This window comes from Lathamus discolor, chromosome 5 (genome assembly GCF_037157495.1).
Source record: "Lathamus discolor isolate bLatDis1 chromosome 5, bLatDis1.hap1, whole genome shotgun sequence".
NCBI classification, from domain to species: Eukaryota; Metazoa; Chordata; class Aves; order Psittaciformes; family Psittacidae; genus Lathamus; species Lathamus discolor.
The window spans coordinates 77,176,228-77,248,316 of record NC_088888.1 but is presented as its reverse complement, the minus strand read 5'-3'; positions in this window follow the sequence as shown (position 1 = coordinate 77,248,316).

The window sequence follows — 72,089 nt, the reverse complement described above, 5'->3', positions numbered from 1 at the left end:
TCTGTACACAGCATGTATAATTCTTGGGGCAGGTCCTACATCTCTAGAGTGCTGTCCATCGATCTTAGAAAATAATTAGCAAATAAGTCAGGGCAACTGAATAATGCAGTTTGGGAGAGCATGTAATTACACTTTGGGTGTTTACTTTATGGCAGAGGAAACCCAACCTAAGGGACAGCAAATCCATCTTTTCCCTTAACATTTTGTTTGAATGGCTTTGTTACTGGTCCTATTTAAAATCTATGATGTCATATACATCTGCTCTACCCTGATGAAAGATGTTCATTCCCCTAAACCCCCATAAATCCATCTTCTTTCACTGCAGAATTATACCTGAGTAAACTCTGATATTTAATGCTACCAGCGTCTTTTTTCCTCTTTCTAAGTGCTTTACATAAACTATTATCTATTGACTGTTTCATAGCACTGTGGTGCTAGGATTTCTCCATGCTAATGACTGTTTCATAGCTGCTATATTCTGCTAAATGCTTACATATCCCTCATTATAATTCCTGCCTGTGTCCCTGATTTACAAATTGACTCAAAGAAGAACATTTAACATGCACATTTTGTAGTACAGATAACTTCAGTGCTTTTTCACCTTCTGGATATAAATATTTTGGATATCATTTTCATAGATGCTTAGCACCCACTGACCCACTACAGTAGGGATTGTAGATAGATGGTACTATGGAAAACTAAACCCAGCACACAAAATTGTGCACAAATGTGAAGCACCCAAAATTAAAGGGAAGTATTAAAATGCGATCCTTAGTACGGTGGAGTAAGATATCTACAATGAAAAAGTTTCTTTGGAAAAGTCAGTCTGGTTTGCCACATGCTCATTGTAGAGCTGATGTAATTTTTACAACCAGGTGAACTCAAGAAAAGTACGAAGAAGAGAATCAAGAAAAATCCCAGTGATGTCTATTTTTTTGTTTGGGATTTCTCTGACAAATTCCCCAAATAATGTATTAATTATTATCTCAAATGTATGATTCAGCTCCGTAAGACATCTAAGATAGCTGCTGGCAAATGGAGTGCCTAAACTCCCATGAAAGTCACAGAATCACAGAATCACAGAATCCCAAGGGTTGGAAGGGACCTAAAAAGATCATCTAGTCCAACCCCCCTGCAAGAGCAGGGTAACCTACAGTACATCACACAGGAACTTGTCCAGGCGGGCCTTGAATATCTCCAGTGTAGGAGACTCCACAACCCCCCTGGGCAACCTGTTCCAGTGCTCTGTCACTCTTACAGTAAAAGTCAATAACTTTGTTCTATCAGTGGCCTCTCAAGAGGCTTGCGGCAGACCAGCTGTCAGAGGCAGGAATTCAGCTACCTCAGCTTACACATCTAGTGCTATTTTAAGTGTCTGATGGTATTTGAGGCATCTGCAAACAGCTTAGAAATGAGACCAAAAGGAAATCCTTTTCTGGAGGCTCAGTGGGATTCCTTACGAGATCATTTTCACATGGCACTCAACACTTACATTTACACAACAAAGCTGACAAACAGATTTTTTCCATCAGATTTATAAAATAGTTCAAATTAATTTGCTCCATTAAGAACTAAAGAGTCCTGTATCTGTTGATGATTGCATTGTTGAGTATAATGCTTGTTATATAGAGGTCCACAGAGATGCTCTATAGAGCATCCTTATACTGATGACAAGCTTAGGATGTCAATTCCAAAATAAACAATTTGGACCATCTGGGTTTTTTTCACTACTTTTTAGCTTTTGTGACAGAAATGCATTCAGACTGTCTTCCATATTCAGATTTAGAAATGCTGTATTGGAAATAATTCTACATTTCTTATGGCTATTATTATGTTTAATATTAATATAAAGAAAATTAACCTTCATGCATCTCAGTGAAGCATTAGGGCATCATAAGTGTCCAGACAGAACCAGTGACAATAAAGCCAAGAGGGAAAATCAATCAATACCATTTAATGCAGCTTCCAGTAGGTTTTTTAGTTGTGTTTGACAGTGTTTCAGTAATAATAATTTTAAAAGTCTTCAAGCATTTTTCTCATGCATTAGAAATCACAGAAGTTGTGATTTCTAATATGCATAAGACTTTCTTATTTCATATCCACAAGTTTCCACAGTTAATTACCGCACTTTTAATTTTAAGAATAACTGAAAAGTCCTCTTTCCAAGATTTAAAAACTTGAAAGCAGCATAGGCAATGCCATGCAGACCTGGCAAGAAGTGACCAGTCCAATAAAAGATCAGTTAGTCAGCTATTCACAGAAGCTCATTTCTGCCCTTTTTCTGTTGTAGCAAATATATCTTCAGCCTTTTCCAACCCTCTCCACCAAACAGATTTATTTTTTTTGTAGCAGCCCTGGAAGGTCCACAAACTCAGTCTATTTTGGACTGAGGGAAGGAGTAAACTCCAAGTCTTGGAGTGTTCACAGAGAAAGCTGTGCCAGACACAACCTCCTTCTTTGTACAGAAAAGGATCGATCTCAAGCACCCTGCTGACCACTTGCTGGGAAATCTGACACAGGGAAAGGATTCCCCCTGGAGAAAGCCAACACTGGAAATTTAAGGCTGTGTGTGTTACAATCAACATCCTTAAAACAACTGGGCTAAATAAAACCATGTTTCTGAGTTCTCACATGAGGTAATCAATAGTGGATTTATTTGCAATAAAATATAACAATGATAACACTATGCTTGCTACAAGTCTAAAATGTGTTGGATACATTTATGGGCCAAATCTATACTTCGTAAAAATCAGCACAGAGCCACTATGAGACACGAGTCAAGCTGATTTCTATGAGATATAATGGTCTCACCCAAAACTTCCTAATTCCTGATTTATTGTAAGTTTGAAGTTTTACATCTTTCACATCTTTCCTGTCTTCTTCTTTTTTTTTTTTTTTTTCTTTTCAATAGGTAGAAGAAAAAAGCCTTTCTTGAGAAAAATGATTACACAAAAACCTATTTTTTTTATTATTTCTCAGGAAAGGTTGAGCATATTTTTCATCTCTTATATTTTATTAGATGGACATAGTAGAGAATGGTCTTGGTAAACACAGTTTTTGCTTCTGAGCCATGGTCTTGAATCATCTTGTCACGGTGAGGGCATACAGCTTTATAAAAAAAGGTTCTCATTTGCTGCATTGCTAAGAATAAATTAAACTTTATTAAGTTTACAGATGCTGAAGTAAATAGTTTCATTTTTTAACGTGGTTGTTGAGACATGACCGTTTAACAAAAGTGGCCTGAAACACTTTAAAGTGTTGCCAACTTTCTTTCCCTTTTATAGATTACCAAGTATTTGCAAAGAATTTAAGGAAGGAGAATAAATAATATTATTTCTACACAGCACTAGGTCAGCCATTCTATTTTACACCAGACTTTGGGAAACTCTTGATTGAATGCCATTAAAGTAATTTAGACCAGAAACTGTAATCTCTGCCAATGGAACAAATATGGTATTTTATTAGAAATGCCGAGATCTGTTTAGTGTATTTCTAATTGATATTTCCAGATCTTTCCATACACACTGTGCCTATGTTGTCAGAGGTTGCCTGTGGAAAAGAATACTTCACATCCAGAAAGGCTAATGAACTGGGCCATTTCAGGTTACCTTATAATCATTTTTGTCAAACTTTCTTGGCAGAATCACTACAGCATTAAAAATCTGCTAATGCAAAAGGGAAAAGTTGACATTTGGGGTTAGATTCTTCCAGTCCAAACACATAATTAGTTAGAACCATGAAAGCTAGTCAAGAACTAGATAGCAAACAATTGGCTTCACAACGTAGAGATGATCCATTTTGTTTATTAATTACATATGATATAAAGAAATTAATTATGATAGGACTTCTCCTTTCCTTCTTTCTCTCCTTCTTTTTGCTTTTTATTCCCGTCCCACGACAATTTATGATATATGTCCAGCGATCCACAGTTCAGGATATAGCTGGGCCATGAGCTCTCCTGACTGGAAAATCTAAAGAGAGTTTAAATGTAAAAAATATTCTGTGTTTCTTTAGACATTGGTTGTTTCTGTTGCGAGGCTCTAAAATCTGCAAAAATACTCAACCATAGTAAAAACTGGCCAGAATAGTTAGTTTATACATGAAAATACAGTAGCATTTTGAATTAGCATGAAGTGAATTGTGCAGGTAAGCTGCCATGTTCCTAAATGCCTATAGATACGTTAATTTCTGTCTGAATGTAATTTTGGCTATTTTTGGAAAGAGTAGTTTCTCAATAGTTTAAGTCCACAGTTACGCTGGGGATTCATTAAAGAAATACTAGGATCAGGAGATCATATACATCTAAAATAGGTCTCTACAGCCCCATATTGTGAACTTGTCGAGAAAACACTGTTGTATAATTTATATTAAAATCAGTATCTGAGTGAAACAGAAATGAAAACACAAATACTTGTGTTGTTTCAATTAGCTTATATAGTGCTTTAAGATAAACCTGAAATTACATCAGAGCAAGGTAAACATATTTATCATCCTGATAAAATCACGCCATCGTATTTGTTGCCTGAATAAATCCGTAAAGTACCTTCTTGCAAAGCCAGAGTGCTCTCTGCTGTAGTATAGTAAATAACATTCTAAAAATCAAAATAATCTGAGATGAAGGTCAGCGCTTGCTGCTAATATAAGCCTGGTGTTTTTTGATGGAATTAGGATTTGTCTATTGCTCATAATGTGAATTTTAAGTTCCGTAAGCCAACAGAAGGAAAAATGAAAATAAGGCAAATCCATTTCTTTCAGTAGATGTACTTCTTGAATCTCAGCCTGAAACATCCCTTCGTTTGTATGCGTTTCAGTGAAGCTCATTTGTGTGCACAAATTCTTTAGATTAGAGAGGAAAAACAAACTCTGCTACAAAGTGGGTTTTTTGCACTTGAAAAAAACCAAGCCAAACAAAACCCAAAAATTTTTTGATAAGTGATTTACTGGGGCAAATAAAAATATTACTTTGTAAGGGATGCCATGATGCTATATGAAGTATCATAGTCATGAGGACCCAGCTCTTTCAAAACTGCAGGCAGATGCTAATTCTGGCAGTCACTTGCTAGTCTTGTGACAGTGAGTCATGCATCACCTGCAGATACCGTGCTAGCACGTGGGGCTGAGTGCCACAAACCCCCGGCTTGGTCCACTTCGAGGGCAAGGCTGGAGACCTACTTTGCTCATCTCTCTTTAAAAGGTGCCTTCCCTTGCTTCCCTGCACTGCTAGGATGAGCTTAATAGGGAAAAGAAGTTGTTGAAATTAAGGCTAGTAGGCATATCTGTATAATAGCCCCAGTATTTCATACAGGAATTACACACCCACTTAAATTTTGTGAGTAGGTTACACTACGTGCTGCAGAATTATGCTTTTAAAGTTATGACTCACTGCAGGGTAGCAGCAGATGTTCATGCAGCTCAGGAAAAAAAAAAAGGAAAAAAAAAAAATTATCCCCTTCTAATTTTCTCCCCACCTCATTACAAACTGAGATGCAAGACACTTTTCTAACACTTCAAGTGAATCACTCCATGCAATATGAATAACTACAGGCAAATACAAGTATCACATAAGACTCAACTGTGCAGGCAGAGTCAAGAGTTTGGAGACTTTCTCCTGGAAACAAAGATTTATATTTTAGATAAATGACCCCATGTGTTGCTGGGTCAAATATAACTGGTCCAATTTGCTGGGTGTATGAAAAAGAGAATAGAAATACCTGTTCAAGCATCGTGTTCTTGCCTGCGAACACATTAGTAAGATGCTGGGAGTCTGGTCCTGATGACTGGTCTTGTTGAAGAATGTGGACTACTTCAGAGTTCAGGAAAGGGCTACAAAGTAATCAAGAATCTGGGAGAAAAACCCCTCTGCTGTAAAGCTGAAGTAGTTTAGGGTGGCTCTTTCCAGTTTAATCAAACAGAATGTTGAGAGGCAGAGCAGTCACTGGCAGGTAGAAAACAAGTCTTACATCTTTTCAGTCTAGTTTGCAAAACCTTCCATGACTTGGTGTCTGAAAGCTGACTTTTGGCAAGTTTACCATAAGGTAAGTTGCCTACTGATAAGGATAGGAAAACCTTGAAACAGCTCCCTGGGGTGACAGTGGAAGGATACTGTTTGGATTCTTTACAACTAAATTTGATCTTTATAAACATGTGCTTTAATACTGACAGTGTCTGAATGGCTGCGGTTGGCTTTCTTCGAGACAAAACCTGTAGCTCTTTCCCTTTCCTTTCTTCAGGCTCAGCTTCACTCTCTCTTCCTGATATCTATAATCCCCCTTCCCCAGGCAGTGCAGGGAAATGGAGAGTGGGGTTTGTGGTCAGTCCAGAACAGCTCCTCTCTGCTGCTCCTTCCTCCTCATGCTTTTCCTTTGCTGCAGTGTGGGTTGCTCACAAAGTCACCTCTGATTCCTGACAGAATGTGGCCCCATGTGTGGGCCCCTAGCCACAGGCTGCAGTTCCTGCCAGTAGCCTGATCCTGAGTGGGGGCTCTACAGGCTGCAACTTCCTTCAGGGCACATCCACCTGCTCCAATGTGGGGTCCTCCATGGGTTCCCGTGTGGCTATCGGCTGCACTGTGCTCCTTCAGAAGGACAAACTGCACCACTGTGGTCTTCTCTAGGGCTTGCAGCACCTGGAACACTTCCTCTCCCTCCTTTTCTGTTGATCATGAAGTCTGCAAGACTATTTCTCTCATGTTTTTCCTCACACTCCTTTGCCAAGCAGCATTTTGCCCTTTCCTAAGAACACTTTCCTCAAGCTGACATTATCTTGACTGGTAGGCTTAGCTGTGCCCTGTGGTGGGTCTGGACCACTGAACTCAATATGAGGATAACTAACTGCAATGAGATCACCTGTGACCAGTGTAGAGGTCAGTGTAGATGTTCTATTGGCCTCTACTGGCCTTAAGCTCTATAAAAAAGAGTAAAGTGGTTTCATGGTCAACCAGGCACAAGTGCTGGCAGAATGATATCAGGCAGCACGATGTTTTCACACCACATCATTAAAACTATGTGACAGCGTACAATTAATTTTATACAATCAAATGAGTGCCAACAGCTAGATACCTATTTTGTTTCCTACTAATTTATGTTGCATTCAGAATGGGGCCTTGGAGACAAAAAGCTTTTTATCATAATGCCAACATGTGCCTGAGAGCAGGCGACTAAAGGTGAAATAGTATCATGGTGGCTTATGTGTGCAAATTTGATAACATTATTGCTTTCAAGTCACCTGCAATATACTGGTCTTGCTCCACAATGTAGTGCCCTACAACCCTCCCAACAGGCACATAATCCAGTGTGCATTGAAGTAAAGATGAATTCTTATATCCAGTATATAAAGCCATTTATGTTACATCATACCTCATTGTGACTCCCAAAGGAATCTTTCCAAACACCCTAAAAGGCACTCGTCATCCTAAACAAGTCCAAAGAGAGAAAGATGTTTAGAATGTTTTCAAACTACGGTAAGACAAAACTGAGGAACACTTTGAAAATATCTTTGATGGGAAAAATATAGAAACATGTGTCTCAAAGCCTTCCCTAACATAAATAGAGCAATACCGATTTACAGCTGCAGATAAACTCATTCCTAAACTTTAAATCACTACCCTAAAAATTTCCTTGAGCTGAAACAATCCTCAGCCCTGCTGATGTTTAGTTATATCGTGTAACTGCAGGAGCACAGGTTCTCTCAGAGGCAATGAGGAAGTGAATTGAAATCAAACCGTTTAAACAGATACACACATCCAAAGAACTTCAGCTTACTAATAACTCCTTGAGATTTCAAAGAATGAAATGCATAATGAAATTGTACAAATCATGGTTAAATATTGTAGAGGAGGCCAAAAATACATAAAATAAGTGGAAAACAAGCAAACAAGCAAAAAAAAAAAAAAAATTTGATTTGTGACTGATGTTGACTCTTTGCCTATGGACACCTGCCTATGGAAATCCCTATCCCCAGGAAGGAAGGAAGGCTGAGGAAGGCTGTGGGGAGAGAGGAGGGGAGATGCCAGCGGACAGCCTCTCCTCTGCACACACTCTTCCTGGTTTCTCTTTCATAGCATTGGCTACCACACTGCTTTCTGCCACACAGTCCTCTGATTTATTTTTATTTGTGAACCTCAGTTTCCATGTCTCTAATGTTAACATAAGATCTGAAATAATTACTCCATTCATACAGTTCACTGCAGAAAACAAACGTGTTTAAGATGATCCTCTTCAAAGGAAGAAAGGACAGAATCCATCCCAGCCTAGGAATGCTTGTTTCTCTCCTTTGAGTGTAAAAGGAGTCTCAAGATATAGCTCTGTCACGAACTCATGCATCCTACAGATATCCAGTGTCAGGTCTGTATCGCCATCCTAGACATAATGGAGAGCCTGGAGTTCTCCAGGGTTCAACATCTCCTAATGTCTCCCATTTGCAACACACAATGAGATTTCATTTAAATGGAAAACTTCAACTCAATTTTACTCAACTGTATAGAGCAAGAAAAAACGGTCAATTGATTCAAAATTTTTATTTTTTATTTTTTATTTTTTTAATCTGTGGGAAATTCAGAATGCTTTATATCATTCATTTTTAGAATGGGATTTCCAGAGAAATAATGAACAGTGATTATAAGACCCAAATCCCTCAGGACTAAACTGTACATCTTCAGCCAGTCTGTGCTTCTTCCATGTTCTTGCACATAGTTTACTTTAAAAGTGATACAGACAAAGCAAACAAAACTCTTGCAGGTGTCCTATATCTGATGGGGAAGGTACCAAAAACTTAGTTATCTGATGCAATAGGGCTGGTTTGGTTATGAGGAGGATAGATAACCTTTAGGTGTGGTGTTTGAGTGTTAACATGTCCAGCGAAAGCAGTATGAACTATCTGTTGCTTCTTTTTCAGTGGCTATGCTGAAAATTAAAGAGAAAAGGAAAAATGACTGAGAAGTTCGGGTACTGCAGGATCACAAGCTTCAACCTTATCAAAGCACTGCAGTGACTAATTTGATATAACAGTTAAAATGAAGTAAGAAGATATTGCCCGATCAGAATACACAAGGTAAAAAGTAAATTGTATTTGCTCTAATTAAGTAAATAGCATTTTATTATGGTGGTGTTTGGGTAGGCATTATAAAGCTGAGCTGTGAAAAATTAATCTTTGGAATTTCCTAGTTCTCTGTTAGCAATTTTACAGGAAAATATACTTTTCCTCCTTTTTTGTCATCTCAAAAGGTATCTCCTTCAATAATAGTATATAACCAAAGGTATAGACAGGTTCTCTTTTAAAAAAACACAGTTTTTAAAATTATTTTTTTCCTGCATTTGTGTACACAAAATTATTTTGCCTTTGACTTAAAAGATTTGGTCTAAAATTTTATTTTATTTCAAACCCTGGTTACAAAAGGCTCACCTTGGAAAGAACTTTAAGAAAAATACTTGTATGTAGTTCACTTTGGGAATACCTTCTGGCACTTTAAGGCAATTGACAATTATTGCTTATTAGAATACTACAACAGTTGCTAATCCCTTATCCACCAACATCGTAACCTCATCAGAGAAAGCCAACAATTTTGCCCTTGGTGAATCTATGCTGTCTGTCACCATTCACCTCCTTTATTTTCATGTACCTTAGTATAGTTTCCAGGAGGATCTGCTCGGTGATCTTGCAGAGCACCAGTGTGAGACTGACTGGCCTGCAGTTCCTGGATCTTTCTTCTTTAGCTTTTTAAAAATGGGGGTTATGTTTCTGCTTTTCCTGTCAGTGGGAGCTTCACTGGACTGCCATGACTTCTAAAATATGATGGACAGTGGCTTAGCCACTTCTGCCGGTTCCCTCGGGACCTGTGGTTGTATCTCATTGGGTCCCACGGACTCGTGCACCTTCAGGTTTCTTAGATGATGCATCAAAATGGTGGGAACGGGATGAACTGAAGTTCCCCTCCCCTGGCAACTTTAAAGCCCTCTTCACCAGCTTGGCAAGCCTATGACCTATATGTGCACAATGCTTACACTGCATCACAGCAGCTTCAGTCTTGTTACTGAAGCTTTGAAGAGTCACTTTGTGCTTGTACAGATCAATGCAGAGTCCATGTGCAGTAAGTCCCACACAGCCTGTGTCTGTCTGAATAGAAGTTTTGGGGATTTTGGAAAATTATAATGTTCATTATTAAAGTGACTAGAATTAAAGAGAATCAGAAGATGAGTCAGTTAAAAGCAGGGAAAGGCCAAGTGGAATCTCTCTATTTAGTAAATGCTCCTTCTTCCTTAGTAGGTTGCAAAAGAGACCAATTTTATGGGGTTTTCTTCTTTTTTTTCTTTATCTTTTTTTTTTCCTCCGTACAGCCCCAATTTCAGACTATTTCACACGTGTGTATGAGCTGAGCAGCAACTGGGGCAGTCAGATTTTGCTTTAGAAAAAGTGAAAGAAGTTTAAAAAATTTAACATTTAGCAAATGTCAAAATACTCTCTGAGCCAGGTTCTCACTTGGTGCTGCTGGGGGTTAGCAGGCTTTGACGTCAATGGAATGGTTCCCATGTCCAGCAGGTGTACTTCCAGCTCACTAGCCCAATGTTTGCACCATGTACACCATAGAGAAGATAAAGGAAGACTGTGAGAGCTTTATCTGTTTACCTAAAGTAAAAAAGCTGGTTTTTATGGGTGAGTGCTATAAACTTGCTGTTTGAGTGCATGTGCTTAAATCAAAGGCTACATTGTTTGCTCTGTTCAGTATAGTCTGTTGGATTATCAGAGCTGCTTGCTATTTATCACAAATACAGCAGGCTTTGTACTTGCTCTGACCTTTGGTTCAGAATTCACCCTTTGAAGTGTTCATTTGTTCTCTAGGTTGGACTGAATAAATATTTTTGTGTATAAACTGACCAAAATTCTTGCTTCAAGTATTGTTTGATGGTCATAATATGGGATGTTTTCCGGCAACAACAGGTGCATTGGCAAAGTTTATACCCTTAAATGAGTGAAGAGAACTTATGTCTACATGGTTACTTCTCAAGGCATCCCCAAGGCCCACATAGTGCTACAGTTGTGGAAGTATGGAGCTCAAAGAGGCTTATGTGCTTTCTTTATTTGTCTTCAGTAGTCCTATATTTAGGAAGATTAAATGCAATAAAATGGCTCAAGTGATTCAGGCGACTGATGACAAATCTATGGAAGTAAACCTCACTCCTCTGTGTATTTCTGTAATGTACAACCTTCTTGACTTCTGTGTCTCTCTTCACCCTCCTCCATCTCATAAAACAGTTAATGAAATATTCCTCTTCTGCTACTGTCAAAGCCTACCCCTCTTTCTCTTCTGAAACTCCTCTCTGATATCCTCTTATCCTTCATGTTTTGCTATTTGTTGTCACTCAGCTTCTGAGTGACCTTGTTTCTTCCTATGACTTTTGCTCAGTGTTAACTTAGTCATTCACATCTTGGTACAGGGTCCTAATGACATAATATAGGATATAGTTTTTTAGCACACTGGTCTTCATCAGGATTACATTCGTAAATAACCCTCTGAGTTTGCTGTTTCATCTTTGTAAATCAGCACCTAGTTATCACAGTCATGCGTGCCACAGCAATGAGGAGTTAAATAATTGACATAGTGGAGCATTGCTTCCAACAGTTTACATCCTTTGAAATACCAGTAGTTAAATGTGAGACATATTTTGGTGCAGGTAGTTTAGGCTGCTTTATTCCAACTGCTTCTTTGGTATCTTCCATGAAGATGGAAAAACATCTTTCACCAAAATCTTTCCAGTGGTAACCTGTTCCTTGCTCTACTGATTTCTATGTGTTTTAACCTGTTTTAGAGCTTAGATAAATAAAACCTTTGTTTTAAAGAGTCTCAAATGTTTGGTTGGTGTTTCTACAGCCAGATGAATGACTAGCAGAAAGAAACAGTTCTTTCCGATCCATGGAAACTTTTAAGGAGACTCAGAACTGCTTAAACCCCTTGGTGTTAAGAGAAGGTAAGAACAAGAACTTCTGTAGGAGGAAAGCTCTTTCAGTGTGTGTGTGTCAAGTGGTTTCATTTGTTTTTCAGACTTTCAAGCCTTTAAAAACATTCTGCTCTGATAATGTTTCTGTATTCACAAAGTCTTCAGTTCGCTACTGCTTACTGCTGAATTTAAAAGCTTGAAGAAATTGTAACAGCCATTCTCTAGAGTATCTTTCGACATCCTTCTCTTTGTCATGGTTTCAGCTGGAATAAATATTTTATTTCCTAGTAGCTGGTACAGTGCTGTGTTCTGGATTTATGATGAGAATAATGCTGATAACACACTGATGTTTCAGTTGTAGCTGAGCAGTGCTTACACTAAGTCAAGGACTTTTCAGCTTCTCCTAGCACCCTGCCAGGGAGGTGGCTGGAGGATCACAAGAAGTTGAGAGGGGACACTGTAGGGACAGCTGACCACCAAAGGGGTATTCCATAACATATGATGTTGTGCTGAACAAAAACACAGGGGGCGGGTAGTTGGCTGGGAAGCGCCAGCCTGCTGCTTGGGGTCTGGCCGTGCATCAGTCACTGGGTGGTGAGCAATTGCATCACTTGTTTTTATATTCTTTTATCATTATATTATTCTTATTGTTGTTGTTACTATTATTATTATTACTATTATTATCTCTTCTTTTTCCATCCTATTAAATTGTCTTAATTTCAGCCCATGGATTTTACTGTTTTTCTGATTCTCTCTCATCCTGCTGTGGGGGTGGTGAGTGGCTGTGTAGTGTTGAGCTGCCTGCTGGGTTAAACCATAACATTCCTTCTAGGTGCCCACTGTAGGGCTCAGAGGGTTGAGAATATGACAGATCTGATGAGAACATGTTAAAACAAATTTGTTAAAAGCATTCATGATGCTAGTTTAATACTTGCTGGTCGCAATGTTGTTCTCAGTATATATTAGCTTAATACTTGCTGGTCACAACGTTGTTCTCAGAGTTGAACCATGTAATCTTTTACTGTAAATGTTCCCTGTTGCTCTGTTTGTCACCTTTGGGGCATGGGTTAAGGTTATAATTTTGCTGTGCTGTGTAACACTGGCTAATGATATGATAAAATTACTGGTTGTGAGACTTATCCAGTGTTTGTACTCAGCACTTCTGTCATCTTTGTACTTCAAGAATCATCTTTTTGAAACTATTAATAATTACACTTTTTACCTTTTCTCCTCAGAGACTCAATCCATGGGGGAGACACCTCTCTTGTTTTCCCCTTCTCTTCCAATCTAACTACAATTACAGAATGCTCTCTTGAGAATTTTGAATATCCATGGGATGTTCAAATCAGCATGTTCCTATTGATTGTTCTCCTGAATGTGTTTCAGGGCTTGTTTAAGGCTAAAGAGCTGTTTAAGAATACCATACAGAGATCTGCCCCAAGACTGGATGCTTATGAGTGGTAGGGTGTGTGGGATAATATGGACAAGTGCCTAGGACAGTGGACACCTCTCAGTGTTTCGGAACTTCACCCCTGAACAATTGCAAAACCAAGAAAACTAGTAAAATATTTGGAAAAAATATGCTGTCACCCTGGCAATACTATAGAGAGTCACAAATCACTGCAACATCCTGGGGCTTGGCCCGTGCCTACTGAGCCCTGCTCAAAACTATTCAGTACCCTCAAAGGGAAAAGAAGGTCTCTGGACCTGATGGCAAAAAAAATACACTGCAGCTACTCCAACTCCTGTGGCAGGCACTGCAGCTGAACCAGAGAACCAGCCCATGCTGGTAACAGTTGCCTTTATGAAAAAGAAGAAATATTGAAAGTAGAAGTCAGCTCATTTAGTAACGGAAGAAAGTCTTACTAAGAATGGGAAGGAGGAAGAAGTGGAAAAGGCAGGCTACTCCAAAGCAGGACCATCATGAGAACAGGAAGAGAAAGAGGCAGAGCTCAAAAATGACATGATAATGACCAAATAGCTGCAAGATATGTGAATAGATTTCATCTTTCATCCAGGTGAGTACACTGTCATCTGATTGCTCTGATGCTGCGACAATGAGGCCGGTAGCTTAGAATTAGAGGGTAGGGAAGCCAAGCAGCTGGGATCGCTTTCTAGGGAAGGGTGCATTGAGAAAGTGAGTGGTAAAGGGGCACAAGCCCTCAGTCTCTGGAGGCAGCTCCTGTCAGGTGTCAAAGAGAGGTATCCTTTCAAGGAAGATTTTATATGTCACCCGTGAAAGTTGTTGTGGTTTAAACCCAGCCACACAGCTCATCCACTCACCACGCCCCCCCCACCCCCCCCCCTTTTTCCCTCTTTCTTTCCTTCCCACCACCCTTCACGCTCCTGGAGGGATGGGGAGGAGAATTGAGAGAATGTAACTCCCATAGGTTGAGATAAGAACAGCCCAGTAACTAAGGTATAACACAAATCAGTGCTGCTGCCACCAATGATAATAATGATAAGAGAAAATAACAAGGGAAGACAATACAATACCACTCGCTGAATGAGTCTGATGCCCCCTGAAGAGAGCCCGTACCGTTCTGGGTAACTCCCAGTTATCTCCCTGGGCATGACATGCTGTGGTGTGGAATACCTCTTTGGGTAGTTTGGGTCAGGTGTCCTGTCTCTGCTTCCTCCCAGCCTCCCCTCGTCCCTGGCAGAGCATGAGACTCACAAAGTCCTTGGTCAGAGTAAACATTACTGAGCAGCAACTAAAAACATCGGTGTTATCAGCTCTGTTCCCAGGCTGAAAGTCAAAACACAGTGCTGCACCAGCTACTAAGAAGGAGAAAAACTGACTGCTACTGCTAAACCCAGGACAAAAATGTACCTCTTTGGAGAATGGTACCCAGTACCTGAGAGAATCAGCCATGCTGGAGGTGACGTATGATGCCCTGGACAACGAGCAGTTATCCAAAGATCCAGATGAAGTCAAGTGTACACCACCCACGTGGTGCAAGTTTGTACGAAGCACACAATCGCTGTAGGACAACTCACTGGCAGTAATGACCATGCGAGGTGGAGAATAAAAAATAGTGGATGAATTGGCTGGCCAACTCCAACAATATGAAGAGAATCTCTCTTCCTCTCTAGGGGCCTGTGTCTCGACTGTGGAGAAACTGTTCCAAGTGTTCCAGCAATTCAAAGAGGATATGTCTTACTCTCCACCTGTACAGTCCAATATTTCAGCTATTAGAAGTAAGCCTTCTGTTCATGATAGAAGATATAGCAGGTACATACTAAAGGCCACCTTGTGATCTTGCATGAGCAACCACAGAGAGGACATGAAGAAGCAGGCTGGAAAATCTACCTTGACCCTAGGGCAGGGTTATGCAAATTTCAAGGTCAAATAATCACCGAAAAGGGGGTTCTTCTGAAAAATCTGTTGCCCCAGTTTCCAGTGGGCAGTTTCCCAAACAGAGTAGAAGGGCTAATCTTACTTCTGATCTTAATAAAAAGACTTCTATTTTGTATTTATAAGAAATGAGTGACAAATTCTATGACCGGGACTTGAGGCTATAGTGGACATGAACGCATAGTGTACCCTAGTGCCATTAAGCTGTACAGGGGCAGAGTCCGTTTGTATTAGTGTACCCTGATGCCATCAAGCTCTACAGGGGCAGAGTCCATTTGTATTTCTGGGGTGACAGGAAGAACATTCCGCTTCACCATTCTGCATTCATTCATGAGGATGTTAAATAATATTGACCCCTGAGGAATGCCACCTGTGACAAATCTCACAGTGCCAATGCTCATCTGTGTGGTGTCAGACACAATGTGCAGTACCATGGGGTTTGACATAGACATCTTTATCTATCAATAAAGTGTTTAATTTGTGGTTGCTTAAGTAAGATCTGAATCATCTTTTAATTTGCAGTTATTCAATAGAACATGTCTGGCCATTCTAAGCTTCACTGAGCTTGGAGATCAAGAACAAGGCTTGGTCAGAATTCATTTTCACCAGTGAGAAAGCAAAGTTTTTAATGTAACTGAATCTGGTATAAGGAAATATTTTTAAAATATCATATTTCCCATCTAAGCACATATTTACATTGTGGTCTTCTGACCACTTGGGCACATTAAGAAGTTTTTCCAGGTTCCAGGGCTGTTCATTCCAGTAAGCTATTTTTCCACTTAAAAATATGAGAAAAAGAACATTTCTATTTTATATAAATCTTAGCACACCAGCAAAATAGCTTTTTCTTTTTATATAAAATACTTCTGGAATCTCTCAGAGATTATATTCACTACATGTGATGCTATATATAGTTTTGAATCTATAATGGCCACATTGCACTTACGTATTGCACTTCTCTTCCTCCCGGCACAGGAGCAGTTTCCGCATCTTTCAGAAGTACCTAATGATTATTATGGGACAAATCTATTTTTCTTGCTGACAAGATCTGTTGACACACAAGTCCTCACTTTTTAAGACTTTTACTTTCTCTTTTTTCACTTTTAAATAAGAAACAGATATTCTGGGAGCTTTTCATAGCACATTTTCTGTTTGTTTTCAACAAACGGAAAATGATTATAAATGATACTGTTTCCTAACAAGCTACAGTGGGTATAGTCAAATGACTGGACTAAACAAATTTATTCCTATACTCTCCTGTTTCCAGCAGCCTAAAGCACTCAGCAATTATCCCTCTTAAGATAAAAGAAGCCATTTTCTGCCTTACTCCAGTCTCTTGCCAGTCCCAGACCACCTCCGTAATTTATTTCAGATGCATTTTTTACTTTCAGGAGTTTTTCTCAGCTTTCCTGGGGATGGGAATGCGATGGGGGAAGGTGGAGAAAAAGGAGTAATAAAGGTTGATTTTATTTTGCTTTGCTTTTCCACAGTACTGATAAAATAACTTTCTTATCCCATCACTTCTGACATGTGGGCAGCTGCTCCTTAAGGTTTATCCAGCCTTTGCACTGGACAGACTGTAGCATTTGTTAATGATATATTGCCTTTTGCTAGGTAGGAGTGAATGTTGCCTGTGGCAAAGAGTTCTTGTGCTGGAGTATGTGAGGGGTTTTTTCCAGTATTAATTTCCAGACAAGAGCTCTGTCCAGCTCTTTTCCTAATGTTGTGATCTTATGCTTTGAGACTGAGGACAAGGTCAAGAAGAAATATTCTTGAATATTTCTAGGTTAATTAATTCTTAATTCTTATTCTTAGGGAACTGTAATTTTATTTTCACATTTCTGGACATGCAAAAATGTGAGTTTTGCTCTGTCACCTTACCCTAACTATGCTGTAACAAGCCATAGGACACATGAGCCATCATATTGCTACTTTTACTGATTTCATACCTCCATTTTTTGGATTTTTATATCTGAGTGGGAGGTTGATGCAATGTCTGATCTATTTCTAAATACAAGTCATAAATGTGTCTGACAAATCACCTCTCATCACCTAAATAACTGGAGTATGTATTAGAGAATGACAGAATAGTTTGGGTTTGAAGGAACCTTAAAACTCATCTAGTTCCAATGCCCCTGCCATGGGCAGGGACACCTTCCACTAGACTGGGTTGCTCAAAGCCCCATCAAACCTGGCCTTGAGCACTGCCAGGGATGGGGCAGCCACAGCTTCTCTAGGCAGCCTCTGCCAGTGCCTCACTGCCCTCACAGGAAAGAACTTCTCCCTCTTTCAGTTTAAAGCTATTTCCCTTTGTCCTGCCACAACATGCCCTGGTAAAGGTCTCCTGTAGGTCCCCTTTAGTCACTGGAAGGCTGCTATAAAATTTCCCCAGAGCCTTCTCAAGGCTGAACCACCCAAATTCTCTCAGCCTATCTTATAGGAACTTCAGCTACTTTAGTTAGGAGCTTTTTGGTGTTGAAGGGCAATGTCAACCCTCTGTAGACAAAGAGATAAAAAGCATAAGGTTATATCTCTAAAAATATTTGAAAAAATTCTCCCCTTATTTTCAATTATTGCTTCTACATTTCCCATCTAAAACTCTCAAGATTTTATGCTGGTTCAAGATATGTGAATGAATAAAATCAAATTATCACTTCATATGGAAGCAAAAAACTGAGGATGAAACCTTTCTAAAGACCATTTTTGCAAATGCCCCCCTGGAAAGCAGAAAAATTGTGGATTTTTTTTTTTTTAATGTCAGAAATGTATATAGGAATTCTCTGTAACCATAAAAGACTGGAAGACTCTGTTGTGAAGGCAAATCCTGTGGTAGAATTAAATTTGTTCCGTGTCTGATCTTTAACTGGAATTTAAAAAGTTGATACCAGCAGTCTGGACTCTCCAAGAGATAATTTTTTATGGTCTGTATACCACTTGGTACATTTTTTAACCTTCTTTCAATTCATTAGCAGTTATTTTCATGAACATGATATTTTACAGAATAATTGTTATGGTGAGAATAGTCTTTTTACGACTGACACTGCATTATTGTCACTGGTGGGTGTTTTGACTTCTAGTAGCAGGACATTAGTAAAATTGGAATTGTCTCTTCCCTGTATTATTCATTAAGTGTGCAGTTAGCTTTCCATGCTTTATATGCATATTTTAAAAGTCCAAGAATCATTGATTAATGTAAGCTAACATTGCTCCATTAAAAAAACATTGGAATTTGTGTTACCTGCTCAAGACTTCTCCAGTAAATGCAATGCACATTTAGCAAACTATTTTAATATTTCAGCTTAGCTTATTTTACATCAAGGAACAGACACACTCATATGGTTTGAACTCCACTGAAGATGGAGCTAGAGTAAAGGCAATTCCAATTGCCTTGCATCTCATGCAAATGATCTCGGAGGATAAGCATTCCTGGGCTTGTCCTGTACTTGGATAAAAGACCATCTGGAAGTCCCAGATACACTAGGCACAAGCCAAGAAGTCATGGCTGAACACTGTACCACAGAAAGTGAATGAATTAGAAGGCTACGTTTTCCCCTTCATCACTGGTGGGTGAGTCAGAGATCTAAAGTTACCAATACTGTTTTCATTCCATCAGTGAGAAATGTCCCAGAAAAATATTGCAAATTAAAAACATTAAAATTAGAAAGTGAAGTTGTATGAAACTTAAGCTTCACAGGAACCTTTAACCAGGGTTAAGAAATCCTACCCTCTATGATGCCTATGTCTCTGGAAAATCTTACAAGCTAACCAAAACTTGAATGAGTTTCTATATTGGGAACCGACATAGGGCAAGGAAATGGGTGTTCTGCTGCTGCTGCTGCTCTTGCCTATCCACCAGGCAAGGCCTGGGTGCTATGACTAGCATGTGAACTTTTCTCTAGCCACCTGTCCTACAGAAGTGAAGAGCTGCTTGTGGCCCCCGTTGTAGCAGAGAAAATGAAAAACCTTCTCTGCTTCTGAAAGAACTCTCCTGCAGCCACTCAACGAATTGCAGGATGGGGAAGGTAGTAGCTCCATGCAGGACAGTAACCAGCATTTTTTCAAAGTAGAAACCTTCTGTGGCAGATTCGGTAGTGTAAGAAAGGCACTTCTTTGTGTGAAGAGAACTGGAGTGTATGCAGCACTGAGAGAATGTAGCAGGGATGGGGGAAAGGGCACAGGGAAAAGGGAATATGAGAAAATAATCACTAAGGGAAAAAAAGAGGTTAAACTATTAATTGTTGATTTTTGATTCCCTCTTTGCAATGAAGCAACACTATAAACATCAATATCTATATCATTTCTGTCAAAGATCATTAGTTCCAAAATAAGATAATAGAATTTAAACACATTTGAAATATATGAAGCTAAAATTTAATATTTGGGCTGATAATAGCAAGGCTTAAAGCTGTTTTTATGGTAACGTAGAAGATATGCAACTTTTAAGATGATTGGTTGAATCATACAAAACCAGAAGAGTGAAGTCCAGATGAAAATCTATGATAAACATTAGTCTCACTACTTCCCACCACCCAAATTCTGAACATGGAAGTTGCTTCAGCTTTGTGTTGCAGAATTTCTCTTCACTGAGTAGCTCTTTTCACTCTTTCATTCTCTCCTCCTTTTCTGGCAACGAAGCACATTTTCTTTCCCTGTAATGTAATTATATACAAACTCACAAACTTAGCCATATTGCCATGATCTAGCATCACCCACAATTTGGCAGATGCCCCTGACTGAAAACACAGCTCTACTTTAAAGTAAGTCGTAGCACTGTTTCTATATTTAAAAACACAGTTTCCATGGCATGACAGCACTGTCTGTACATACTGGGGAAAGACACCAAAGCTTCTTTGTGCGGTGATTCAGTGTCCAGCTCTCAGAAGCAACATTAATTCAGACAATGATTCTTATTTAAAGAGATCCTGAATTTTGAAATAATTTTGAAATTGCAGTATTTGTTACTTTAATATCTTTGCCAGTTAGATTGCCCGATGTAGCAATTGTGTTCATAATTTTAAACAGCTGTGTACTTTACCTTAGTGATTATTTAGTAATTATTTTTTTTTATTTTAGTAAAATAATACCTTACAAAAGGAAACAAAGTAAAATCTTCCACTCATTACATTAATCCTTTGATTCCTACATTTTTATATTGACATAAAAAGTGCAATACATGTATAGATTCTTCTCTCTGATACAGTGGGTTTATTGTATTCCAGTGTGAGCTGTTACAACTCCAGTGAAGTCGATTGGATTATAATGCCTAAAACTAATGTAATGCAGAATGAGCTTGAGACCTTGCTCTTAATATCAAAGCACAACTAACTTTGCCCTAATATGAGTTACAGAGAAGACACAGGAATGACAATTACATTTTATTTATTTGAATTTCCTATCTTTTTTCTTTATTTGCTATTGATGAAATCTGGAACACTGTCCTATAAATCAGTTTAAAGATATGTGCTGTATCCTTACTATTTTCCTGCAATTTAGCAAAGGCATAAAAACAGACGAAACTCTAGCACATCATTGCCTCAAACTTTTCAAAGGTAGAAAGCTGTATCTCAGTGCATGAATCACCTACTTTCACCTAAGCTTTATTTCAGCTAGCTGCTGCAAAGATGTTCCCAGCGTCCCTGTCATTCTCTGAGATATCTAATTTCTTTCTTTGCACCATTTGTAGGTAAGCAGGAGTTATGGAAAATGGAAGGTTACATCAGTGTTCTAAAAAGGGCTGTGAAGTTGTGAAGTCACCTAACTGAAATGGTAAAGTATGAATTAATTTTATAGAAAAAGAAAAAAAAATCATACTGCAGAAGAGTAAATTACAGTATTTTAATATTAAAGAACCAAAGTATGAGGAAAAGGGGGGAGCATTTAGCAGTCTTTTCAATCTCAATTTTTACAGATTTCTCTAGGCAGAGTTTCTTAGCAATAAACTCATGAAGACCCATCTTTGAATGTGTTCTAAAAGCACCGTCAATAATGAGGGTTTACAGGTAAGGAAGTATTTTGATTTAAGTTCTGATGAATCTTGCTTGCTTCGAGTCATAGTTCATCACAGTAATTTATGAATAAGCAAATGTAAAATTATTAACTAGTTCTCCTGGAACTAAACACTGCAATAAGATTTACGTATAAAGTTTTCACTCAAGTGGGTTTTTTAAAAAGCCATGCTAATGAAGATCAAGAATCTTAAATCTGAACTAGATTATCCTTTTTTCCTTCCTGCTTATAAAACTTAGTCTCTCCTCCAGCAATGCCCGGGATAGATGGTTTCAGAAGAAAGCTTGTTACATTACACTCTTATTCCAGTAACTCATTAAAACCTGTCTAAGAACTAAAGTTAACATTCCAACATTGTTTCGATTTTGTTTTGACATCTCACAAATGGCTTGCCAAAACCTTTGGGACACTACAATCTATACTAGAAAGTTACTTCCTCTTGGAAAGACCCTGTATCTTCCTTTGTTTTCTTCTTTCTTTGATGGGCTGGTTGCTGCTTGCTTCCAGGAATTAATAGGATGGGCTGCAGTGAGTGATATAAAGCCAGGGATATGAGCCAAGAGGCAGACAGTGGTGCTTAAGAGCCAGGCAGAGGTACTTACTCAAAGTCATTCATCCAGTGACTTCACTGAAAGTGGGAGATGAATTTTTCATTGAAGGAAAATGTTTGCCTTTTAACTTAACTGCCTTTATACTTTCACACCATAAGGTACATGAGTGCTACTGAGAACACAGAGAAAATGAGATGAAAAACCACAGTATCTATGAAAGTCATTCTAGAAATCCTGTCTGTATTGCTGTAAGTTGTTAAAAGAAAAAAAATTGTGTGTCCTCGGTTCTGTCAAAATATTGGGAAGCCATAAGGACTAAGTTTCAGTTTTACTCCTTGATAACTAGACAGGAGCAGGAGGAAATGCTTTGTATCATCTTGCCACTGATGACAAGCAGCATATGTCTTGTAAAAGAGGCTGTGTGGCTATGGATCATCTAAAAGTTAGTGAATTACGCATCCCCGTGAATGTGCAGCACTCAAGGTTTGCCCACAAAATCAGCTTTGTCAGCATGTTGGCTTGTTGGGCTTTAACCTTCCACTTGCTTCTGGATAAAATTCAAAATACGAGCTCTACCTAACCTCCCAGACCTTCTCTTGTTCTTTCGTTTTGATTTTGGTTTCTTTTCTTCTTTTTTTTTCTTTTAGTCATTGTTTGTTGGGGTTTGGTTTTTTTCAATTTTTTTATTGTTGTTGTTTGGGGTTTTTTTGTCTGTGTTTGTTTGTTTGTTTGTTTTTAGGACTGCATCCTATTTCCGTCAAAATACACTTCACACACAGATGACATCCCAAACTGTGATTACAGTAAATTCCCAAACTCTCTACAATTTTATAATACCTTTCATGTTTCACGCTATTTAGTTTCAAGGTAAGAATTCAAAGGCTTATTACCTATTTGGTGTGCTGCAAACTGTTTAGCTCAATTAGAAACCAAAAAACCAGGAAGTGCTATTTGATCCATGGAATCACAGATCAGCAGAATCAATGCAATACTGAATACATTTGTCAGAGTGTTGCAAAATTTTTCTGTTTATGTTCAATGTTTAAAATGTTTATGTTGTCAAAGTTACATTTAGAAGACAGACTATTACGATAGTAAATGCAGTGCAAATCTTTTAAGGGCAAAGATCCATTTCCTCTGTTGGAGTCACAAAGGGTGGGATTTTGCCTGTGGGCCCCTCTAAAACGTGACTGAGGGTTTTTGCATTGATGTTGTAGAGAAAGGTGAGTGAGCATCATTACTCTTATAGTACTGGTCAAAATCTTAACAGTACTGGAATCTGAAGTTTTTTTGTGTCTTATTTAGTGTATAGGTTTGAACTTGTATTTGTCAATATTTTTGTATGTATGTGATGGCACATTGACACCTACCTATCCATTTATCTGTGGATAAAACCCCTAAAACACAACAATGCAAGTCTTGACAGAGGAGGAACGGGAAAAAAAGGAAAGATGGATTGACTAATCTAGTGACAGAGTTTAAGAACTGATAACAACATCCTGCCATATTAAAAATTACTGTGGGGAAGATTTATGGCATTTACTTTTTAAGACTGGAATATTAATAACTGTAAAAGCTAAGGAAAGGTTATCACTGGCAGTAATAGTTCTTTTATAGTGTCAGAAGATTAATGTTGTATTTCTTCTGCAAAGAAATCCGTTCTTTAGAAAAAAAAGAATCACAAGGAGCTGTGCTGCTGGACATAACCAGTCATGCTTTCTTCAGCCCAGGACAAAGGAAAGTATGGAAGAGGTGAATGAAGCTGGTTTCCAGGAATGCAAAGATGGCACCCATATTATGGTGCTCTCTGGCATAGGAACTTGATATACTCTGCAGGTCCATTGCCTGGAAGTGCTGAGAAGAGCTACGATTCTGGAATTTACTTCCTGTCAGGAGATGGGTAAAGCAAGACCTAGTATCATACTTTGAGTAAGATTGGCTGTCAAGGTTAGTGATGCTGAGTGGAAGCTATATAGGAAGGAAGCAAGATTTAAAGAGACACCTGAATGTGGAAGGAGGCTGTTGATGTGAGATGTGGCATGAGAACAGACATTATTTCAAGATTTTATTAGCAAGTGGTCTGACAGAGAACATAAAGGCAAGACTGTGAGAAAAGTGTGGTAGCATAAAAGGACCTGGACTGATAGCCTTTACAGAAAACAAAGAGAAGGAAGAGATGTGGTGACAACCAAGCCTCTGTAGAGGTTGAGGCCTCTGTATTTGCAGCATAAGGTGTAGAAAATTGATTGCTGCAGATGACAGGAATTTGAAAGTAGGTACTTATCGTCTGCAAACACTCTTTATCGTTTTGGCCTTGCCCCTTCTATTAGGTGATACTGTCATAGTGGCACTTGATTAGATAGGAATATTAAGAGCTGTAAAAACTGAGTGATGGCTGCTCCTGAGTAACTTTTCTTTCCTGATTTGCAGACCAGTATTTCCTAATCAAATGTGCCCTGACTGAAGGTTTTCACCTTGCACATCTATGCAGAAACAACTCTATATTTAGAAAGTGTGAAAACTTGTTCTAGCAATGAACTACAGAGAAAGTGTATTCTGTATTCAACATCTGAAAAACAGCAAATATCATAATCATCGTCATCATAGTCATTGTTGTCCTCATCATCATCGGCCAAGCTTGGGGAATAACCTGAATCTGAAGAATATAAGTGAAAATATAATTCATATTGCATATTTGCTGCCCGTTCCAGCAGTCTGAAGACTTGTTAAGCAGTAAGGCAAGACAATCAATAAGAAGACGTATATTAAAAATGCATGTCCAAACTAACCTCTTTCCTCCACCATTGTAGGTATTGAGAAAAATAAAATTATTGCAATTTTTTGTCTGATGAGATAGGAACAGGGTCTGGTTTAGTTTTGCTGCAAATGTTCCTGATATTTTGTTCCTTGTTTTTAGGAACCACAATTAAAATATCAAAAAATCTAATTGGCCTTTGCCTCAAATTCAGATAAGCTTTTTTTTTTCCCCCACATGAAACTGTTCATCAAAACTATTGCACAGTTGTGATAACAATAATAGCATTAAAACTGTAACCTCAAATTAACACTGTTGAAACTGATGATGTTTAGTATTAGCCAAGTGAAAAATGAGATGCTGATTAACTATAACAGACCATCGGGAAAATCTCTCAGAAAAGACCAACAAAAAAGCTGTCATAGCAGTCAAGAAAAAATACCAGAAACTATGTATGAAGCATCTGGGAAATTAGTATCCATTAGTACCTTATCTTCTTAAAGTGGTCAACTTTGATCATGTTAGTGATCTGGAAAGAGAAGTAGTAAGAGAGAGAAGCTGCTGTGAAAGTACTCAAGAAAATTACTAACGAAAACCTGCAGGACAAACTAGCCACAATAGGTGAGTTAACAAGATCAACAAACAGACCAGTCTCGTTAAGGGCACGATACTGCAGAAGAAAAAATGTTTAATACTTTCTCTCTTCTCAAAGAGTTCTGCATGTTGAGCTGCTGTTACTGATAAAGTTTTTTGGAAAGATAAAGACAGTAAATCTATATGCATATGAAGACAGCTGTTCTGTCTTGCAATGGTATATGTCTGCTTGTATTGAATTTCCTTGTTTTGAAAGCATACAGCACCTCAAAGAAGTTTTGGATTAGCCACTGGTGATTTACACTCAGTACCTAACTCAGGTGGAGTTCATTTGACATCAACTTGTTGTCAACAATTCATTTTAGATGTGTTGTTTATGAGGAAGCTTCACCATGTTCTGACCTTTCTTTAGCTTTATTCTATTTAGCATAGAATTTTGTATCTCTATGTATAAATTCCAACTGATTTTTTTCATCTAAGATAAAATGTAGTCTGTATTGTACATCCGGCCTAGTTCCACCAAATCCTAATTCAATGTGAAGCCAAGCAAAGGTTTAAAAACACTACTAAGAATATTTCGGACATAACAAAAAGGAAGCCTAAAAATGATCTTATGATATAGCAATGTAAGATAAAATGTGAACATGAACACAAACACAAATTTATGTATACGTATGTGTCCCTGTTACAAAAGATTTAGAGAACTGAGCAGCTCTCTACTAAATAAGTCTAACCAAGAAATTTGCAGTCTTTGCTGCTTATCGCTTTTGTCTATTGCAAACTTCTATTTGCTGCATTTATTTGGAATTGATTTACTTCAACAAAAAGTTCATTTTATACAGCCAGTAGGCATCGGGATGCAGAATATACACTGTAATTGATAAGGTACTTAGAGAATGCAGACATTCCAAGCTGAGCTAATATAAGTTTATAGTGTCATATCAACTTCACTAAGGAGTGGAACGTTACAAAACACTGTTGTTGTAGAGAGATTCCTCAATAGATAAATTTTATTGATGTACCAATTAGAGCAAACACACGCATTTTACTCTTTAATCTACTGGCCTCATTTTAATGATTTTAGTTAATTTTTCTTCTCCAGACTTGAGCTGCTTTGATCTGATTTTTTTCTGCAGCCTTTCGCTGCAGTGTGTGGATGTAGTCAATCTCTGTGGGACGGACATAGTAAAAGCAGTCATGTTGCACTGGTCTCCTCAAACAACAGCTGAATTTTTCATTGTCCTCTCTGCTCACATAGAAGAGTGGCTGCCATTCCCCTTGGACATATTTCAGCATCCTGGGCAGGAAGGTAAAGACACCTTAGATCCAACATAAGCAGCCATGGGTACCCCTCACCTTCCAGGGAAGTCCCACCTCTTCTGTCTGTTGCAAGTCCCACTCCCCTGGAAGTCCCACCCTTCCTGTCATCTTGCACTCTAGTTGCTCCACCCCCTTCTGCCACTCTGGGTAAATGTCATACCCATGTCTTGGCTGGCAGCCCTGTGGATGGCTGGTTGGGGCTTACAGTTTACCTAGAAGTACAGCACTCCACATATGGTCTCACCAGGGCTCAGCAGAGCAGAAGATGGTACCAGATGGTAATGGTTTTCCTAATGCAGCCAGAGATATACTTGGATACGTTTACAATTAATATGGCTGTCCTGGGTTTAGCAGTAGCCTCTTTTTTTTTTCACATTGGGTGCCAAAAAGAAGTATCGTGGTTTAAACCCTGTCGGCAAGTCAGCCACACAGTCTACTCCACCTCCCCCCTCCCCCCCCCAACCCCAGCTCCCAGATGGATGGGGAAGAGAATCGAAAGAATGCAACTCCCACGGGTTGAGATAAGAACAGCCCAGTAACTAAGGTATAACACAAACCACTGCTGCTGCCACCAATAATAATAATGATAAAGGAAATAACAAGGGAAGAGAATACGATACCACCTGCTGAAACGAGCCCGACCAAACAGTGAGTGCCCTTCCAGGTAATTCCCAGTTGCATCCCAGGCATGACATGCTGTGGTATGGAATACCTCTTTGGGTAGTTTGGGTCAGGTGTCCTGTCTCTGCTTCCTCCTGGCTTCCCCTCCTCCGTGGCAGAGCATGAGACTCACAATGTCCTTGGTCAGACTAAACATCAGTGTTATCAGTGTTGTTCCCAGGCCGAAAGTCAAAACACAGCGCTGCCAACTACTAAGAAGGAGAAAAATATGACTGCTATTGCTAAACCCAGGACAGTATCCACTCCTTATTCCATACCATTCACATCGTGCTCAGATCCCACATTTTCAATATGCCATCGCTCTTACATATATACAATCTCACACACACACACAGAAGTTACCCCCTTGGGGAGAGTACTGGAAAAACACACAGGACAGATGCTCAGTGAAAGCTGGCAGGAGACCAGACTTCTGTAACCTGGAGGCTTAGAGGAGAAGCCTGGTTCGCATCCACTTGCCAGGGGAAACCAAGTCATCCTTCTTCTTCAGCCAGCCAAGCCCTTTGCCTGAGTTATTTACTAAACACAGGAATGCTTCCAAGCAGCCACATGCCAAACTGCAGGATGAGATGCACAATACCAAGGTGTGTGGCTGTATGTGCAGCTTACAAGCCTGTCCTTTGTGGATGGAGGGATCCTCCTCTCTCAGCTTGCCAGATCCTTGGCTGTGACCCTTGCACTCTCTTTGCGAGCTCTGGGATTATACCCACTCGTGCAAAGCACAATGGATTAGCACTCCATTTGATAAATCCAGAGAAATGCATTGTGCATTTGGGTTCCAACTGATCCCTCCTTTTCAAGGCTGCAGGAAGTAAATCAGTTGTGTTTTAAATTATCCCACACTCCAGCTGCTGCAGATTTGGCAATTGTTAATGAATGCTGCTCACAACGTTATCTGCTTGTGGCCATATGGCTCTGTAGGGAGAAACTTCCATCCTGAAGTGTTCTGTGCACACTTCTGCTGTACTCTCAGCGCCACTGGAAGGCAACCATCACCAGGCTGGAGGGTGACAAGCAACTCATCTTCGGAAGCCAGTGCATTGCAGCTGGGCATGAGGGAAGATCTTTTTACTTGTTTTATACAGGCTGTTGGGGCAAATGTTCATCCCTAGTGATGAAGTGAAGATGGAAGGAACTTCAAGACTGTTATGGTCCAGAGTTAGAATTCACAGTGATTTTGACCAGTTGGAGAAACGATCTGAAAAAAGTAAGAAAGATTAAATGCTACAAGGATGTATGAAAGGATCCATATTTAGGAGGACAAAAATGTAGGAAGAACTACAGCAGACCTGTGAAATAGAAACTAGTGTTTATAAAATATATTAAGCTGAACACAAAGTTTCTTTTTGTAAGAGCTCAAGAACATCATGCTTTTACAAAAAAGAGAGAACCATCATCTTGGAATATATGAAGAAAACCCAAAAGATGTATAAAGAGAAGTTTCAGTTACACAAAAGATTAAATTATTATTCTTTGAAACTTGAGAAGTTTCTGCCAGAATACTGTTTCCAGTTTTGTTCACCACATATTTAGAAAGATAAGGCCAAAGGAGACCCCTAGAAATCAGTGTGAAGAATATATTCCTTGTCCCTAGCTCATGCTGAACTAAATCCTATTCCCTGTGAATGACTTGGGATTTCCATGCTGTGCCTTCCTGCCAAGACAGGCTTAAACTGCTGGACTGTATCCTGAGTTCACTCACAAGAAAAAAAACCAACAACCTTTCACTTTTTCCTGCCTTCCTCTTCCAAGACCTTTATCCCATCCCAATCATAAAGTCTATTATAATATTGAGAAGTCTAGAAATAAAGACATAGAAATAGTGACCTATGAACATGGCTTAAGAGCAACTGGTTGGTCTAAAAAAAGACGATGTGAGAGAGAAATGTCAGTCTTCAAGCTTATAAATCACTCAGAGAGAGAATAGGATTTGTTCTTCAGATCACTGTTGGAGAGGATGGGAAGAGATTAAATTACAGCAGGAAAATTTAACTTTCATATTATGGAAACTTTCTGGCTATGTGAAGGTTTGATTAAGCACTATCTTATATGGTCTGGGAGCTGGGGAAGTTCTCATCACCAAAGGTTTTTAAAAGCAGTTTGGATAAACATTTGTGAGCACTTACAAGAGATAGTGGATCCTGCCTGTGTCAGAGAAACATCTGACTCTCCAAGCTTTTCCTTCCCAGTGTCATTTTCTACACCTCTGTGGTATGATAGTAAAGGCTAAAATTCTGCAAGGATTTTCCTTTGGAAAGGGTGGAGTTCAGGTTGGGCAGATTGGTTTGTGAGATCAATTAAACCTAATTCAAAAGAAGAGATATATTTTAGAATTCAGCCACTTGATGATGTATCTTTGACTTTTGGCTAATACCAAAAGAAGAGAAATATGCTCCTACAGGCACTATTTTGTATGCCAGCTCCTCTGGATTTTGACTTTACAAGGGTTATATTATGCGAGCAAACTCAGACACACGTTAAAAAACTGCATTAATCATATAAAAAAATACATTTTCACAGACACCTGCTAACTCCATAAAAAACCCTCCCTAAAATGAGGACATTCACTGTAGCATAGGAAGCACAGAAAGTACAGTCAACATTGAAAAAAGGTGTTCAAGAATATTTCTTTAGCAAGAGTTTCTGTTTTAAAGGTAATCTTTCCTAAATCTGTTTGGGGTGACACGATGAGAATGCCAAGTCTGTTGGGGAGGATGAAGATCAGTGTTTAGCCTGATGTATGTTTCCCAAGGTTTACTTTGGACTTCTTTTTACAAAAGGGTAAAACAGCACGTCTAGTAGCTAAATAAGGAGTTCCTGCAGATAAGGGTAAAGGGGTTTGAATACTCTTGAAGACTGGAGATTTTATGACCTAGTCTGCAGCTTCATGATCTCAGTATTGACTATCAACCTGAACAAGTTTCAGATCAGGAGCTTAGGGTGTGATCCAGAAAGACAACAATAGGCACCTCTAGTTCAGGTTTTGCAAAGCATAAAGTGAGTTTTCTGTCTCTGCACTGGTGAAACAAAGAAATTGTACCACCTGACCACTCTTGTATAGTTGGTGGGAGGTATCATTTCCTCTAAAGATGATATATAGAATTTAACAAACAGCATAGAAACCCACTAACAAATGCAGAATTTGTGAGTTCTGCGCTTCTTGCTCCCTTTTCAGAGAGCAAGAAGTTAAAATAATGTGGTCCCTGGGGAACCAGTATCACTTACCAGAAACTCCCTCACTTCTGCATCCCTGGGTCCCTGTGTGTGGCCTGGCTGTGCTGTCACGCTGGACCAGGCTGAGCCTCCATCTTTACAGGCAGGTTCTAGCTTGTAGAGTGCAAGTGGGCACTCTAGACTGGAGCTACAGGGCACTTCTGAATGACCTGTAATTCAAGTAATTATTTAAAGACTGGCTAAAAAGACAAGGGAGTTAAAGTGATCTTCCTTTGCATTTCTTTCCCGTAGGAAAGTCAAGAAGTACATTTTAAAATCAGTAACAACAGCAACAAAATGCTCAAAACGTTTGTTGTTATTGCACCAGGATGTGAATTTCTGTAATGAGCACCTGAGTAGAGGGAATGGAAAGATCTTGATGTGGCTGCTATCAGGGGCTATTGTTCCAGGTATTCAGTAGCACAAAAGATGACTCTCTAATCCCATATGAGGTATTTTATGTATGTTTATACTTGAAACTGACCCTTTTATCAAAATTGGAATTAGATAACTCATATGTCTAAAGCTCACACAGATTATATTGTATTGACTAGAAGGGTATTTAGATACTTTAGATTTAGTGCAACTTTGTCAAGGGTGGGGCCAGTTCTGTGCAGGCTGCGCCTCACCTGAAAAAGCCACTGCACAAGCTGGAAGGGCTTATGCTCACTTGTCTGTATGGACAGGCGAGGGTCAAAATGGCAGGTGACAAGGTGCATAGGGAGATGCAGATCCAACCTTGCATGCGGCCTGACCAGGGCATTGGTTGCTCGAAATTGCCCCAGGAGATGACAGTCCTGGTTGGACACTTCCTGATTACCTAAACAACATTTTTTTCCAATCAGATTTGCCTATCCCACATGCCCCTGGTCATCGTGTTTGCAGTAAGCGTGGTTAAAGCCCTTCCCAAATCTTTGCTCACAAAGCCAAATCATCAACCAATTCAAACTGTTACATATAAGCGCTAAAAGTGTAAACCAGTTTCCAGGTTTTTAGCAAATATTTTTATAAATATTGCAAAATAAAAAGTTACTGCTCTTTTTTTCAGTCTTTAATATTTGATTATTTATGGACCACAGAAGGTACCATCCTTTGTCACATATCTCAAAACTAGAAAGATTGTATAACTGACCTTTTGTTAATCTGCTTATGTTGTGCCCTCTTAACAGAAGCAGATCGTTTTGCCTGCATTTGTCTCATTCCAGCAGATGATAATTTAAGATAATACTGTTGATTATGCAGAATTTTGATTTTAAAAATTCTGCTGGAAGAGAACAACTCTTTTTAAGTTCAGGATGGAAGAAACATCTATTTGTGGGTTTTTTTTATGTATCAGTCTCTTAAAGCTATTTCCATGTGCAATAATGTATGTTAATAGGAAGTGAAAAATAAATGCAAAATATTTAGGACCTCATAGTAATGCTGTCTATGCTAAACTCTAAATTAGGCAATTCCTTAATTTGTTCTGTTCTCTGCAGATGATCCCACTGATTTAAATATGATGGCTGAAAGCGTTTAGAGACTGCATGAGGCAACCAAATAAGCTAGTCTGGTGCTAGCTAACCTAACTAGCTCTTGGCCCAGCCTTGGAGGTAAGGAAGTCCATGGGGCATCCACATGGCCCAGATGTTCTCCAGGCTTCTGGATCTGGAGTTTTAGGTCACACAGGCAGTTCACATTCCCCATCCTTGTACAGCAGCCATGGTCAGGATTTGCTGCTATATTTAATAGTTTCCCTGGAGACTTTAATTATCAGAATTGTCTTTGAAACTAGAGTGTTGGGTGTTCCAGCCTATGATTGTGATGAACCAGGACTGTTCTCTCTGGCTATTTCAGCTCTTCTCCTGTTGGCACTGTATTCCTCTGGGCTGCAACTGCATAACTAGTGACCTTTCATTCAAGTGTGTATTTGTGCATGTGTACACATAAGCATAGGTTTGCCACTATATCTGAAATTCTGGTTGCTGGGTAGCTATACTTTGGAAGGGTTAAGAAAAGCAGTAAGCTTCCAAATGACTGACTCACTGTATGAAGTTTGGTTCCCTGCTAGCTGCTGTCAGCAGTGTTAATAAGCATACGTTCATAGCTGGTACCATTGACTTTCTGGGATGGGCCATATAATTTTCTAATTCCGTCTCAGTTTTGCTTTGTGTTTCCAAACACTCATTGTTGAGAACCAAATTCCAGACTTCAGTATTACTACTGTTCTTGCTAGACAATTTGAGGACATACCTACATGACATCTATGGATTGGTTTCTTAGGCAGAATTCACTGGGACAAAGAGAAAGGATTTCATGGACCCCAGGAGACTGGGAACACACCTGTATGTCCTTATGCTTAATTACTGTATTGTGCTATGATCATAAAATGAGGGCTTCTTTGCAAAGGATTCTTGTCCCTACTTCCTTTTTTTTTTTTTTTTTTTTTTTTTTTGACTTGTTTTAATTAGCGCTTGGATTTTCTAAAGGCAACAAATTAAATAAAAAGAAATCTTTCTGATGTACTTTTCAAAATTACTCAGAACTGAACAAAAAAGAAGCAGAATTCAGTTGGTGGCATCCAGCTGAAAAGCATAAAAAGCATTCTCTACTTAAATCCCACTGCTTCTAAGTTTTTGCATCAAATTTCTTGTTTCCAAAGCCTGAAAGTACTGGAATGCTAATAGTTTTTGCACTAATACTTCAGTGTTTTGGACTTTGTTCTCACAAATCTGTAGATTGATGGCAAAATTGTATAGTTATCCATCCTTCAAATATCTCACTGGTTTTGGTAACAATGTAGAAGAATAGGTTAGTTTCACTCCATAAAGCTAATTAACCAATTTTTTACGTATACGTACATATGCTCAATGCTTTTCAGTCTTTCCTTAAATCATCTTGATTTACCTTTGAAACTTGCCAATGCAAATGAAAGTGATAACAAGTAAAGGTGAACTCGAGTGGAGGTTAAATGCACAGAAGTTTAAATGGATTTTATAGACACAATTTGTTTATACTATTGTAACTTTCCTAACAAATGATATGCTTAAGATTCCATTTTCTGAATCTAGATTGATTCACTCAGCTGTGTTGTGTGGGAAGAGAATTCTCTGCAACAATACCTTGTGGAGGAATAATCTGTTACTTGAAAATAGAGTATACGCCTCATTGCTGTATTACTCTCTTGTGTTCAAGAATGTTTGGCTGAGAAATTACCTGGCATTATAAAATAGATGAAAATGAAAATAGATGAGAAAGTTCACCAAAGACATTTCCATATTAAAGCTCACAGCCTTTGGTGTCCAACCAGAGTGATGAAGAACTGGAGTTAGATCTTTAGCTTCACTTGCATTTTACCTGACATAGCAACCCTCAGAAACCTCCTCACCAGTGAACTTCAAAGATACATTGAGGTGAAATGCAGAGGAAAGGAGTGAGGTTTAGACACATCAAGTAATACAGCTGAGCTGGATAGGGGCCTGAAACTGGTTTTCTGTCAGAATCCTCAGCTCTGAAACTTCCTTCGGTATTCAGTGCCAAAGGAAAGGAATGATGATGAATGCTACACAGGCCTATCGTGTGAACAGTGAGGTCCAATTCTCTGCTTGAAGAGCAAGTTTGAGCTTGTGTCCTCATATTAGTAGGGAGCACACACTGAGCTTTGTGTCATGTTTGCCAACTTCAATTTTTTGGAGCAAATTTTATGGTATTTTTGCTTTGTAGCCTCTTGGGACATGGACCAAATATGGGCTCCCATCAGTTCAGAAACCCCTTTCTGTTCCTATGTATCCTGCGTGAATTTATCTACAGGAATTTAGGTATCTAAAAAGTTTAGTGATTAGCTAGCAGATGTGAATTTGTCAGTGGCACTGAATTGGGAGACTTGGACAGAGAATAAAGTGCCTAAGACCAGGATGGTTTATTTGATTATATTTGTTTACTTCATTTTCAAAACTCTTTCTACAGTTCATTGCAAAAGAAGATGCTCTGTGAAAAAAGAACAAACTCACAAACAAAACAAACAGAAAGCCAAAACAAACAAACAAAAAAAAAAGAGCTGAGCTTCATTATCCTTCTATTTCAAGATCATCCTACAACGTGGCACATTATTGAGTTATTTTTACCCTCTGGAGCAAGAAGGCCTGTCAGAAATGTAGGAAATAACAAGTTCAAAAAACTTTCCAGCTCTCATAAAGGTTTTGTTGTTGTCAAAGGGCACATAAAACTCAGAGTGAGATAAGAATGAAACAAACAATTGTAATTTCTTAGAACAACCCTTGGCACAATTAGCTAAGCAGAGAAAAAAAAGTAGAAGACTGAAATATAAGATTAAAGAAAATATTTAAACAGTTCTAATACATGTCAAAGTTATTGTTCAATTAAATAGAAAAAGAAAACACCATCACAGTATACTAAAACCGAATACATCACCAAACCTACAGGTTGCAATGTTATAGGGCTCTTTCTACTAGGAGTGTCAGCAAAAGTGAAATTCAGTTCTGCACCACAGCTGGCTCTGTGTAAACACAGCCTAGCATATACATAGTGAAAGTGCGGTGCTCAAATAATGAAGTAAGGATCTATATATAGTCACTACTACCAAATTGGTCTTAGTAACCAAAGAATCACTTTGTATTTCACTTATAGCAGGATTCTCAGAAATGCTTGTCATTGACATAGGCTTAGGTCTATGTCAATGGAATTTTCAGTAAATGGAATTTTAACCCCTGGTTGCCAACAGAAACGTAAACTGAATTTGTACTGATCAGGGAAATATTTTGTATGTGGTACCATGTCTGCAGCAATAGTGACTAGTGGATGTTTATTTGAAAAATAGCAAAATGGGATAGCTTTCCAGCCTCTATCCATTGAAGATTTAGTGATACCCTACCACAGAGATAGCATCCCTACTGTTGTATCTAATACTCTATTTTCCATCAATGTGAAAGATCTGATATATAAACCATTACTATAACTGGACTTTACAGTATCCTACAGCGATTTCTTTCATAATTCCACAAGGTTGTATCTGAAAAAACACATCCTTGTTTGAAAATGGTGCCTGATAATTTAAACGGATGTCCTTGGTTCTTGCATCACCAAGAGAAAGAGTGAGTATGTCCAGATATTGAAAATGACTCACTCATTCTGGAGCCTTGGCTTTGGATTTGGTGAATACTAAGTGAATCCTGCATATTCTGCTTTTTCCTTTCATTCTTTATTTCTTTCTAATGACTCAGATTCAAATCTCCTGCTCCCCTTGTCTTTTTATCACTTCTGAACTATCTGACAACTATCAATGTCTCCAAGAGTTCTTGAATAACAGTAACAGAGAAAAATCCCCCACTGTGCACATATAATTTTCACACAGTCATTCTTTTGCATGTATTTATACTGAATTTCATTTGTCATCCTTATCTTCCCACATTCAGTGTCTTAAAATCTTCCTTCAACTTTTTGCAAACGACTTTGGATTAAAATACCCTAAAGGTCATTGTAGCATTACCAGCAAAATGAGAGAAAGGTGTGAATAAACCTGATGACTCTGTACAATGAGTTCACTACTGGGGATTCTGGGGGCTGGGAGCTGAGTCTGGCAGTAGCTGTGTGTTGTTAAATGCAAATACTTTTCCTCTCAAAATGCTTTTTAATTAATAATAAAATTAAAAAAAAAAAAAAGAAGAATGGGGGTTGATTATAAAGGTTTTGTGATCTAAAGTGGAGCAGTGTTTTGTTTATGGAGCCAAAGAGCTCCCCACGAAGCACTTGTGCATCTCAGGCAAAGCTAAATTTATGTCAGACCCAGACAAAATTGTCCTGTAAAAGTTATTAATTTTGCTTGGGACATTGTTTTTTTGAGCTGCTAAAACAGCGAGTTTAATTATTTAAGTTTTTTATTCAGTGTGAAATTAAACATAAAAATATTAGAATTCTCCAAAAGAACAAATTTTGTGTTTTTTCTCTCAGCTTTCCTCTTAGGTTACTAGCCGATGTTTCAGGCCAAACACTGCATCCTGACCACTGCCTTTCACCAAGGAGATCAGAAAAATGTTCAGCATCCTTTGCTTGGAACCTCTTGCAGCACCTTTTTAAAAAATTGGTATTCTGAATTATGTCCCCTGCACTCATGGGAAGCTGTACCTGTCACTGCTCCGTTGCTGGCCTGTCAAAAGGTGAGAGGGGACAGACAGAGGAAGGTCAAATCAAGGTTCTATTATTCCTGTGTGAAGACATACAGCCAAATTGTGTCTGAGACTTCAGTACCATCCTCAGTACAGGACTGATTCAAAAGGAAGGTTAAACTAAAATCAGAAATGGTATTTAATGTTAAAAATATGAGAATATTTTTGTAGTATAAAAGGAACTCAACAAAGCAGAGCATATTGTGCTACAAGGAAAATAATTTTGTGTCAAATCTGAGAGCAATATTTGCATTAGATATTTTCTGATATTCGGATTAAGGTACTTGTCTATGGATCAGGGTGTGGCAAAAGTGGAGGGAAATATTTGCTGTCAAACAAGTCTTAGTTCAGTTTCCTCCTGGCAGAATACTTATTCTGCAAGACAATGCCATTGTTTCTGTTCCATTTAATATGGACGACTGTCTCCTGAACTGATAAAAAAAAAAAAAGATAAAAAAAACCCCCAAAACCAAATTTAAAACGTACTTGTATAAACACAGTTGAAATTCGTATAGGAATGCTGTGCTATGACTGGCAAATACACTGATAAAAAGTAGGCATCAAGCAAGAACAAACACATACCTGAGATCTCGGTGGTAGATGCTTTGTCTCACTCAGGTGACAGCAGTGCCTTGATGTGACCTTTTCTGCTGTGGTCAGCAGCATTCATGGAGTTTGACAATGGCTCTGGGAAACCCTGGGATCTGTATATATAGCAGTTTCCTGGGCTGGTATTTGAATGCTGAGAAAAATTAGTAAACACAAACATCATTGAAATTTTAGTGAGAAATAATCATGCACATAAAGTTCAAAGTAAAATCAACCGTTCACATACATAAGTTAATTCAACTTACAGGTAAGTAATTGTGAATATGTGCACTTGACCAGAGTAAGATCTGGAGAGTATTTTAGACTTTTTAAAACTTAGGTATTTAAAAATCCCTACAGTAATGATTATTTGCAGATCTGTAAAACTTAAGTTGTGGATAAGAAATGGGTGAGCTTTTTCCCACTAGCTCTTTTAATGTCTCACTGCTTTCTTTTTTGTTTGTTTGTTTGTTTGTTTGTTGTGGTTTATTTTCATTCTCTTTCTTCCCAATAGGCTTTTCTCAGGACAAACTGGAAAAAAGATGGAATCAGAAAACTTGAATTCTTATCACTCCTTTAGGCAGAGTTAATCAACATTTACATTCACAACTATACGTCTGATATTGTGACCACAGAACTTTTATATATTTTTATTTACTTTTCATAAAATGTACCCTAAACCAATCTGGAACCAAACTGTTCACAGTTAACATGTTTTAGCTTATGTTACTGTCTCATAAAATCTGTGGATAACAAATAATTTGCTAATCTTCTTTTACTGGCGTTCAAAGGACTTTTGGCTTTCTACTCACCATGAGTTTTGGTTGTAATCAGTACAGACCATATAAACACTGCCTTTTCTGTCTTTGCTGACATCAAACCCCAGAAATTTAAATAAAAGATCTTGTCAAAATCACCAAGTTTCATCAAATCTTGTGAAAAGTCCAGAGATTTTGCATGATGTCCATTCAAAACCACAAATCAAGACAACTTTCCTCAGAACTATGTTTCATAATACAAAAATGCTTGTGAAGTTCAGCAAGACTTTCGAAGAACCTGGGCTGAGTTTTGGATTTTAATAGAATTAAAAAAACAGATGTTTCATATGATTTGGAGTTTTTCAGTGAAAGCTTTGCCAGCTCTTATTCACAGCTACAGCTAAATGAGACAACATTTACTAACACAACAGTATTTTGTGAAGACTTTTTTTTCATTTCTCATAATAAGGTGAACTTTGAAGGTTATTTATGAAAAAATTGATTTTTCTCAACCCTTAAAATGAAGAGAAAATGGCAGAAATTAACTGTTCTCATTTAATCCCAGTTTTATGCCACTGTGAATACGTTGTATGTTGCAAGTGGAGTAGAAAATTGCAGTGGAGATTTGAGCTGGTATACGAGTTTACAGAAGCTTTTCTAGCCTCCTATATAACTCCAGACTGACTACATTCCATTTCACATTCCACTTTTTTTTTTTTTTGTCATTTGAGTTGATCCTTTGTGCTCCTTTCAAATGTATGATTTACAAATACCATTATCACACTCAGCTCATGCAACATTATACATGGCTGCCTAACGAGAACAAAAGACAATTTTTACTTAGCTGGCTCATGTTCTTTAAACATTACTAAGATCTTATTACACCAATCATTCACAGACAATTGATGGCACTACTAAATCACGACACTTCCCACAATGCAAAGTGCAACATGGAGAGATCCTTAGTACATCCTGAGGACTGTGCTGCACTATGGGAAACATTCCAGAAAATATTTTTCCAAAGGCATGTGTCACATTGCTGAAGCAGAGCTTACTTTTCCATGTATGTTTGTAGGGTAGAATGGGTTGACAATTGTTGTGGCTTATATGTGGGCTAAGGTACTCTAGGCAGAAAACTGCAGAAAACACTTAATAGAATCATAGAATCATAGAATAGTTAGGGTTGGAAAGGACCTCAAGATCATCTAGTTCCAACCCCCCGTGCCATGGGCAGGGACACCTCACACTAAACCACCTCACCCAAGGCTCTGTCCAACCTGGCCTTGAACACCACCAGGGATGGAACATTCACAGCTTCCCTGGGCAACCCATTCCAGTGCCTCACCACCCTACAGGAAAGAATTTCCTCCTTATATCCAATCTAAACTTCCCCTGTTTAAGTTTTAACCCATTACCCCTTGTCCTGTCACTACAGTCCCTGATGAAGAGTCCCTCCCCAGCATCCCTACAGGCCCCCTTCAGATACTGGAAGGCTGCTATGAGGTCTCCACGCAGCCTTCTCTTCTCCAGGCTGAACAGCCCCAACTTTCTCAGCCTATCTTCATACAGGAGGTTCTCCAGTCCCCTGATCATCCTCGTGGCCCTCCTCTGGACTTGTTCCAACAGTTCCATGTTCTTTTCATGTCAAGGACACCAGAACTTCCCACAATACTCCAAGTGAGGTCTCACAAGAGCAGAGAGTAATAGCATGATTACTTTGAAGTTTTATTTTCACGTGTTGTCATTTTTGTCCAGTATTCCCAGAATTTGCCATCTAGCCTCTGAGAAGCTTATTTGTACAGGAGCAATCCAAACAGCAAAATTGGGGTAAAAGAAGGGAAAAATGTGGAAGCAGCTATGCTTTGGTGATAAAACAAGTTAGTCTCCATAAGGTTACATTCTGGATGCTGGTCATGTTGAATGCAGATGTACACCAGAAGAATATTTTAAAATAGAGCTTTTAAAATGGAACAGGAAGGCTAAAAAGGGACAGGTGAGGGAGGGGAAGGAAAGTTAGCTTTTTGAGACCTCTAGAGAAAGCACAACTTAACTCCTTAACACTGGGTGTTAGATAAGAATATATCCAAAATTATTCTATGATTCTAAGAGATGTTACATATCTAAAAGGAATTTAACGAAGAATTAAAGAACAGCCTGAAACTCAAACCCAGCAGCCTGCTATTCCGTATCTTTTAACATACTGGGGAACAAGAAGTTCAAACATATCTAAAAGGAAAAATACATGTTTCGCTGGAAACAGCAGACAGAAGAACTTAGATGTGATTATCAGGTGGCACATAGCCACTTGATTCTGACCTGGCCAAGTGAGATTTAACTGATAAAATAAATAATAAAAATTCAGGCTCAGTAACAGACCTGAAACACTGCAATCAGTCTGATATGCTCGTTTGCTTTGAGAAGAAAATGTCAACATTTGGGGACTTGTACTCAAATGATCGCCAGACATCCTTTAAATAATCCAATTCTGAATATACTCATCCTTTTACTGAAAAGACATGAAAAGAGAAGCTGTCCTATGGAAAAAGTAAAGGCTAAAAAATATTTTATAGCATTCCCAAGTAACTTAAATAGTTATGAAATGTACACAGAATGCCCATGATCTCACAGTAAAAATATATGTTTCTTATGTTAGGTAGTGGAGTTATGTGAAAAACACCTGCCAGAGAAGTTCAGTCTACCAGTACTTATGCCAACACCTTGCAGGAGTGAAAAGGTAAAGGGAAAAACAAAACCCCAAACAAAAAAAAACCCTAAAATACTAAAAAAAAAAAAAAAAAAAAAAAAAAAAAAAATCAGCAGTTAAAACTAAACACAAACACTTGAGAATAGAAGTCTGTTGTAAAAAAAGCCCTCTATTGAACAAATACATAAACTCACCTAAATGCCTTTGCTCAAAAAGAGATTTTTTCATCTGATCTGAAAGGAAAATGACTATTTGGCAAACTTCTTAAATATGGCTACATGTCCTTACAGTTAAAGACATACAAAAAATTCTGTCTGGTAGTTGCCGCAGCTCTACTTTACAGTGGATGAAGATATTTTTTCAGAATTGAAGTTATGGGGTTTTTTTTGTTTTAATTTTTTCAGAAAACTAGTTTTTCCCTGCTGCCCAGCAGGAAAGGACTTGGGGGTGTTTGTTGACAGCCAGCTGTATGTGCCAGCAGTGTGCCCAGGTAGACAAGAAGACCAATGGCATCCTGGTTTGTACCAGAAATAGTGTGGCCAGCAGGACCAGCGAACTGACTGTACCTCTGTACTGGACACTGGTGAGGCCACATCTCAAATTCTGTACCCATTTCTGGGCCACTCACTACAAGACATTTAGGTGCTGGAGAGGGCAACAAAGCTGGTGAAGGTCTGGAGCACGAGTATTATGAGGAGCAGCTGAGGGAACTGGAGTTTTTTAGTCTGGAGAAAGGCAGCTCAAGGGAGACCTTATTGCTCTCCACAGCTACCTGAAAGGAGGCTGTAGTGAGGTGGGTGTTGGTGTCTAACAAACAGTAAGACTTGAGTTACACCAGGGAAGGTTTAGATTGAGTATTAGGAAAAATTTCTTCACCAAAAGGATTGTCAAGCATTGGAACAGTTTTTCCAGGGAAATGGTGGAGTCCCCATCCCTTGAGATATTTAAAAGATGTGTAGATATGGTGCTTAGGGACATGGTTTAGTGGTAGATTTGGCAGTGCTAGGTTAACAGTTGGACTTGATCTTAGATGTCTTTTCCAGCCTGATTCCGTGATTATTTGATTTTATACTTCTGCCTGAGTAGATCTGAACTCCCAGTTCATATGAGAATTGCTCAGTATTAAGCCAGAATGGAGGCATGTACCTGAAGTCTTCACCTTGTGCAGATCAGGAAATGCCATCTGCATTGGGGATTGGAATCCAGGCATCACACCTCCCTGGTGATGTCCCAGCCTGCAGGCTAACAGTCAGTCAGCTCTTAAAGACAAGAAAGTGGACCAGTTCCAGGTAGAGAGCCTCAACTTTTACCCGAGAAAACAAGAATCATGGGCACATTCCTCCTCAAAACGATGTATTTGAGCTTAAAGCACCATTTAAGTGTCCCCTGTGTTCCTTCACTTAAACCATTGCATTTTGTGTAGGATTCTGAAATATTAATTGAATAAAGAATCAGAATAAAGATTTGGCAAGTTGAGTACTAGAGATGGGATATTTAAGATCAGGCATGTTACACAAGGCAGGTCAGTACTAACACGAAAGAGACACTCAGACCAGAATTTTAAGGTTTTAAGTGAGTGGGTATTAATTTCTGAGTAAAAATGAAAATACGAGTATTCAACAAGGTAGATTAGAAACAAAGAGCTCCAGAGAAATGAGGTTCTTTGTAGTTGTTCAAACTACAAGCCTGTAATGCTTCCTCCTTTACAAATATCAATATCACATTTTTCTCAGTTAAGAGAGTGAAAAGTGTGCTGTATAACTAATCATTTTGCAATCCATTCATGGTATCAATTGATTCTCATGACTGCAGGAACATTTTGACACCTTTCACAGGTGGGGCATTTGCGTGGGACCAAGAGTGTATTGTTACACCTAGCTTGAGCCCAGCAGCTGAAAGTGCTTTGAACAAGTTCCTCTCTGCCGTGGCACTGGCCAGGTTACCTGTTGCAATCAATATTGCCGACATTGCTATGCAAGTAACCTGTACCATTTTGTGTTTGTTAGAAAAAGAAGATGGTGGTTCTATTATATACAGACATTTCTGTGAGTAGGCATGGTTTCATTTTGTTATAAGTTCAATCATTTTTATTTATATTTTCCCCTCCCCTAGCCTGTCTCTGTGATTACTTCTGTGGTATAAAGGAGTCCTACCAGCTATAGGAACTGAACAGGAGATCGGGTAAGAGGTGGTTAAAAAAATATGGTCTTTGAACCACAGGATTGTTTCCAGCCTTCTAAAACAAATTTGCATTGTAACAACTCCTTTTAGAGTGGGTCGGTAAGACCTCAGGGAAATGTATTCTGGCAGTTTGTTAAAGCTGAAAAATTGTATTCTCACTGGGTGGTTTCCTGCAGGCTGGTCTGGAGTACAGGTTTTCCCAGAGCCCACAGCCTATCCCATAAAACTGGAGCAAACTTCGTCACTTATTTTACCAAAAATTTCAGAAATTTGAGGCTGTGTTCTAAAGCTGAATGTTTGGAAATATTGGAAATCTCTAGCGAGGAGAGCCTTTACAAATGCGTTTCTAGTTGCTCGTGTCTCTGAGCTCTTACCAGTCATTCAGAGCAATTCTTCCAAGAGTCCTCCAAGCTCATAACTTCAGATGAAGTCATGGGAAACTAAAGTTGACTGAAAATCAGGTTCAAAGTAGAAAGGCTTATGGTGACAGTTGTTTCGATTTTCTAAGAATCCTGTCAATTTTTAGCAGCATTGAAACAAGCAGAACGTAGAATGTGGAAAAAGCATTTATCTTTTGTTTGGAAAAAAATTCCACGCAACTTTTGCACCTAAGAAATGCTACAAAGAGCCTTTTGGGATATACTGTGACTAAATAACTGACAATATTCCCCAGAAGGACACTTACTATAATACCTCTGTAAATTGGCTCCCTTAGAATGTGGTAGGTGTTAAAATGAAATAACTATGTTTTTTTTTTTTTTTTCACAAAAGGCCACTGAATTGTGTCTCATAAGCCCCCAAAGACTCAAAAGTGAGCGTTTGTCAGGAGCAATATGTTTGTTAGTAGTCAAAAACTCTGTCCCTCCAGCAGGAAAGGTGTCAGAAGCAGCTGAATGGCAAGGAAGAGAAAAGAAGGCTGCTTTTACATGCTTGTAATATCTTGCAGCAGCTCCGTACCTCTAGGGCTGGAAGCAACTTCACCTGCGGCCAGGATGTACAGATGCTTATTCCTCACCCAGCCTGGAGAAGCTAAGCTGCTGTTGGACATGGGCTAGATGAAGACATGTGCTAGAAGGCAGCTGTCTTCAACAGCCTTCAAGAATGCTATTACATCATTACTGATTTGGATCTTCAGGAGCTCTGGCTTTGGTTTCCTAAATTCTCTGTCCAGTTTGGAAATTAATAATTCACAAAGTAAGCATTTATGAGCAGGTTTTTCAGCTAGCTGGAAACGCAGCTTCATTAGGGCACCCTCAAATTGGGACTGGCTTAGAAGTGGGATTGCAGCCAGACAGCTTGAAGCTCGACCCCTTACCTGATTGTAGTAGTCTTTGAAGGAACATTATAAATTCTGGGAGTAATCACACTTGGGGTTTTTTCTTGCTAATTCTTTATCATTTGGGTTCTACCTTTTCTGTCTTTTTTATGTTGGACATATCCAAATTAATTTATTAATTTAATCTAAATTAACATTTTTTAAAAGCATAACTGGATTCTCAGATTTTCTGGAAAGCCTTCTGTGTGGATTACCCTATACTACATGACACTGCCCTGCAGATGTTTGAGGTAAAATCCCATGAGAAGTTAGGTGTTATGTTTATCTGTGCACAAGAAAATCTCACTTTCCGTAAGAATAACTTTAATTTTAGCCTGAGAGAAAAAGGCAGCCCAGTGCTCCCCAGGAGAGCACGTCTCTGATATGCTGCTTTCCAACATTTTGCGGTGAACAGTATCTGGCTATATTTTCGCAGAATCACAGAATGGTTTGTGTTGGAAGGGACCTTACAGATTATTCAGTTCCAACCCCGATGCCATGGGCAGGGACACCTCCTGCTAGACCACATTGCCCAAAACCTCATTCAGCCTGGCCAAGTACAAGGTCCTGCATGTGGGTCAGGGTAATCGCAAGCAAAAATATGTTTTATTTCAGTTCTAGTTCTTTTTCCCAGCTGCCTGTGTTTGATGATGGCGTAGCACTTTCAGAGGTAATGGTGCAATGCACAGAACACTAAAGCACAACAGATACATAGTTACACATAGAAACTAATTTTTTTTTTAATTCACTGAAAAGAGAACTCTTTCATTATCTCAAGCTGACAACCAAAATAAATGGTCTGATAAAGATGTAAAAGAATTGAAAACCTCTACCTGCTTCTTAAGTTCTTTATTGCTAGAAAGCTAGGTTACTTCCACATAGGCCCCTTAAGTAAATGCCTGAGGTCTTTCTTGGTGGAATTCTTTCTCATTCATTTTCTGTTTCAAACTAGCTCATATAAATAGGATGCACAAGAATGGAGATTTAATTTTATTCTAAATCTCAAGGTCTTCATGCAACACATGCATGAATTTGTTTGTGGTGGATCCTATAGAAAATAAATACTGGTAAGAGCTGAAACTAAGAAGCTGGGCCCACTGCTTGTCACACAAAGTATCTGAAAATAAATCATGGAGTCTCTCTTCAAATAATTGTGACCTCCTTCAGACAGCGTTTTCACCTGACTGTACAGAAGGCTCTGTAGAAAAGAAAATGATGAAGACAAGTTAGAAAGACAGCTTTCAGCACTGGCTGTTGGAAGCAAGAAAATTTGAACTGTGAGTCAAAACAACAGGTTGGTGGTTGTTATGCTTCCTTCAGGCTATTCTCACCCTGCCCAAGTCCTGGGGCTGCTGGTGACCAATGCAGAAGAGTCAAGAAGGTCTGTTTCAGCAATCAAGCAGGCTGGCTTTTGGATAAAGTCCAAAGTTTCCTTTAAAGATATGGGCAGCTTTGTAATCTACTTTACATAGATTTTCAACTGTATATGATAAGAAAAAGGTAAATTTAATACAATGAACATGACTTGAGTTCATTTTCTCCTTACTGTGCAGGAAAGAAACAAGTATTTATGAGTCAGGTCCTGTGGTCTCCTGGAATCATCAAACTGTTTGCTAAAATGCCTCTTTGCTCCTGTTTCAATGATCTCTGAAGTCCTTCACTTTACGAATTGAAATCTCTGTTGTGTAATAATTTATTATGAAAATAACTTATTCCAAGGTGTCATTTCTGAACTTTTAAATTATCAAGTAATAACAACAATCCCAGCATAGTCTCTAGCAACAAACTGAGATATCATTTTCATTGACACTTCGTGGTTTCACACCGAGGTTGCGCAGCAGGGAGCTGTTTCTGGCACTGACTATTGTTTAAGGAAGAGAAAAGTTACTCTTTATGGAGATTGTTTATGTGACTTGCCTAGTTTTCTGCAGGTTCAGAGCAGACTTGTTTACATGTATTTTACTTCTAAATAATTTGGAATGCTAATATATTACAAAATTGTCTGAATTTTAAAAGAACCAAAATGAGTACTGATCCATTTGAAAATACTTTTGCTATTTACATGTTAACACCTAGCTTATGTAAAACTACAGGTGCAGGTAAACCAGAGGGCTACATGATAAACCTGACATGAATTTTTCGCTGGCTCTACATCCTTCTTCTCGAAACTAGCTTCACAAGATGCACATTAAAGTGCTTTGAAGAGCTGTTGATTTTACGTAGTGGTTGTTACCAACATCCATCTGGAGGTGCATGGAGATACTACATCTTTAACTGTGGACTGCTAATTATGTAATGTGCTGTTGAACAGCCATATTTACGTGAAAAAGAGGAACTATTCATGGACAGGAACCAAATGCAGTCACTACAGTACTTTCTTTCTACAGTACAGTACTTTCATGGGCAGTGTTCTGTGATGTTTGGGCGTTGATGAACATTTCATGAAATCATAGAATACCAGGTTGGAAGGAACCTCAAGCCGTCACGGAGACAGCAATGAGCATGGCTGCTGAATATTTATCCAGGATGGCCCTTTTTGATGGATTTCTGATTTTCAGGATTGCTCTGGTCACTGGCAGAGCAGAAGAATGTGTGAAAAAATGTCCTAGAAATGCCTTTATAAATACCTAGTTTAGTGGGTTTCCCCTTCTGCAAATGAAGATAATGTTAAGAAAATGAAACCAAAGTTTCATTCAAACCAGTGCAACCAAAGATATTCAGTGTCAATGAACAACCAGTGAACAAGTAAGAAATCGTACTGCTTGCTGGGACACAAGCTTGATATGGAGCATCAAATTGCATTGGCTCATATAGTTCATTTTGGATAATGCTTACACACCTGCTGAAGTGCTTAATTAAGGAACAATATAGAAAGTTTGGCCAAGATCTTTCCCTCAGTGTTGTTAAATGTGCAATGAAACCTGCCATTAAAATGGGCAATTAAAAGTTTTTCTCTTACGAGCATGTGCTCTACCACCTTCGTTTGTGTACTGGCTATATGCTCCTTGAAAGAGTGCAGGGAAAACTCTGCAGTTAGCTTTTCTTCATCAGCTATGGCCTTATAACCTAAGATCCTGTTCAAACATCCTGTCCCAGAAGACTGCAGACCCCTCTTTTGTGTTTGGCAGATAGGGAAGAAAGGGTGCCAGCCTCTAAAGCAACCTACTCCTTGGTCTGTCTGTGGGGCACAAACCACCCGTTACCAAGTCTCTGTTCCCAAACTCACATAAGAAGAAAATGTCCAAGTCTAACCAGTTGCATCCTGTTCCCTATTTCATAATCCATCAGAGGAATGCCAGATATGTACTGTGTACAGTGCTAATCCTTGTTCTGCAGGTGGGCTGTAGGAAATGAATCACACTCAAATGCGGAAAGACTAAATGTCAGTTACAGTCGTAAGAAGCTGAAAAGGAAGCTGAGTGTGGGCTGCAGAAGCTGTTTGTATGATGTTGTCAAGAAATGAAAAACAAGAATAAAGGAAAGCCTTCTATGGTTCTGCGCACTGTGTCTGTGAACACACCATTGTGTTGGACGGTGGTGTGACCATTCGACCTCTGTTTGGACAAAGATAAAGCATTTGCCATGCTCCACAGGTTTGGGCAGGTGCAAAATCTCCACTTTCCTGACCTTGGCAAGAGGAGCACCAAAGAGAACTAAATTAACATTAGTCTGTGCCACTACTCAGCACACAGTGGCTGCTTAGGTGACCAGAAGCAGTGAGAAGGCTGAGGCTCAAGAAGGATAGATGAAGAGATGCAAATATGCCAGATTCTCCCTTGTACCTGCTCAGCACCTCAGCATGACCCCGCAGAGAGCTGGCCCAACCCTCTAAAAAGGCAAACAAGCTTTCCCCTGTGCAAATATTTCTTACTCCAATCTGTCTAAGACAGTGAGGTAATTCTTTTCATAACTGAAAAAAAGATCTTTACTGCGTAAACAGAACAATGGCAAATTGTGGGGGAAAAAAATCTGAGATTCCTGCACTGAGCACTCTGAATTGTCTGCCTTAGGGGGTGACACATAAAAAATGTTTCTGAGAGGGAGAAATGGGATCAAACCTCAAAATTTATGCTAGCTTAATATTTATATTTTTGTGAAGCTTTCTCACATTTCATGTTTAATTATCTATAAGAAAAAAGCCCTGCCTTGCCAGCTCTTCTATGTTACAGTAATTAAACTGAGTTCAAATATCTTTTCAAATTTGTAATTGTAATTTGTGAGGCACTGCTGGAAGGCACTCATCCAATTTAGAATCTGTTTAACTATTTTTTGCCTGACACGTTCTGTTTAAACTTAACAATTATCTTTTTTTATCTTACTGTACTCTTCCACCATAGAATTCTGCTTTTTTTGGGTTTTTTTTAGCACATTCATGAGCTGAATATTCCTGTGCAGAGCACTCTACAGGTCTCATTTGAGCCATTGGAAGTGTTCGCATCATTATGAGTTTCCTTACGTGGTCCAAATGACGGCTTCATTTGAGCTTTCTTGCCTTTGTCTGCTTCAAGCCTGAGTGTTGTTCTTGCATTGTCATTTTGCTTTTCTGCCTCACCCAACAGGAACCCCAAGCACTGCTAATACTCAACCACGGTGTTGTGCATAGACACCTGAGTAAGCTGCTATGCTAGAAGCATCCAAGTTTTGAAAACATAGAGCTCAGTATGGGCTAATTCACCTTTTAAAGTAACTGCAGGGTAAATTAGTTCACACTTATCTCTCTGCTGCTGCTTCCACTCTGCTTTGACACTGAGATAGCCGTTTCAAGGCAAGCTCAATACCTCCATACTGCTCACCAATATGCAATCCAGACGTACCCTTATGCATAACTTGCTATCTGAAATCTCTTAGAGACTGGTTTATGAAAAACACAAGATTTTCTGTTGTTGCTGAATAATTTTCTTTCTATCTAGACTGACCATTCAAAACAGATGACAAGGTATAATTTCAGGTCTGAATGTATTTATATTCAGAGCCTGATTTTGACTGTTTAAGCTGAAAATATCCAGGCACTGAGTTCAGATTCGTATTAAAGGTCAGGTCCAAAATAAGTCTGGGATTGTAGATGTTTAGGCACCTATAGACTTGATCTCCAACTGTGCATGAAAAAGATTTGCACTTATTTTCGAGTCTCCCGGGTGTCTTAATGCTGTTTGGTATTAGAATGTTAGAGCAAAGCAAATGAGAGGAACATAATAAAAGTGACAAAAAGTTTCTCAGGCTTCTGAGCCTGGGATTATGTGAGACGGCAACAATTAAATGTCTCTACATATTATGAATTTTCCCTTTGTCTGCTGGTGGGGAATTTAGTATGGAAAAACTTAATTCTTTGGAAAACAATTTCAACAAAATGTGGGCGGTTTGTAACATAGTTTCAAAGTGAATACAAGTTAAACTAATGACAACTGCCTAGATAAGAAGTGTGGGATCAGTGTCGTGAAAAATAATATCCAGACTGCTGTTGAAACTTTAGCAGCACAATGCAATGAAGGTAATAATCAAGAGCATTTGGTACAGAAAGTGGCACATTTGCTTAGGCCAGAATTTATCTGCCCTAAAATAAGTGGTAAAAGATGAAAGCCTAAGTCTAAACAAGCCATGTAAGTAACTACTGAATTAATGCAGAGAAACAGGGACTTACTGGGTGTGATTCAGCTAAAACTGAACTCAAGGTTTTAGATGGTATGATGACAGCCCCTGGAACTGGCTATGTTTTCTTGCTGAGCACAGGGAATAATATAGCTGTGTAATGTTTAGGCAGTAAACGTGAGGAAGGTGAGTTGGGCAAAAGAGATATTGTTATGAAGGAAGATCACTGAATGGTATGTTACCTATGGAGCTTTTCTGGTAATTGTTGTAGGGTTCTTAAGCAAAGAACCTTTGCTTGGGCAGAGCTTAATGATTTTGGAAACATCCATGAAGCACGTGAGAAAGTGTGCTACAAAAGGCCACTCTATCACTCTTTTAAAAATATGTGTTAAAAAATATACAGCAGAAATATGCTTGCCCCATTGAAACCAAAGCTCTCACTTATTTCACAGCACCTAACATTTTGTTTGCTCTTCTAATCTGAAGCTGTAGTTACTATGACACATTAAAAAACTCTCTGCAGAATGGAGAGAGTTTGCATACAAATGAGTCAAATTAACAACTGGCATAAATAGAAATGAAAATTCTGTGAGGTCAATAGAGCTTGTGGAGCTTTAGGAGGTCTTCAGGATACTTACACTCTTGATGACCTTGGATTTAAATGACTACCAGTGTCTCGTAAAGTCTCTCGCTTCACAGACCAGTGAAATAGCTTTTGAAAATAGCTTATGTATCCTTATTTTAAGTGGTTAATTGCATTTTAAACTACAAATTTCAAGTGCTCTGATCCAAAAAGAGATATTCCCTTTAGATATGACTACAGTAAAAGACAGAAAATGGGTGCAGGATGTGAGTCTCTGGGTTCTGTTGTTTGGAGGCTCTCTTTCTCTAACCTGACAAATAGCACAGCATACCCTCTCATGATATGATTAGCTATGTAGATCCTAGTGGTATAAATCAGGTCTTCATCTGCTCAGTGGAAGGATTATACTTCTATGGCATGCTTCACGCACATGGTGACAGCATTCCGGGGAACGACAAGAGCCCAAAATCATGATTTTCTTTTTTTTCCCCTCTCTGTTTTTCAAACCGTGAAGAGAAATTAGCCTAGGAGATGCCAAATCTGGAGTACAGTAATATTCCTGTTAACTCTTCAGATAAAGAAATATACTTCAATCGTCATTAAAAAATTCACAACAATAGAGAGCTACACAAGGATGGATGATCCACTGGTAGCCCTTTGATTGCTACACACAGCAGTAAAGACCTCTTCTGTTCACTTCTATCTTGTAAGCCTTCTGTCTAGTGTAGAAAAGGCTCATCTTAGGCAATTTAAGAAAACATCTCAGGGGGTTTTAGTTATCGCATGGAGAATTCATATCTTCTTCCTAAGTCTTTTCAATGTAATTGCCCAGACATGATGAATCTTCATTACCACTTGTCAATTGTTCTCTGCATATGCTGGCTGTAGCCAGTTTTACTTTATGCAGGTATTTTTTCTTCCCCAGGAAATACATACTCTTACAGCCTCAAAATAAAAGTATTGAAGTTGTTACACACAGTTATCTTTTATCACCTTTTACTTTAATGGAAAATGTTAACACTGGCACCTTTTCATTGAGGAAGTATTAGTTAGTAATTTTGTACTAACAAGCTTTGCTTGCTATCTTTAATATGTCAATTAGTCTTAGAGATTATGAAAGCAAATGCGGTTACAAAGGTGTTTCTTTTATCTTTTGTTCTTTGCAACAAATTCTTCATCATTAAATTATCTTTTATTTCAGAACTCAGTTAATTTTCCTGAATACTTATTGATAAAAGAAATATGGTTTCAGGTGGCCTTTAATACAGCTGATAGAAATGGTGATCTTGTGGTGTAATGTACAGCACTTGCAGAAGCTTTAAATCCTGATCTGATTGATAGTCTGTGTTGCAATACTGAAGGCCAGTGAACTGTGCTAATTTACACCACCCGAATATCTCAACAGTGGATGCACTACTATTTATCATGGGTAATATTGTAATAATCTTAAATTTAGTGTGTCTCTTTTCAAAACATAAAGATGAAACTTCTACAGTGATTAATATTGCTCACTGATTGACCAGGACACACAGAGTAACGCTCACTGGTCTTAGTATCCAGCCTGACTGTAGCCATGCCTTGAATGGTACAAGGGGTTTGGGGGAGTTTTGTGGCCTGGTCTGCTTGCACTCCAGCTACACTCAGCAGCTAAGGACCTAGTCTCCCCTGCTAAACCTTTCATCTCCTCCACCTGGCAGAAGCATCTAAAAAAAGAAACAAGAGGAAGGGGTTATATAGGAGACAGACCATTTTCAGGTCTGAGAATCAACTTTAAGGTCTCAGGTTAATTTTATTTAGAAAAATAAAATAAAAAATATAGATTTAGAAAGACTCTGGTAATTTAAAATTACAGGTTTTGTAAAATTAAGGAGATTTTTCCAGTGACCATTAATCAAGAAGCAGGCTTTTCTTTTATAAAAAGTGACATTGCATACTTAATGCATTTTTCATAAAGTTTCTGATTCATTCTGATAATATATTATGCTCACAGAGAGATTAATCTAACTGGCAAATAATTACAGCATTCACTCTCCCTGTTGGCCATAATTTTTCGTGGAAAGAATAATCTTAATCAAAGCATTCTGTCTTGGTAGCACAGAAGTCTTTAGTTCTCATTCCCAGGTTACACTTTTCAAGGTGAACTAATAGGTATTCTAAAAAATCAGAAGTCATACATGTTATTGTTAGAAATACTTCAGTTGAACAGAGCCAACCAGTGGCAAGGGTCTGGAAGCTTTAAATGTGTGCATTTCTCAGAAGAATGCTACAGCTTTTGTTGTGGTTTACAGTGTTAAAATGTCTCCGAAATCTTTTTATTTTTATCATTTATGATCAAAGTCTTGGTTGTTGTAAGTGGAGATGTGATAGGTAAGGACAGAGAAGGAAGAAATCTCATGGAGGCTTTTTCCATTCTTCACTTAGAGGTTGTGTAAGGTAAGGTGCTTCTACTCTTTTAACAAAGGAGAATAGCACAGCTGCACCTAACTCATCCTTTCAATACCTAGTGATGTCAGTGTGACGGACATCTGTTAATATGGTCCCTTTGGGTCTTCAGTTTCTTGTGCATTTGCATCCTTACATTCAGTGTTGGAATACAGGAGGCTGCTTAGGAAAAGAAATGCAGTTCCAGCAGTTATAGGGGTAGAAGCACACACTCTACCTCAAACCACTTTTCTAATATCTTTTGATGGCCAGTATCCACATTTTCAAAAGAAGATTGAACAAGAGGATATAATGGAATAAGCAGCTTCTAGAATCATTTTCAGTCTTGTTTCAGGCATAGTTGAGAGGGAAGAGCTGTGGGAGGATTCAAGTATCAATGGCAACTGCAGTCAGCATATTTCCAAGATGTAAGCTTTGAAAAGCCCTGATGAAACGTTACATAGGTATTGATGCATGTGAGATGCAGATATTTCTCAGAATGGACAGTGTTCAAATTCTTCAGGCATTTGAAAAGCTTTGGATAAGCTTTTTAAAGTGCCTAAGTGCAGAGAAAGTTAAGCTGATCTCAGCCCTAAGCCATTTTGAATTTTAAAGAAAGGGGTTCCTCCACTTCTTTTGGCCTGTTTTCTGTAGAGAAACATAAAGGTTTGCACTATTTTAAATGGCTTGTGGATTTTTAGTGATTTATTTCTTACTGTTATTAGGTATTCTTTTTCATATAAGTCTGCAGTCTTTCTAAATGACAACTTTGTAGCCTGTGGCACTACAATGGAGATCTAAAACTAGCCTAGGAATATCTGCAGGGAATGCAAGCCAGAAAACAATATGATCCTGACAAAGAAGAAGATCTGATAATTTAATATCTTTTCAAATCTGAGTTCTAAAATGACTGAGCTCTAAAATGATTCACTCTGTCTGTTGTCAAACTCCTCAGCTGTGTTTTTTCTTTCTCCTGTCTTATGTTGGACAGAGAAAAGAATAAAGAAAATGGATGTTTGCTTTCTATCATCTTCTCTAGTACTTATGGTTTTCACAAGATGACTGTCAGTCTTGAACAACATATGACATTTCCAGCTGATAGAAAAATACCTTTTAAAAAAATAGAGTGGTTTTGGTTGCTTTTTTTTGTTGGGTTTTTTATTTTTGTATGCTAGTGACTTTCAGATAATGTAAAGACCTACTCTTTTACTTTACAATGACAACTTCTTTCTGTAAGTGGAAAGAAAAAAAGTTGTTTTTTTTTTTTTTAATGTAAATACAGCTTTTAAGTCAATGTACAAGCCCTAGAGCATCCTCTGACAGCTCAGAAATACACTGTTCTTGAAATTTTCATTGAGCAATTTCTTCCATATCCAGAATTTACAAAGCCTTGTAGGTGACTTGCTGTCTGGAACCTCATAAAGCCAGAGCTATCAAATCCTTTTTCTATCTCTCTTTTTTTTTTTTTTTTTTTATAATATAAGCATATTTTATTCACAAATGTAAAAGCAGATGTGTGAGATTTCTTCACCTGTATAAGGAGCAGAGACAAGATAGACCAACATATATTTTCATCATAACTTCAACCTTTGCACTCACCACTTCTACATTTTTTCTCTCTGCTTTACTTTTCAGAAAAGTGAAGAGATGAGTAGCATAAAAGCACAGCTTTCAAAATCTTGTTTTCAAGATATCAGTGTCTCGAGTTCCTGTTCTCAGAGCGTTAGGCATAAAATTCAAGGGAGGTCACACTAGATTGTTATTGGCCCTGTCACTCTCTTTCAGTGCTTTCACAGTCTTCACACACTGTCACAAAAGGTACAATACTATTTTTGTTCTAGGATTAAATTTTTAAGATCTAGCAATTAGAAACTGATCCTTGAAAACATATTTTTCTAATCTGTTTTGTCTTTAGCTTTAATTCTCTTTCTTTGATCATGTATTTCTAAATTTCCATGACAACTTCTTACAAAGGTATTAACCGCTTTTTAGAGAATTGCAATAATCTAGTACTTTAATGCCAAGTATTTTAACAGAGCACCAGAAGAATTCTAGAAAATTAGAAAGTAAATTTATTTTCAGTACAGGGGAATGATCTTCCATCTCTGCCCTTTCTCCTTGAAAAAAATTGGATTTCTAGCTATGACTAGAAAGAACAAATCCTTGATCTTTACACATTTACAAAAACCCTATTATATGCATATATCATATCTGTAAAAGACAAGATCCAAAGAAGATATCATACTCTCAGTAACTACATTTTAGATGCCAGATGTCTGAAGCAGAATACAGAATCCTGTACAACATATCTGGCCAATATATGGAGCTAATGGTCAAACTTATGTATTCATGAACAGGCCATTATATCACAACTCACTTTACAGCTTTCTAAAACTGTCTTATTGAAAACTACTGACAGGACTGCATCTGGTGTACAGGCTCGTTATCTACTTTGGCCACAGAGTTCAGCAGTCTGCATAAAAATATGGATCTGTGGTGGTTCTTGTACTGGATGATACCTGGTCCCTCGGTATAATAGGCTGCTGATGAGAATAAGCAGTGGCAGACACAGATGCAAACTCATGTTTCTCCTGAATGTATCCCTATCACCAGTTTGATCTATGAGATGAGCATAGATTTTGTTTGCTGTCACTTTTACATAGTTTGCTGTCACCTTTGTCCAAGTTCTTTGACTTAAACAACAGAAGATAAGATATATCTGATGAGAGGACATGTTTTTATTGCCTAAGAGTTACTTTGAAGGAAAGGAAAAGATTTTGATTCCTACTTGCAGGACCTTTTTTTATATGATGGCAGTACTGGAAACCAAGTGTCAGTTTTGTGTTCATCTTTATAATATGTGTATGTAAAGATACTAATTTTGGGATTCTGAATGGTTTGGAAATTATAGAAATATGAAAATCTAACCCAAATGCCATGGCAGCATGTATAGAGTGGAGGTATCTGTAAGGGGAGATTGGATTTGCTGGATTTATTTTTGTGTTTACTGAATCTACCTCAGTGCCCCTGTTGGCTCCAGCCCACAGCTACTGCTGAAGCAGACTGGAATAGGTGCAGCTAAATTACTTTACAGTTCTTTGTGAGACAATGCTGGTCACAAATTACTACAAATAACTATACAGTTAATAGTTTCCTTAGGCTATATTACTGGATCTTTTACTGGATCTTTTACTGTTACTATTGTGTTGTATGTGCAGTAATATAACTTCAGCTTTGTTATAGAAAGCATGAACTACAGCTTTCTAACGAAATATTATAGAAATTTAATAGGAGCAATGTGTAAAAATTATATTCCTTCAACATGGTAAACTTTGAAATCTTTATATTTTCTTACAGCTTTTGATTTTATTAGTGATTTACAGATTTTTTAAAAGTACCAACAGATGTCCATTTTTCTCTATTAAGTTCATACAACTCACAAAGCCATATGTTTTTCTATAGAAAGTTGGCAGAACTCTAATCTATCTATGCAGAAGTCGAAAAAAAAGAATAAGGCTACTGTTACTGAATGTCCTATTTATTTTTCTCTCTAATGATGCTGTTTCTGACCGAAAAAATGTGAAATAATGATCAACAACAATAGCCTATGCCCGCTCTTGTTTTTTATACAAAGCTGACATACCTAGCAGAAACAAAGTGACTTCATCATGGACTCGGCAGAAAGATGAATATGTTCATTATAATGAACTGTAAATAAGTAAAATAAAATTATCCTCTGAATTCATACAGATTTTTTTTGTGCTAAATAATAAAAAGGCATTGAGATAGAAGTGTAGTTAGGAGATGACAAGATGTCCTTGCAGAAAAATAAAGTGTACAAATAAGCTGAGAAGTTTTTTTCAGAAATCATTCCCAGAAAATATCTGGGATTGTGAAATATGGCTGCATCTGAGCAAACATAACTCAATCCAGTACTTTGTAACTTGCTAATTTCTTAGTTTTTCTTGGTTCTTTGAAAATATTCCAGGCTACTGATATAAAGGAGATATTTGTCAAAGTCAGCTCTCTTCCTAAAGCTTCATCTCAGTAAAGTATCTGGTAGTGCTCAGTCCTTCTTTGTCTCAGCAAGCAAACAGCTGGAACCCAGCAGGCTGGCTGTATTAACAGGCTATGATGACTATATTGCTTATTTTAGTAATTAAGCATGATAAGTGAGATGCCTCTCCTGAGTTTTCAAATACACAAAAAAAGGCTTATTAAATGGAAACTTTTGCTAAACTGTAAGTATAGAAGGTACAGTTGGTACCCCAGAATCACAGGGGTTGTGCCAATTCTGTAGAAGCAATGAGGTAAGTGTGGATGTGGCTATAGGGTCCCGCTGAAACAAAACAGAAATGCACAATTCATATTTTTATGTGTGGAAAAACCAACATCAGATGTACACTGTCTTCTGCAAAATTCTGTAATCCCTGCTTGTCTGGCTGCTTGATCCCACGATTTCTGTGGGCTCCCTCATTACTCCAGATACGTGTGTTGATGTAAACTGCTTGTATTTTTTTCAGGGTAGGAACTATTTCTCTGTCATGTTTGGGCACCACTAGTCTAAATAAAGCCAAGGTATTTAAAGATTTTTACAGTACAAATAATAGTTGATAACAGAAATTATTACAAAACATGTTTTATTTACCTGGCTGTTGCTTTTTCATTTTAGGTGGATAGAAGCTCCTCAGTGTGAGGATGCCCCTGGTTTGTATCATGCTGAACACTGGAGCTGGCAGAACCTGTCTTCTAAAGAAAATTAAGCAGCAAATTTCAGAACTGAATTGTGTTTTGGATCAAAACAGAACTTCATAAAAATCTCACAGACTGTAAAATCCACTCCCAATACTGTTTGAAGACTCATAATAACAGTAGCTGGTTTCATCTCACCTAAGGCTAGATGTGTGCAGTGCAGGTGTCTACATCTGAGCTATTCATTGAACACTTTTTACACTTAGGAGAAAGCAGGCATTCCAGTCTGTGACTCATCTGCCCTACTTTAGCTGTTTACTTCCAGATATGATGATTCATTCCTCAGAAGAGCCTGTGTCTTCCCAATGACAGTACATCAAACATAGATGACTATACTAACACAGATGTCTGAGCAGCTATACTGTAGATGTCTAACATTAGATGAGGTTGCTATCACTCACTGTATCTGAAATGAGAGATGACTTCACACAAATACCTGTTGACAAAGCTTCCTAAAAATTCAGATTTCCTTACCATAGACAATGTTGGTAAACATTTCAGATAGGTGGCAGCAACATGAGAATTTCAGCTAACTTTGTTGAGATTTGGTCTACATTCAAGTCCTACCCAGCAATTCTAGAGAACTTCTCATTCATGAATGACGGTGGTAATAATAGCTTTTTTTTTTTTTTTTGGAGTGTATATCTTTTCTTAGCTTTGGTTGTGTCTACTTTATAAGCACTTTGCTATATGGACTTTATTTTAGGCCTTGTACTGTTCCATGGATATTATTGGCTCACAAATAACTTGGCTCCAGAACAGCTATGCTAAAATAGCTCCTATGAATCTCAGTACGGTAATATATTTAAGCAGATGCTTAACTTGAAATGAAGCAGCACAGTATTTGGATGCTAGAGTATTTGAAAGGAGCTTGCTGCTCACAGTGCTGAAAGGAAGGAAAAGGTCATTGTTCTCTCACTGTAGTCAGGCAGTCATACTAAACAATGGATTTAAAAGGCCTTTGCAGAAAGAAATGCTCCTGTCATTCCACCCATAAAAGTTGCATTTAGGGAAAATAAATAAACAAAAAGGAACCAAATCTATCAACATAAATGTATTCATTTTCAGAAGGGCCATGATTGTGTGGGAACTCAGTAGGAGATATTTAATTTTACTGGCTTGAATCTGAACTCAAGTTGAAATGTTGGGTAATGAGGGCAATTTACCATGTCATATCAGCACAGGACAAGTAGAAAATACAAACCAAAATAAAACCATGATTAGAGAAAGGAAAACAGACTAGGTTTAGATTCCTAAGCTCCAGAGCTGAACTCTGGAAGATCCCAGGATCTGCTTTTGGATCCCAAGCTTGGAGTTGTCTTGATGTCTAAGATTCTCCTTCTGATCATAGACAGAATCAGCTAAAACTCAGTGCCTAAACATCTGTCCATATTACAGATATGACACATACAGCTACCTCACATGTGTATCCTGGCATGTATTCTTGAATCATATTCAAAAGGTCAAGTCTTGCACAAAGCTGGACTATGAAAAGCTGGAAGGTTTTCTTAAGCTATCAACCCACTACTTTTCAAGACCTTTAAAACTTATTTCAAGGGAACATCAGTGGTCTCTGGGTATAATATAAACCTCAAAATATAAACCTCATGTGAGTTTCTCATAACTGCCATCACAATCAGAGAATATACTTGTCCTCATGGAGTTCTGTTAACTCAGGACAGTAACAGCAGCATTTTTTGAGGAAAAAAAAACCCATCTAAACATAGCTTCATTAAATGAAAGATTTTTTATTTTATTTTATTTTTTTTTACATGTAGAAACTTACCCTCTGGCTGTTCTTAGCCAACATTTTCTTTTGTGCTTCGAATGTTGGCCCTGAGACTGCTGAAAAGAGCCAAAAGGTGTTTTAGATAGGGTGAAAATAGAGTAAGTCTACATTTATATGTAAATCAGTTGTTGATGTTTACTTGTTACAGTAAATAAAGTATGCTTGTTTTAAATAGGAAAGAAAATGAAAAAGACCCAGACAACAAACCCTCAATGTTCTCTTATTACTTGATGAAGTTAAAATAGAACTATAATCTCTAGGTAGGAAAGGAAAGAAAAACGTGAGCAAGCATTGTCAAGCACTTTGATTTAATTTCTATTTTTGAAGGTAGTTGTTTTTCTGTTCTTGAAATTCTGAAAATAAATTTCTCATTACATTCCAAATGACAGCTCTTGAGCCCAGTATTAATTCTTCATCATCCACATAGAATTCTTCATGGTCTTTCTTGTTGCCAAGGATAGGATATTGAGGTAAAAGTTGATCAAGTATGTGTGAAAGGTGACGTCCCCAAAGCAGAAAACATGCAGTTTGTCCTTTTCAATGGTATCAGCTCAATGGCTATAAAATTCAAATTAGTCAGTACAGAGAGGCAAAATATGTAGATCATTTTACATGCTATGTTATAAGCATTAACCACAAGGACAAACTGTTTGAGGTTTGCCCAGAAGCTGGTCTGCATGACTGAAGTTTCTGGGGTTGAACTTTGAAGGCCAGAGTCTTCTAATGTTTCCCCAGCAACCCTCCCCCCCACCCCCCACTACAACTCAGCTATAAAAGTTTGTGAAAACCCCTAGATTTTCCCCCTGAAAGAATGACTTCTGTTCTGTTTTATGGCAGCTGTAAGAGAAGAACTCTGAATTGCCAGAGTTGAAGTTCCAGCATCTGAGTAACATTAATAGATTAGGTATCTGTGGACTTCATAAAACTTGGTGTATTGCTACAAGCACATAAACATTAGTATGCTGAAGACAGAAGATCTTTCTCTTTAATCAAAACTCATCCACCAACTTAGCAAGGAAGAAATACCAGTACTCTGCTAACCAAGGACCCAGAATCTTCAAAGTCATAAATATTTACAATACCCATATATATGGCTAATTGTACATAATACACTGAAAAACCACAATTCTCAAAGATCTAGAATCAGGAAGGATTTTTAGTTTTCCACAGTGCCCAACTCTATTTCAAGAAGCCAGTAATATGGCAGAGAGTATTTGAAAAGCTTCTACAGTTTAATCATGTTACCCATGAAGAAACACTAAGATCCTTTCAGAATGCCTTGCCACACAGTGGCTTTTTTTGCTGTACACTCATTAGGCCCCATCAAAGTCCATAAACAAAAGTACCATGAGGAAATTTCAACTGTGCTCTGATGGTTGACATTAGCATATAAAATATTTCTATCCCATGGGAGAGATTACACCATAGAAAGTTTTTGCACTTGCTTAATTTTCACCTAAATGTTTAACGAATAAGAAAGTGAAAAATTCCAACAGAGTGCAGAAGAAAATACTGAAGCTGAAATGGCAGAGACATGTACATTTAATGTTTAAATTCTTTTAGAAAACAGAAAGTAAAAAGAAAAGAAGTATGACAGAAGCGATAAACTTTTGAGCAAACATTGTAATAGTTTTCCAAGGCAACAGTTGCCTCTTGGTGGTTTTGATTATACATTACAGATTGGAGCCTACATACGTTTTCTTCCTTCTTTTCATCTGTTTTTTCCATCTGCTTTGTGGAAGTTCAGTCTCTTAGGAGGATAAGATTTCATAATGGACTAAGTGGTATTCAGAACAAGCTGAACAACATGAAAGCTGACGTGAATTGTAGTGAACCAGAAAGAGAACAGCAGGTGAAATGATTTATATATTGCTTCCATTTGTGATTAATCTTTTTTCTTTCTTGCTTAATTCTGAGCAGATATACTTATTTTCTGTGAGAACAGAAAATCATGAACAAATGCGTTTTTCCTTTATTTGCTAATCATCCTAAAAAGCATACTTGCTTGCTGTTCAAATTTTTCCCATAGTTATGCAAATATTACATAAAAGAACTCTAAAATTAACACTAACTGCAATTGCTGTCTGTTTATTTAAAATCACTGTAGAATTGATTCCACACAGACATCTGAAAATGACCACAAATTTAATGCAGGTTTTAAATAAAAAACAATTTGTTGTGCCATAGTTTTTATTTATTTATTTGCATATTGGCTTATTTCACTATGACCTGCCAAGATGATCCTTATGAGAAACAAATGATTAACTTCAAGTATTTTTCATACTTTTGACCAGATTTTACAACATTTAGATTTTCAGAAAGGCTCTGTATGAAACTCTGTGATGCACAGTACACATACACACATACACAGAGTCTCCAGGGATGGCAAAACCTAACATACCTACATTTTTATCCCAGCAGAGAGTTTAACCTGTTTCGCAGGCTGAGTTTCACAGATTGTTATTGAGGAGAGGTGAAAGAGTGTGAAGCTGGTACAGGAGCATGAGCTCCCTTCCTTCCTTAGAGTTCCTGTTACAGACCAAAAATTAAACCTGTCCATCCATTTGGGGTCCAGACTGTTTAATTCATTTCTAAGGACTAATGCCTGAGGAAATCTCTTTTTGTCAAATAACTAACTAATTCAGGTGTTCACTAGGCAGGAAGTATATTCATCCTTGACTATCTGCAGCTTCAGTGACCTAATCCTGCAAACACCAGAAAAGGGTAGTAGGGGAGTCTCCAGGAGACACTCAGTTTCCTTCCTACTGAAGGGCAATGGTGTTGCAAAAGACACTTGAATTATGGTGCTAGGAGAGCAAATAAAAGGCTTTAGGTCCTTGTCCTTATGGTTTGGGCATGCAGGTAGGAGGATTAATGCTAGGAAAATTTATGGGGTTTAGATTAGTCATCAGGAATGGAGTCCTGATGCCTTTAAACAAAGTAATCCCTCTAACAAAATATGTTTGGGGTTTTTTTAGTTCTTTTCCTTCTAGCCGGATGATTTAAATAATCATAGTAAAACAAAAACCTTGCTTCAAAAGAAAGTTGGAGAATGTGCCCATCCAGAATACCTGACTGCACAAGGGTTAGAGCACATTTGGGTCCTGGTCCTCCTGAGCTGGGATGGGCAGAGCATTGAAAGCCCAGGGTTAAAATGCCCTGGGAAGGACCTCTGACAAGAGGTGCTTCTACCCCGCCATGGGAAAGTTTGTAATTAATGCCACTGCCACTGACTTCAAGATGCCACAACTGAACTCAGCCTTCTGGAGGATGGAGGCAATCATCTTCCTATACTGTGGGCTTTTAAACCATTCAGTATCGAAATTTAGGCATTCATGGAATTTTAGCAGCAACAACCTTATCAAATATTTGGCCACTGTTGAAGACTAAATACTCTGTGTGATGGGCAGGGACACTGGCATCTAAGCAGTAGCCGAACATCAAATAATATGGTTGTTTTCCTAATTACCACAGGATTACTTTTTATTGTTTTGTCATTATTATCACCACATTGTCTTTGTATCTTTTTGTAATCAACATAGACTTGAGGCAGCATTGCTTTACATTTGTCGCAGGCCAGAGTAGTATGTTTCTTAAAGACTTGTGCTGATATTTTTCTTCTGTTGACTTGCAGTTTTAGTGAACTGCAGCATCCTCAGTCTCTTCCTGAAATTTCTGTCAGCATCTTGAAAATGTAAAACGATCTCTTGTGACATTCATAGATATTGTTTTCTCAGTGCAGACTTACTTTTGAGCAATGTTTTGCTGATATTACCAACACTGTTAAGGAAATGTAGCCTCTGAGGATGTTTCAGAAGTTTATTACTCACAGAAGGAAAGTGATCTGAACTGATTTGTAAATCAGTAGGAAGAGAAGAAGATATGGTATCCCTGAGAACAAGCTGGCCACTTTGGCATCTTCTTAAGTGTCTAAATAAGGTACTAGTGAAATATTTATTGTAGTACAATTTCAAACGTATACTTTAGCTCCTGAGTGGAATCTATAAAGAAAAGGCTGGCAGGACAGGGGACATTTCAACATAATTTTGGAAAGTATCAGCTGTGGTTGGTACTGGAAATTACTACACAGAAATCATACCTCTTTCCAAAAGATGTCTCACAGACTGCCTCAGTCACTAGAAGCTTGTATTTTCTTAACACGTTGTTGTTGGATACATCTATGTCCACAACACAAGGCTGATGTCCAGACTTGCCCTGACTTTTTAAATTTGCAAGTCTGAATGTCCTTGGGTTCCACACTGGTTTAGTAAAGTGCAATGAGCCCTCTTAGTGCTTGAACTCCCTCCTACATGCTGCTTGCACCTTTCAGTTCCCTGCTTCCCAGAGAAGAAAAACAAAATAGTGTTGGGAAGGACATCTTTGAGAGGTGAATGAAAAGAACTCTCTGAGGAACTTGAGAAGCTCCCCGATAACTGTCAGACTAAAATTACAGTTAGAATTTAATTTTTAATCCTCCTGTGATTAGTCAGGCACCAAATGTTTGACTCAGGTTGGATTGCTTGAAGGCAATAATATCATGCAATAAGCATCATGTACTTAAGTACAAAGTACTTTCTGAGAAGTGATGTTAGGAAAGAAACAACGAAAGAAAACTGCTTACCAAGATACAGGAATTCAGTGCAGATGGTGCGCTATTACCTAGGCTGTTACACAAACCAGTATGATCTGACTGTTAGGGGACTGATGGAAACATATCAACATATGAGAGGGGAAAAGGAGGGACATTGTTACTGTCTTTTTCTTCTGTGCAGCTAACCTTATTCAATGAAGAGCAAGGTATCAACTTATTTATTGAACTTTTAAGAAATTAATGGCATCATTGAAGAATTATTTTTATATGACATATGAAAACTAAACCGAACATAATATCAAGTTTAACCTAAGCCTGAGGTAATCAATTCAATTGCCATGAGAAATAGAAAACCATATTTTAATAGATATGTATCATTAAAGGCAAAAATAGGCTGGAGAAGTTTTTCTATCACTGATAGTGTTTTGTTATACAAGTCAGAAAATACCATATTATGTTTCTAATTAACAAATAATAAGGAATTAATTATACAAAATACAGCTTTATTAAAAGCAGATGAGGTGTTTTCTTCATCCCGCCTCTACCATTCCCATCAAATGATTCTTTTAGTTGCTCTTTAAAAATCAGTTTAGCTGTGGTTTATTTCCACTATACCAACCTGTGTGCAAATAGTTTCCTGTTCCACAATCTGTCACATTTAATTAGGTTTAAATACATTTCTAAAACATAAATAAAAATAAATGGAAACATAATGAAATTACTTGTCCTCTGTATTAAACCAAGAGGACACTTGATGCTTTTTGGACTTAATCCTAAGATTTTGTTTCAGCATTCCCTGTTATTTCCAGTGGTGATATCTTGGATGCTATTTAGTACCAGATCCTTGGAAGTCTTTGAAATTATTCTGTGTTGTAACACTTAATCCTCAGTGGCCTGATGCCCAGTAGTCTTTTTAACCCAGAATCAAATATTCAGTTCTTCACTGGTGGGAAGAATATCTTAACAACAGACCACCTGGGCAGGAATCACCTAAATCATTCTGCAATGAAATTGCCAGGACAGAAATGAAAGCAAGCAGTGCAGCTTAGGCAGCTGTGCCACAGATCTGATACCTGCAGATAATAAGGGAGTGCACAGAACCTTTCTCACTTCCAAATTGTCATGTTTACTCAACCACTTCAGATCAGAAAGAGGAGGCAGATATCACTCTTATCACACCATTGATACATACAAATTATATTTTTTATACCATACAAACTAAAAGGGAAGATGTTTTTCTTTTTTTTTCATTTGTAAGAAAGGCTGTGATACAAAGTGATTAATCTCTCATTTAACAGTTAAAGCATGATTATTATTTCTATGACAGTTTTCAGTGAAGTAGCGGGGTGATTCTTTTGCAGTGTCTAGTTGCTGAGTTCTTGGAGCACTAGCTGGGGCTCCAGAGCTGAGCACAGTACTCCAAGTGGGGTCCCATGAGAGCAGAGGAGGCGAGCCAGCTCTCAAACTGCTGGTCAAGCTTCTTCTAATGCAGCCCAGGATATGGTTGGTTTCTGAGCTGTGAGTACACATTGCCAGTTCAAATTGAGCTTCTCATCTACCAAAAGCTGACTACAAGTGTAGCTAATTGAAGAATATAAATAGCCTAAATCTCAGCATATTAATCAGTGTATTGGGTTATGTATTGTGATTTTTGTCTCTTAAATGGGAACAATTTTCAGAGTCAACTGATCATGTCTGTGTGGCATCCTCTTTCTGCATGTGTGGTAGAATATTTCTTTGAGTTTCTTGTCTCAATGAACTTTCCCACCTATAAGAACATTTGCTACAGTAGCTACAGAATTTAAAAAGAGAACAAAAGATGAACCCAAGTTTTATTTCTCCTAGTGAAAAAGCAGGACAGGGACTGTTTCCTGGCATATGTGCATCCTACATCACACACTAAATCCAAGCTGCTTATCTATTAACAGTCTTAGGCTAATAACTTGTCCCAGACAGTGCGCACTGTCTTGGACCAAAACCATGCCAGGGAGCATGGGTACAGATAAACCAGATACAGGCACCAGAACTCATCCTGGTTCTTTCATGCTGTTCTATTTACTGATATAGACACAGTCTGTACCTTTATTTGATTTGCTTTTACTATACAATTTAACAAATATTCACAGGCAATGTAGTTCTTTTTTTCTCTTAAATTTCATTTTCATCAGGTTTTACACTTAGGTTTCCTTAGAAGCCTTACATTTTATATGTCATGTAATGTTTTTCCTATTCCAGTAATGTTAAAACCAATTTCTTTTTCTGTATTCCTTAGTTATGCATGTACTGGTTTTAGTAATGATAATGTCAGGAACAGTAGCAATGAAGCAATTACGGCTGTGATTGAAAAAAGAATTTACTTTTAATAAAACTGATTAATTTTCACATAAACTTTAGAAGTGAAAATTAATTCAGATAAATCCAACCTATCCTTGATACTTTAACACTGACAGAGATTTGTATAGAATTAGAACTATAATTCATATGTAGGAGCATTTGGCAAGAACCTGAAGATGGAGATGTGCAGCAGAGAATGAAAGTAGTTCAAGAGGAACATGGTGAAATGAAAAGAATAGGCCAATTCAAATACTTAAAACATTGAGCTTCAGACAGTTTTGTTGAAGTTTGGGTAAGGGTAGATAACAGTCAAGGACTCATGGCTGTACTTCCATTTTTAGGGAAAAAATAAAGGAATATTGATCTCAGTTTCCTTAATACAATAAACGAAGGGTACAGTATATGATATTCTGCCCTCTTATAAAAGGAAAACTTGGAAAAGCTTTTAAATGTGATGTTTTGCCTATTTTTTTTTTTTTTTATTATGAACTTTGCAAAAAGTTATTTGTTATTTTGCCAATTGGAGTCTTCAGTCACCATGGCAACATCTATACTGTGTGACTCACGAATACTCACATTCTGATTCCATGTGCCTCAGCCATATTTTATCTCTTTGCCAAGGTGAAAAATGAGCATACATATCGCCCAAAGTCAGAGATTGGCTGGCTTCAGAGCAGAGAATCAGAGAATCATAGAATCATAGAATCATAGAATAGTTAGGGTTGGAAAGGACCTCAAGATCATCTAGTTCCAACCCCCCTGCCATGGGCAGGGACACCTCACACTAAACCATCCCACACAAGGCTTCATCCAACCTGGCCTTGAACACCACCAGGGATGGAGCACTCACAACCTCCCTGGGCAACCCATTCCAGTCTCTCACCACCCTAACAGGAAAGAATTTCCTCCTTATATCCAATCTAAACTTCCCCTGTTTAAGTTTTAACGTGTTACCCCTTGACCTGTCACTACAGTGCCTGACGAAGAGTCCGTCCCCAGCATCCCTACAGACGCCCTTCAGGTACTGGAAGGCTGCTATGAGGTCTCCACGCAGCCTTCTCTTCTCCAGGCTGAACAGCCCCAACTTCCTTAGCCTGTCTTCATACGGGAGGTGCTCCAGTCCCCTGATCATCCTCGTGGCCCTCCTCTGGACTTGTTCCAACAGTTCCATGTCCTTTTTATGTTGAGGGCACCAGAACTGCACACAATACTCCAGGTGAGGTCTCACGAGAGCAGAGTAGAGGGGCAGGATCACCTCCTTGGACCTGCTGGTCACGCTCCTTTTGATGCAGTCCAGGATACGGTTGGCTTTCTGGGCTGCGAGCACACACTGAAGCCGGCTCATGTTCATTTTCTCATCGACAAGCCCCCCCAAGTCCTTCTCTGCAGGGCCGCTCTGAATCTCTTCTTTGCCCAATCTGTAGCTGTGCCTGGGATTGCTCCGACCCAGGTATAGGACCTTGCACTTGGCATGGTTGACCTTCATAAGGTTGGCATCAGCCCACCTCACAAGCGTGTCAAGGTCCCTCTGGATGGCATCCCTTCCCTCCAGCATATCAATCGGACCACACAGCTTGGTGTCATCGGCAAACTTGCTGAGGGCACACTCAATCCCACTGTCCATGTCAGAGATGAAGATGTTAAACAAGACAGGTCCCAACACCGATCCCTGAGGGACACCACTCGTTACCGGTCTCCAGCTGGACATTGAGCCATTGACCACAACTCTTTGTGTGCAGCCATCCAGACAGCTCTTTATCCACCGAAGCCAGTTCTTTAATCACCGAACCCAGTTCTTTATCCACCGAACCCAGTTCTTTATCCACCCAGACAAAGGGCCAAAAGGCGGAAAGGACTGCAGGTACACCAGTGGAGACAGATATACAGACAAAGCTCATAGTAGAAAGAGAGATGCCAGAGAAAGGTAGTTATGCTAGTATCAATCTGGTAAAGCTGAATTAAAGTCAATGGTGTTATTCCCATTTTTCTTTACTGCAAACAAGATTGTAGTTACAGTTCCAGTATTTCATAGCTCACAAAACTGTTTCGTGCGTTCAATATTGCAGTTTACACAAATAATAAAAAAATTCCCTCATTTGCATCTCGAAAGATTACCAAATAGTGGGATTTTTAGAAACACACAGAAAATGTAGATAATTTTCTTTCTTCCTGAAGACAAAAGAATATCTACATTCTCACCATATTTACAGGAGAGATTTCTTTTTAAAGAAATTTATCAGGTTTACATGTTACAGTCAGCTTTACCTTTTACTCTGTCACTCTCACAGTATAATTTCCAAATGGATACTTAAGAATGTCAGGGTGGCATTCACATAGCACTTAAGCATTCATTCACAAAATTCTTGCAGGGAAAAGTTTACTATTTCATGAGTTTCTGGTAATAGTCTTGCAAGTAAACTTGTACTGCTTTTATTAATTTTGCTTTTACTTGTTCTGGTGCATCTTCACAGCTAGCAATTATTTTTGATTTTTTGTTTCTAAGATATTTTTGTGTTGATATCTGGTTTTCTTTTTCTAGGTCATTCGGCTTTTTAGATAGTTGTTGAAATAATCTTATAACAATTGGGTTTGTAATTAATATTTAGTATTTGCAATTTTAGTATTTGTAATTAATGAAATGATCAAACAGCACAGCATAAAATCATCAAATCATAGATTGGTTTGATTTAGATCATAAGAATCATCCAGTTCCAACCTTCCTGCCATGGGCAGGGACATCTCACACTAGATCAGGTTGCTCAAAGACCTGTCCAACATGGGCCTGAGCACTGCCAGAGATGGGGAAGCCACAACTTCTCTGGGCAACCTGTGCCAGTGCCTCACCACCCTCACAGTAAAGAATTTCTTCCAATATCTAATCTAAATCTATCCTCTTTGAGTTTAAGGCTGTTAGCACTTGTCCTATCAGTACATGCCCTTGTAAAAAGTCCTTCTCTAGCTTTCTTGTAGGACCTCTTTATGTACTGGCAGTTGTTCTAAGATCTCTCCAGAGCCTCCTCTTTGTCCATGTTCTTCTCATGCTGGGAGCCCCAAAGCTGAATGAAGTATTCCAGGTGGGGTCTCATAAGAATGGAATGGAGGGAATCACCTCCTTTGATCTGCTTATCACACATCTTTGGATGCAGCCGAAGACAAGGCTGGCTTTCTGGGCTGCAAGCGTACTTTGATGGCTCATACTGAGCTGCTCATCACCAGGTCCCCCAAGTTGTTCTCCTCAGGGCTGCTCTAAATCCATTCTCTGCCCAGCCTGTTGCTGTGCTTGGGATTGTCATGATCCATGTTCAGGACCTTGCACTTTGGCTTGAAATTCCTGAGGTTTGTAAGGGCCCACTTCTGAAGCCTGTCCAGGTCCCTCTGGATGGCATCCCTTCCCTCTACTGTGTTGACAGCACTACACAGTTTGGTGTCACTGACAAACTCTCTGAAGGTGCATTCTATTACACTGTTCATCATCACAGATAAAAAGTGCAAATCTTATCCAAAATTAGAAACAGCTATCCCAATGTCTAAACTGTCATCAGTCAGAAAGAAGTGAAGCTTTTCCTCTAAATCCTGGTCTTCTTTTCAAGCTGCTAAATATATGGCTCCCTGATTCATTGTAAATGAATAGGTAAACAGACAGATATTCACTGCAATGTTTCCCAGTTTTTATCTCTTGTGACGCCTACAATCTAATATCGTACAGGAAGATCATAAATCTGGGGAAAAGATTAAGTATGTTATTTAAAATGAGAAAATGAAGTAACACTATGAAAAGTGACAGAATCACTTTTTTGCAGATCATTCTAATTGTCTATTCCCTGGGTACAGCTCCAGTGGCAGGTAGGTTCTGCTGGCACTGCATAATGCTTTGGTTTAAGAAGCTAGATCTAAAACCAGAGTGGAATTAACCACAGATGTACAGACAGGTGTTCTTGAGAGCCTGAGTCATGAATTACAGCATCATTGAAAGGGCTTATGGGCACAGACATTTTCCATTACCTCAATGAAAGCTGACCGTGGAAATAACATAACTCAAGAGACATGGCTGTCCACAGACATGTGGAGCTATCAACAGCAGATGAAGGGAACACACTTGAAATAAATGAAGCAACTAATTGTAGGGCAGAAAAACACAGTGTGGTTCTTGGGTAAGATATAGAGGCAATATAACATGGTTACAATGAGAGGTGTATGATGTAGAACAAAAACCAGTCAGAACATAGATTTTATAATCTTTAATAATTATCTACTGTCCATTTTGTCAAAGGGATATATTTCTAGAGCTTATGGGAAATTTAAACATCACTCTTTCTTACAAGGGTTGGGCCAATATAGATATATATATTTATATATACTTAGTAATAAGGGCTGTATGAAAATCTAAAAAGTCTCTTCAGCCTTTTAATGAAGCCATCCATAGCCTAATGATTTTGCAGAGGTATCAGTGCTCAGGTTAAACACCTGAACTGTGCAAATCTTATTCAATATGGAATTTATTTTTTTTTTTATAAACTCATAACTTGGGGAACCTGGAATTTCTCTTTGCTCTCATTCACATAGACCTGAAATTGCAATTCTTATGCAAGAAAGCGTCTCAAACATGAAGGTAAAAGGCATTTTGCCTGCCCAGCCTCTGTCTCGCTGCAGAAAGAGATTGGCTGTGACATCAGGTTAGTTGCACGTTTCGGAGTCAGTGTATCTGCCTGGTTAAGGCAGCAGTGTCTTGAGCTCAGATGGTCAGAAAGCTTTGGCTTATGAGTTTGGAGGGTCCACTCTAGCTGTCATTGTAACCACAGTTTAAGGACTTTTGCCTGGATTTCTTCTTTTATCACTGCCATAAGTCCTTGAATCTTAAAATGTTCTACCATTTTGCACAAGCCTGAACTAAACCATGAACATGTACTTTTCTACATGTTTTTTTGTTTGCTACTTATAAAGTAGCTGCACTAAATGGTCTCAGACATGGAAAAGGCTGAAATGTCTTCTCTTCCACATTAAATATATTTATGTCTCTGACAGTCTCACAGGCAACAAGCAGCCTACAGGCAACTCTATCCTTCCAATTTCTGTTCCTAAATTCTGTCCTGCTTGTGAATTATGGCAACATTCAGTTAAGTTCTTTACACACCTGTAATGGAAACAATCCTCTGTGTAGCTTATACTGTTTACACAGAACATGACTAACAGGTGAAGGAGCATACAAGCATTTATACTTTACAGGTTTTTTCTTGGTCTAATAACCAGGTAGTTTCCAGCTATTAGCCTGTGAACTGTGTGGCCAGCAAAGAATGCAGTGTTAGCTCCATCTTTTTTTTTTGGCAGGCATGGTGATTCAGCACAACTTTAGGGAAATCACAAAGCAAAACCATGCTGCAACTGATTTTTTTTTTTAATTGTTTTGTTGCCATGGAACATGGAGCAGAACATCAATGCATCAACACTTTTTCTGTCTGTCGGCCTTATGTTTAGGCAGCAGTGGGATAACTGTGTGCGCAGTTGAGATAGTGACAAGGGTAACAGGCACAGATGCACAAGGAGGGGAAAAGGGCAAAAGCACTGAGATCACCACAAAGTACAGGGAGAAGCAGTAGGAAGAATGAAGGAAACAACTTGTTAGCACAAGGGGGCTTAAACTGTGGCCAGCACTGTAATGACACATCAGTACTTTTTAGTCCTTACTGCTGAACCTGCTGAGAGCACTTTCAGCTCCTGCTGTTTGAAAATGGATCATTAGAACAATTTGAGGGGAAAAAAAATAAAAAAAAGAAGAAGAAGAAATTGGATTTTGACCAAAATGGTTATTTTTTTCCAGAGACCTTTCTTTCTTTGAAGAAAACATTGGCATGTCACTGAGAGTCTCCCTGCTGTTATCTCCTGCGTTTTTGGGCCACCCTCTTACGATGTTGCTCTTCCAC